The sequence below is a fragment of the Triturus cristatus genome, chromosome 8 (genome assembly GCF_964204655.1).
Source record: "Triturus cristatus chromosome 8, aTriCri1.1, whole genome shotgun sequence".
In the NCBI taxonomy this organism is placed as follows: domain Eukaryota; kingdom Metazoa; phylum Chordata; class Amphibia; order Caudata; family Salamandridae; genus Triturus; species Triturus cristatus.
The window spans coordinates 573,687,329-573,759,417 of record NC_140591.1 but is presented as its reverse complement, the minus strand read 5'-3'; the positions used below and the strand labels follow the sequence as shown (position 1 = coordinate 573,759,417).

The window sequence follows — 72,089 nt, the reverse complement described above, 5'->3', positions numbered from 1 at the left end:
TGATTGGAAAACCCATTGGCAGACTAGGCTACATAGTGAATAAGTTCAAATGAATAAAATGTATTAGAAGATGTAGTGAACTGTGCTACAGTTGTTGCTGGATAAAAGAAGAAAAAATTGCATGCAAAACAACAACCATCAAGAAGGCATGGCCACCACAAAGAAGGCTTGCTGGCCTAATGCAGAAGCACACTGGCTGCCCCTTCACAAAATGTCTACCAACCACATGGCCAGTCAACAACAACAAGAAATTGAAGACATACAATACAGGCCAATGGTAAAAGCACACTGGCTACCTTCACAACATGGCCACCAGCCACATGGCCAGGCAACAACAAGAAAAGGAAGACAGACAATGCAGGACAATGGCAAAAGCACTCTGGCTGCCTTCACAAAATGACCTCCAGCCACATGGCCATTGGCCAGGTCACAACAACACGAAAGGGAAGACAGACAATGCAGCCCTATGGCAAAAAGCACATTGTCTGCCTTCACAAAATGGCAACATACCACATGGCCAGGCTACCACAACAAGAACCAATAAACCAAGAGGAATAAAGGAAAGACATGCATGCCTATGGCAAAAGCACACTAACTTCCACCAAAAAGTGGCCACCAGCCACATGGAGATTCACAACAACAACAAGCAGGAGGCCTGGAAAACAATGAACTCAAGCAGGCCTATGTGGAGTTGGACACAGACTTTTAAAAAATGGCCCTTGGCCACATGGAGAGGCTCAGCCAAGGCAAATGCTGGCCCACTATTACAAACACACTCTCACACTGGCCAGACAAAAGAGGCATGCTAAACAACACAGCTTTAATGCAACAACGCCAAAAATGAAAATCCACAGGGATAATTAAGGTTTGCAAGCTACAACCACACACATTTAACATAGGGATTTATTGAACCCATATGAAAATACTCCCCCAAAAAACATTTTGCATTTTAATCCAATCCAATCAAATGCCATTGATGCCCTAAATGATGTCTAAATTCAACAGACACCACAGAAACAGTTGTTTCATGCACCCATGAGTAGCTCAGGCCTACTGGCTGAAAGGCCTATTGGCAGACTACTGGGCTAACACATAAAATACATTTTGCAAATTGATTTCAAAAGTTGGAGAAAATGTAGTGAACTGTGCAACATGTTGTCATTACAGTGCTACCCAGGCAACTTCTGCAACTTCCAACTACCACTGCACGCCACATGCAGTCTGGCAGACTGGCACCGTGCCGTGTTTCCCTTAATAAAACCCACCCCTGTCCTGTGCATCCTGCATGCCATAAGTATATGTATGAAAGTATGTTACACATTGTTGGACCTATCACCCATAGGGAGAGTGGACATTTTTCTGCCTGCACTTAGTTTGTGCACTGCAGACTCCCCCCTCTCATCTGATTGCTGATAGCCTTCCTGGGCTGTGAGGAGGGAGTGGTGATTCACACCTTTGCACATGAATAGGCTGGGCACAGCTGCACCACAATAGGCTTAATTACCCTGCCTGTGTCACTGTAGACAGCCAGGAGCCAGGTCAGGAAAGACAGAAACACCCCAGGGACCCCTAGACCCTTCCAGAAGCTTATACCCCCTTCTAGTGACTGGGCACCAGGATATAAAAGGTAGGGTCCTAGCCCCACATCCTTGTTAGACTACTGGACCAGGAAGAATCTCTGCTGGAGTGAAGACTGCTGCACCAGGATGATTGCTACACTGCTGAGGCTGACTGTTCCGAGGAACTGCTGACCCAAGTTATCTGAGTTGCCCTGTCTGCCTGCTGATCTTGCCCTGCCAGAGGGGAACCAGGAATAACATCTCCAGTGTGTCTCCACTATTATTTTTCCTCTTTGACTGGCCCCCCTCCTAGTTACTGGGGAATCATGAGAATTGCAACCAAGGACTGTGCCTGCAATGTGGTGGATCAGCCTTGCTGCAAAAAGGAACCAAAAAGGACAACAACAATCTGCTTTTATAAACTGCCCCCGCAGCGCTGTAATCCTGAAAATCACTGCTGCCGCCCGGGGCCGCTAAGTCACTGTAAAGCGCTGTGGGGAAGAAGCGCTGTGACCTGGTGATCACAGCCGCCGCCCGGGACCTGAGTGCGCTGTGAAGTGTTGAGAGAGAAGTGAAGTGCTGTGCGTGCCAAGCTGATAAGGTCAAGTCGGTTTTGTGCCGTGTGTTCACAATCGCAAACTCTCGTGGGACTGTGCAGCCAGCTAGCAAATCTCGTGGCATTCGTAAATTGAATGGAAATCTCATCAGAAATCGCCCACCTGGTAAGTAGCTCCTGCATGCGCCAATAAGCATTTTGGGTGTGCAAACACAAAAAAAACTCTGCTCCGTTGCGGAGTGCAGAGCTTTCCGGCAACTCCACGCTCTATGCGGAATGCAGAATTGCCAAAAATCCGCAAGCTCCGCGAATGGAACAGAGTTTTACGCCCATGGTTATTCTACACTATACCTGCGTAATAGGCAATGAGGAAATGTCTCCAGAGCTGATGTGTGTATTTGGCAATGTGATTGTCACGTGCCTCTTTCTGTAGAAATCTGTGATAACATGAATGCTCCTACAGAGAAGACAACAACATTGCAAAGAGGTAAATCTCAACCAAAGAAAGGAACTTGCTCTTAGCTATATGGAGTAGCGGCTTCTTTGGTAGAGATGTCCTCTTATTCGTCGCCATCAGGAACTCATCAAAAATATTTTGGGAAAAGCATTGAGGGGCCTTTTGGTAAGCTGTGCATTATCCTAGCACAAGTTGGGAAGACCCCTGCATGCAAGGTTTATTAGTGAGGTTGTGGGATATTTTTTTTCAAAACATTAGAGAGTCATGACTTCCGGTGTGGTTTTTGACAGTACTAAAACAGATATAACATATGTATTTATAAAGCACATGTTCACCCCATCAGGGTAATGTGGCTCTGAAGAACAGATGTTTATGATTACCCAACTCAATGGTACTCATTTTATCGAACTCATATGAATGAAAGGCTAGTGGACCCGCCAGGATTTGAACCTGTAGCCAGGAGGCTGAACAAAGGCCCCTGCAGTGGATACATTAGTCCACAGAGCCACCAGACCCGGGTATATATAGAGACTTTAAAGGTTTTGTTTATGGTAAGTGGTAAACTAATAATAAAGTAATAAAAGTAACATAACTAAAGAGGGAAAACATCTTAACAGTCATTTAAATACTTTTTTGGGAGTCAAGAAGCCATTGCGCACCGTGCTGACTTGTATTTCCAGATCTGCCCTGGGGACGCTACTCCGTTGTAATTTTTGCAGCAGTTAAATAGACACTTTAAAAGTTTTCTTTAAAGTAAGGGGTTTAGTAATAGAATAATAAAAGTAGTATAATTATAGTGCAAAATACATTTTAAAGGTCATTTAATGTATTTTGCGGACTCATGACAGTGCAGCGATTCAAGCACGAAGGCGTCGAGCATCCCATGTGACACAGAAAGTAATGGATTTGATTGGTTTAACACCATTGCATCAATAACAAAGAAAGCCCCATCCATTTTCTCTATCTTTTTGAGCATTTGTATGTGTTTTTCACATCTCTCTTTTGTATTTTTCTATTGTATTTTTTTGGTCCTTCTTCATTCACAAAGATAGAATCTGCAGCACATCCAGCTGGAGAGAATAATGGGAATTCATCCCACGAAGAGGAGCCAACAACACCAAAGAAGCATATCATTGTGTGGGATTTCTTCTCCATTCCAGATGGAGAAAAGAAAGTAAATGCAAGGAAGGTGACTTGCACACTGTGCAATAAGGTGCTATTTTGAGGGTCTAATCAAAAATATTCATGTGGTACAACCAGCATGATGAAACACCTATGGACCATCCACTCTACCCAGCTTTCATGAGTGCTGAGAGTGAATAGAGAGCCCGTCATCTTCTGCTAATGGCACAGAACCAGACTATTTCCAGTGTTCCTCAAAACAACATCCTTCAATATGTTGATGTGGGACAATTATGTGTCAAATGTCACTCAATTCTAACAGTGGGAGATGAGTCTATCCCAGCTCTAGTGTCATCAAGCAAAGCTCACAAGTGTTAGTTTAAAAAAATGTTAGGACAAGTGTTGTGCTTTGGCTTCACAAGCACTTTGCTTTCCATTTTGTTCTCAATATAGTAAAAAAGCAACAAAAACCAAAATTGTTTACAAACATTCTAAAAAGGTTTAAAAGAGTTAAAAAAGGCTCTTGTTAGAACCTCCAATTTATCAAATATAATTACGTTATATTTATGTTTGCAATAGTGTGAATACATCATTGTTTTCTGTGTTGGTGTGTGAGTTAGTATATAGATGAACGACTGGGTGTGTGAGGAACTGTATGGGTGAATGATTGTGTGTGTGAGTGTCTGTATGAATGAGTGAGTTTATGAGTGTTTGTATGAGTGAGTGAGAGGGTGCATGAGGGCCTGTATCAGGACATAAAGGGGTATTGAGTGGCTGTATGGGTGAGCGAGTGGGTGTGTGAGTAGTTGTATGAGTGAATGACAGAGTGCATGAGTGGGAGTATGGGTGAATGTCTGGATAAGTGGCAATATCGGTGAGTGAGAGGGTATGTGAGTGGCTACATGGGTGAGTGAATATGTGAGCAACTCAATCGGTACGTGGGTGACTGTGTGGGAGGCTGTACAACTGAGTGAATAGTGCATGAGTGACTTTATGGGTGAGTGAGAAGCTGCATGAGTGGCTATATGGGTGAGTGTGAGGGTTCATGAGTAGTTGTATGGGTGAATGATGGGGTGTGCAAGCAGCTCTATGGGTGTCTGTGTACGTGGCTGTATGGCGAGTGAGCAGAAGTTTGGGTGGCTGTATAACTCAATGAATAGGTGTTTGAGTGGTTAAATGAGAGAGTGAGTGTCAGAGTGCCTTTAGAAGTAAGTCAGGGTACATGATAGACTGTATGGGTGAGTGAGTGGGTGTGTGAGTAGCTGTATGATTAAGTGTGTAAGTGAATAAGTGGTTGTATCGGTAAATGAGTGGTTGTATCAGTGACTGTATAGGTGAATGAGTGCATGTCCTAGTATCTAGATAAGTATATAAATGGGTTTGTGAGTAGCTGTATGGGTGACTTAGTGGCTATGTGATTGGCTGCATAGGAGTGTCAATACATGCAAGAGTAGCTGTATAGGTGAGTAAGTGCCTGTATGAATACCTGTATGTATGAGTGAAAGGGTGTGTGACAGCCTGTATAGGAGGCTGAGTGGGTGTATGAGTGCCTGTATAGTGGGGTGAGTGTGTGTATGAGTAGCTGTATAAGTGAGCAAGTGATTGCATGAGTGGCTATATGGGTGAGTGAGAGGGTACATGAGTGGTTATATGGATGAATGAGGGGGTGTGATTAGCTCTATGAGTGGCTATGTAAGTGGCTGTATGGGTGAGTGAACAGGTGGTTGAGTGTCTGTATGAATAGGTGGAAGGATACTTGGAAGATTGTGTGGGTGAGTGAGTGGGTGTGTGACTGGCTGTATGAGTGAGTGTATGAGTGAATGAGTGGTTGTATGGGTAAATGAGGGGTTGTGTCAGTGACTGTAAATGGTGAATGAGTGCATGTCCTGGTATCTATATGAGTAAATGTGTGGGTTGTGAGAGGTTCTATGGGAGAGTGACTCAGTGTGTGAGTGGCTGTATTGGAGAGGGAGTGGGTATGTGAGTGGCTATATGGGTGACTTAGAGGCTATATGATAAACTGTATAGGTGTGTGATTGTGAATGACAGTAGCTGTTTGGGTGACTGAGTGGCTGTGTGAATAGTTGTATTGGTGAGTAAGTGAGTTCATGAATGGTATGCAGGTGAGTGAGTGTGTGTGTGAGTAGCTGAATAGATAAGTATGTGGCTATGTGAGTACCTGCATGGGTGAGTGAAAGGGTATATGACAGCCTGTATGGGAGGCTGAGTGAGTGTGTGAGTGCCTGTATAGATAGGCAAGTGTGTGTATGAGTGGCTGTATAGGTGAATGAGTAGCTGCATGTGTAGCTATATAGGTGAGTGAGAGGGTATCTGAGTGGTTGTATGGGTGACAGAGGGGATATGGGAGAAGCTTTGTGAGTGAGTGAGTGACTGTAAGTGGTTGTATTAGTGAGTAAAAGGGTGTGTGGACGACTGCATGGGTGAGTAAATTGATACATGAGTGGCCATATTCATGGGTTAGAGGGTGCATGAGTAGCTGCATTGGATGAGTAAGTGACTGTATGAGGAGCTCAATGGGTGAATGAGTGACTGTGTGAGTCACTGCTTGAGTGAGTGGGTATGTAAGTGACTGCATGGTTGAGTGAGTGGCTGCATGATTATCTATATGAATGAGTAAAAGGCAATATATGTGGCTGTATAGGTGAGTAAATTAATGTTTGAGTAGCTATATGGGTGTGTGAGTTGCTCTATGGGTAAGCAAGTACCTATGTAAGTGGCTGTATTGGTGAGTGAGTAGATGCATGAGTAGCTGTATGGGTGATTGAATCGTTGTGTTAAAGGCTGTATAGGTGAGTGAGTAGATGCATGAGTGGCTGTATGGGTGATTGAATGGTTGTGTTAAAGGCTGTATAGGTGAGTGAGTGGGTGTATGACTGATTATATGATAGGGTGCATGAATAGCTGTATGAGTGAGTGAGTGGGTGCATTCGTGGCTATATGATGAATGAGTGTTTGGGTGAGTGCCTGTATTAATGGGTGAATGTGTCTATCAGTGGCTATATTGGTGAGTGAGTAGGTAAATGAGTGGTATATGGTTGAGTGAGTGTGTGTGATTGGCTGTATGGGTATGAAACTGGGTGTGCGAGTACCTGTTTGAGTGAGTCAAATGGTGCATGAGTTGCTATAAGGGTGAGTGAGAGGGTGCATTAGTGGCTGTATAAGTGAGTGAGTGGTTGTGTGAGTACCTGTATGCATTAGTGAAAGTGTGTGTTACAGCCTGTATAGGAGGCTGAGTGGGTGTGTGAGTGCCTGTATAGTGTGGTGAGTGGGTGTATGAGTAGCTGTATAAGTGAGCAAGTGACTGCATGATTAGCTATATGGGTGAGTGAGAGGATACATGAGTGGTTATATGGATGAATAAGGGGGTGTGATTAGTTCTATGAGTGGCTGTGTAAGTGGCTGTATGGGTGAGTGAACAGGTGGTTGAGTGTCTGTATGAATAAGTGGAAGGGTACTTGAAAGATTGTATGGGTGAGTGAGTGGGTGTGTGACTGGCTGTATGAGTGAGTGTATGAGTGAATGAGTGGTTGTATGGGTAAATGAGTGGTTGTGTCAGTGACTGTATAGGGGAATGAGTGCATGTCCTGGTATCTATATGAGTAAATGATTGGGTTGTGAGAGGTTCTATGGGAGAGTGACTCAGTGTGTGAGTGGCTGTACTGGAGTGGGAGTGGGTATGTGAGTGGCTATATGGGCGACTTAGAGGCTATATGATAAGCTGTATAGGTGTGTGATTGTGTGTGAGAGTAGCTGCTTGGGTGACTGAGTGGCTGTGTGAATAGTTGTATTGGTGAGTAAGTGAGTTCATGAATGATATGCAGGTGAGTGAGTGTGTGTGTGAGTAGCTGAATAGATGAGTATGTGGTTATGTGAGTACCTGCATGGGTGACTGAAAGGGTATATGACAGCCTGCATGGGAGGCTGAGTGAGTGTTTGAGTGCCTGTATAGATAGCAACATGTGTGTATGTGTGGCTGTATAGGTGAATGAGTAGCTGCATGTGTAGCTATATAGGTGAGTGAGAGGGTATCCAAGTGGTTGTATGGGTGACAGAGGAGATATGGGAGAAGCTTTGTGAGTGAGTGAGTGACTGTAAGTGGTTGTATTAGTGAGTAAAAGAGTGTGTGGACAACTGCATGGGTGAGTAAATTGATTCATGAGTGGCCATATTCATGAGTGAGAGGGTGCATGAGTAGCTGCATTGGATGAGTAAGTGACTGTATGAGGAGCTCAAAGGGTGAAAGAGTGACTGTGTGAGTCACTGCATTAGTAAGTGGGTATGTAAGTGACTGCATGGTTGAGTGAGTGGCTGCATGAGTATCTATATGAATGAGTAAAAGGCAATATATGTGGCTGTATAGGTGAGTAAATGAATGTTTGAGTAGCTATATGAGTGTGTGAGTTGCTCTATGGGTAAGCATGTACCTATGTAAGTGGCTGTATTGGTGAGTGAGTAGATGCATGAGTAGCTGTATGAGTGATTGAATTGTTGTGTTAAAGGCTGTATAGGTGAGTGAGTGGGTGTGTGACTGGTTATATGATAGGGTGCATGAATAGCTATATGAGTAAGTGAGTGGGTGCATACATGGCTATATGGATGAATGCGTGTTTGGATGAGTGCCTGTATTAATGGGTGAATGTGTCTATCAGTGGCTATATTGGTGAGTGAGTAGGTAAAGTGGTATATGGTTGAGTGAGTGTGTGCGATTGGCTGTATTGGTATGAAACTGGGTGTGTGAGTACCTGTTTGAGTGAGTCAAATGGTGCATGAGTTGCTATAAGGATGAGTGAGAGGGTGCATGAGTGGCTGTATAAGTGAGTGAGTGGTTGTGTGAGTGCCTGTATTGGTGAATGAATAGATATGTGGTAGCTGTATGGGCAGTTTGGTTCAGTTGCCAGAGCTCATGAGAGCAGCAATCAACTTCATGGGAGTTTTTTAGCATCCCTATCTGGTAAAAGAAACTGGTTAGAAAAGATACCAACTGCTCTTTTTACATGAACACTCTCTGTATCAGTATGGAACAGAAATATTTGTGTGGCACTATAATTATGTTGATAAATCTAAACATGTATTACTCCAAAGCCTGTTGTAAACCAAAAGTTTAGAAATGTGCGATAGTATTTGATTTTTTAAATTCCATAGGCATAATTGTACACATTGCTTGTCCTGTAACAGTATCACAATATAGTAAAACATTTCATTTACCTTTTGCACTCTTCTCAGCTTTCATACTTTTACACCATAAATGCTATACTATATGAAGCTTCATCCTTCAACCATAGGGAAAAAACAATCGTATGTATTGTAGGAAAAAACTGCACAGTACATCACTGTAAATAATGGACTCTGGGCATTGCACTTACTACAATTCATTAAACAGTTGCTTTGTCTAAACTTACTAATAATAAATGTAAACCACACTTGAATTTTGGAGAAACTTTAAAAAAAGAACACCTCTGTAATGCAGATGATTGATGTAGATAAAGTAAAATACATGCACTTTTTTCTCAAAAATAGCATATAGAAGCGTATAGAAGTTTGGTTGAAGAAACAAAAGCTGACAAGTTTGTAGTTTGAGACTTAGTTTTGGTATCAATTGAAGGTTGCTGTGATTTCATTCTGTCCATCCAGTTTTAGTATTTAATTAGAGAGTGTTGTATCCACATGCTAAATTAACTCCATTGTGTAAGATAAAAGGACTCTTAAATTTTGGAGAACGTATTGAAGATATCACCCCAAATACGCTGAATGATGCCTAAAACATTGACAACCCACTTACAAGAAACTCCACACATTAATTTTTCCCAAAAATACTCATTAGAACTTTGGTTGAAGAAACAAGAGGAAAGAATGTGGCAGTTTGAAAGGCAGTATTTTGGTTAAACTTAAGGTTGCTGTCAATACATTCCGTCCATCCACTGTCACTCTTTAAATCAACAGTTCAGTGTCCAGATTTTACATTAACTCCTTCGCGAAAAATATTAGCCATAGAAGTATACGTTTTTCCAGAAATTGAAATTTGTTGGCTTTGAAGTTTGTAATTTCAGTTTCCAGTTTAGATTTATCTGCTCTGCATCGTTGTAACATTATTATAATATATTTATCCAGTTCTTTGTTAGTGAAACATCGACATAACATCTGATCTACAATTTGTGCAGGACATATTTTGGTTTACATATTTGTCAGAAGGCACCGTTTTGCAATCTGGCAGTTATCTACAGAAATTGCTTAGAATGTATTTGAGTGGTTGATGTAACTGAGCAATCTTCATAGTCATGGTTCCATTTGTAACTCAGTCCAAATATATAATCAATATCTGCTTCTTCTTTACCTAAAACTCAAAGCATGACCATTATAAATTCATGTGTGTCTTGAGTGTTGAGATTAAAAATTAGTGATCAATTATATATATCTAAAAGGTCTTGAATGCCTGAAGCAGAATGTATTACAGATCTGTTACTGAGTAAACTTTGAGGAAAATAAAACAGTGCAAAACACAATATTGTATCTACTGTTTATTCAATTTGATTTACAAGATGTGGTAAATGAAATGGACCAATAAGAAAAAAATGTGCTTAGTGGTTGACTCCTGACTAGTTTTTTAACTTGTACCCTACAACATCTCACTCGTTTTCCAGTTTTTTCCTCTCAAAGCATTCTAGTTTGTGCTAGTTTGTTTTGCTTCTTGAACATCAGTTGAATCTTTCTTAAGTTCCCATTTTGTATAGATTACCCGTTTCTCATCAATAGGATACTGACTTAAATTATGAGACTATAGACTTCTTAACTGATTGTATTCTCTTACACAGCTTGCATCAGCACTAGCTTTCTGATCATCAAATTCAACTAAAAATAAAACGGACAATATTCTAACTTGGGACAATGCTACATACAATTAACCTTCTTCAAATAGTGTACTTCCAATATTAATGAAATTTGCATCTACACTAAAACTTTGAGATTTATGGATAGTAACAGCATATGGTAGAGAAACTGGAAACTGTTCCCACCGCGTACTTTACAAGCAAGAAATATACAATACATCAGCCAATCTGCTTCACACCATCAATCTGTTCAACCTTCATGGTTAAGTACTCAACCTCATCCCGATTTGTAAAAATTGATGAAACCAATAACTTTGCCTTCAGCAACGTTCATTAAAACTAACCCTGGGCGCGACACTAGGCTTCGCCCACGTAGTGTACGTAGCGCTGCCTGCTTCGCAGTTTTCGAAGTAGGCGAAGCAGGCAGCGCCTACGCACACGCGAGGGCGAAGCGTAGCTGCCTGCCGCCCACCACCTGCCTCCCACCCGCCCTACTTTTAAAAGCTAAAATAAATTTGTAATAAAGCAAATTAAAGGCACTTACCTGACGCGCGGCGTCTCCCGGGCCTCCCTCTTCCTGGTTTTCAATTTCCCTGACAAATGCGCATGCGCGGGTGTCAAGAAAATTGAAAACCAGGAAGAGGGAGCCCCGGGAGACGCCGCGCGTCAGGTAAGTGCCTTTAATTTGCTTTATTACAAATTAATTTTATCTTTTAAAAGTAGGGAGGGTGGGTGGCGGGTGGCGAGTAGTGGGGCTACGCGAAGCGCGTAGTGTGCGTAGATTCGGGCACACTACGTGCTGCTTCACGTAGCCCCACTACGCCCACTACGCCCACCCTTAATTAAAACTTCCTCACATTTATATTATGCTGAAATATTACTAAACACTATTTGCACACATTTAAAGACTTTTCTAATCCTACAGTACTCAACACAAACTTCTTCAAAGAACCAAGGGGCATATTATCAAGCACGGCGTTAAAATTATCGCCGCTTTAGCGGAAGAAAACTGCAGCTAAAACTGCAATAATGGGCTTGATAATATGCCACAGAGAATTCCAATAGAAGCCCATGTTGACACCAGAACATGGACTTCTATTGGAATTCTAAAGGGCATATTATCAAGCCTATTATCGCCGCTTTAGCGGCAGTTTTCTGCCGCTAAAGGGGCGATAATTCTAATGCTGTTTCTTGATAATATGCCCCCAATTTTGCTTGTAATTTCTCAGATAGTAATATTGTTACTCCCTGGTGTTCCATTTTATCAATAGCTGTAATTCCTAACACATTTTCTTTCTTTACATAAATGTTCATTGAAGTTGGAGCACTCTTGAAGTGTAGGCATTAAGTAGACTATAGATTTTCCTTCTCAATGAAATTGTACTTTAGTTGTGCTATTGTGATGTCAGATGAAAATAGCTTCTCCACTTTTGGCAGAACCCCTACCCTAATGTCATTCAGGATAGCTCCATATTCACCACAAGATGCTTGATGAATAGCCTTCACTAGGTGCCTGCATTTTATCAGTTTAACCAAATATTTACATTGTTAATACTTCCCAAAGACTTTCTTGTTTCATTATAGAGAAGTGTCTTAAAATCAGGATGTCCATACACTGGGGGAAGTTGCAGTATGTCACTAAAGATAATGTAATGCTTTTCTCCAAACAGCACATCATACTCTTTTAAAAATCTGTTGCATTCTTAAATGTAGGAAAGCAAGCATTAAGATCGAAACCATGCTCACCTCATCAATGATTAAAAGCTTAAATGTTTCCTATCCTCTTGACACCTCATGACAAGCTTCACTAGATAACTTCTGGTATTCCAGTTTATTGTCATGTTTATTAGGTAGCATAAGTAGTCGGTGCAGAGTAATTCCTTTAATGTTGTGTGAAGCTAATCCAGTTGGTGCTGTTATTAAACATGATAAATGTGATGCTGTAGTCCTCTGTAGATAAGCAGTGAGAACTTTAATTAGAAAGCTTTTCCCCATGCCAGCTTGACCACTGATGTATAATAGTATTGGATTAAACGAAGAGCATTCACATTCTTTCTTCATATATAGAAATCTATGCTCTATTTTATCTTTTGCTTCAATATAAGTTTCTTTCTGTTCATCATTCAGTTGTGCTACTAAGTGCTCAAAATCAACCCTTTCCTCTCTTCTTATTGCATTGCAGTCTTTACTTCACTCATGGCTATGGTTGCTTTATTTTGAATAACTGGTTGCCCAAGAGGATCTTGACACTGTGGTCCAGAACTTTGGTTGCATGGTGAACTCTCCTTAACTACCTCAGCAGCAATGATTTCTTCCTTTGCAATCTCATATTTCAAAATTTGTAAGTCGTGTGAACAAACTGGATAGAGAATGCTATATTTTATAGCATTGAAAGAGTTGTGGTCTTCAAGTAGTTCTGAACCAGCATGTCCAGGCTTTAATAGTTGTAAAAGTGCCAAATAGAGATGTTCTCTTCTGTTCGCATTTTGGCAACTCGGTTTTCTGTGATTAATTAGATTTCCTCTGCTATGTCTCGCCCAACAACCATCACATCCAACTACCGCATATATCCCTTATTCTAGGTTTTCAATTACATTCCTTTTATATATGTAGTGTTGAAGTACTTTATTAAGGCACATTTTCTCTGCAGGGACTCGTTCTTTATAGTACATCTCCAACATATTTGACTTCACAGTATCTATGGTTTCTAGATCAAACTATGCTATTCCCCTTGACTTTGAAGATAAACTGGCCGAGCTCAAATGATCCGATCACTCATAGGACCCTACCTCGCAATAGGAAAGCTTGTTCAAGCTGAAGCTGTACAATTGCTTACTAAGACTCTGTTCTGCAGAAATATCCCCCACAGATCCTTCATCTCTGTCTTCTCAGATTTTGTAATATAAAAATTAACATAATGAGCAACAGCGATGGAGTTGTCTGCAACAAACTGTATGTCCATGTTTGCATTCCTCATTTTCATAATGACTAGATTATAGTCATTAATATACTTCGAATAAAATGTCTGACTGCAGAAAAAAAGCTGTTCACTCTTCCTGGAGAAATGACAGGTTATTGGATTCCAAATTGATATGTTGTGTAAACTTTTCCTTTGACCCTGTACTTTTGATGACCATACTTCTCACAACTATGAGTTTGAAAGCATAGTACTTGTTGTTGAAAGTCCTTTTGACCACCATCTCTTGGGACGTTGCATGTCATATACTCTCCAATGAAGGAAAGGACAAACCCATCACTGTCTGTTCCAAATTTCGGTGCTTCTTTTATCCATAATAGCATGTGGCTATGAGGCACACTCCTCTCTTTTCTCCAAAAGAAATCAATTACTTTGCCATGAGGAGGATTTATTTTGTTGCAGATGAAAGACAACATAGATTGAATCCTGTGGTTAAAGTACCTGCAAACATAAGTGTGATCCAAGGAACAAGGTTCTCTGCTTGTCTTCACTTTAATATCTTTAATGTAAAGGTCGGTTGTCCCAAAAATTCAAGCAGGTCATCCCAGGAGCCCTCAGCACAACTGAGAATCGGAAACCAAGTAGGTACACCTAGATTTATCAACATCCATTTCAGCTCTTCATTATGGTTATACCAATACTCATTGGTGCCATGTTGTCATGCCATCACATTAATAAAGATTTATTTTAAGTTTTCATCCTTTCCATGAGTTTGTCAATGGATTCCTTTTCAGAGAGATTTTGAAGATTAACTCCAATCTTCAGTATGTGTCCACATTCTGTTCCTTTTCATCTTGTTAAAATAGTATCCTTTCCTGTGTTTCTTTCTTCTTTGTATTTTGTTTGGCATTTTAGGTATCTGCCTTTAAGTTGAAGTAGAACTCTGCAAACAAAAAAAAACAAATACAAATATTTAGCTTTTTATTATGTATTATAAAATTACATAATTCAACAATTTTATTTCCTATATAAATACCTTAGGAGTTACTTATATGTAGCAGAAGAGTACTTTAAGACCTAAAAAGAGCTTATAAATGCCAAGTTGACATAGCAGTAAACATGGACACAGGCTATGCAGTAGCATGCCTCACAGACATAAAAACATCTACTTTTCTGGATGGTTGCGTTGTTTGTCTCAGCAATTGAGTACACATCTAAGTGACTGTCTGAGACCCTCTATGGGTGTGAAAGAGTTTTTGTAAGTAAGAATGTCAGTATAAGAGTGGCTCTCTATGTAACTCAATGGGTATGGAAGTCTATATACAAGTGGCTATATAATTTGATTATTAGCAGTCTTTAATAGTGTTGGGGAAATTGTGTGTGCAACTAATTGTGTTACTGCTGCATATGTAAGTGCTATGTGGATGTGACATTGGACATGTAAGTAAGTATGTTAGTATTTCTCCTGGTCTCAGTCTGTATGTAAGGAGCTACATGGATTGCTTGCTGGCTAAGGTAGTGACTATTTGGATATCTAACTGCGTTTGCAACTGCCTCTATTACTGCTGTATACATAAGAACGGCATGTCGGTGCAAATATTTAAGTGCCTCTGTCACTGTGGGACTGGGCATATTAGTGTCTCTATCCCTTTACACACAGGTATGTGAGTTCCAGAAAGGGTAGGAGACTGCATCTATAACTGGACATATGGGTCTGCAAGTGCACATGAAACTCAATCAATTTAGACTAGCATGATGACTGCTTACTGTATCAGGCATGAGACATGTTTAAACACCTACTTGTCTGGATAGATGACTTGTTAGTGCCAGTTCTTCAGTATATACCTAAAAAGGGTCTCGGTGCCTATGAGGATGTGCCAGTGGATGTGTAAGTAAGTGTGTAGGTATGCCTCTGGATCTCTTAGTTACTCTATGGGACTCTCAATCTGAATGTAAGGAGCTGCATGTATTGCTTGCCGGCTGTGGTAGTGACTATTAGGCTATTTAACTGTGTGTGCAACTTCCTCCATTACTGTTGGATACATAAGAGCTCCATGTGTGTGTGAGTGGATGTTTAAGTGCCTCTGTCACTGTGTGACTAGTTGTATTAGTGCTTCTCTCATTTTACACATAGGTATGTGAGTTCCCGTATGAGTAAGAGACTGCATCTACTGGACATATTGGTCTGGAAGTGCATATGAAACTAGTCCAACTTGAAGCAACATGTCTTGCAAGTACACGTTTGTCTTTTAAAAACATACCTTCCTTCCCTGGTAGCTACTTACTGCTTACCTTTGGGGTGATTTATCTTTAATAAAAGGCAATTGTAAGAATTTTGCAAGATGTTGTGAATGTAAATTCAATGCAGCAGTTTAAACTGCAGACACAGGTTCTGGAGGAGCACACCTTACATGTATTTGAATTCCTTCTTCTCACTTTTGCACAATCACACATACAATGCATCTACTAGTGTATAATTCACAAATCTAGCACACCTACAGCACTGAACTACTGCCTTACTAATACATTAAATATAATAATTGCAGATAAGGTAGTGAAACTATTTATAAGACTGAAAAATATACACTTGACCACTAACAACGTTTTCAGTCACCTAATTCCAACTACTGTTATGTACTCCAACTTATGCCTGAGTAGCAAAACAACTTTTCACCTACATTTGTCCTACCTTGCCCTGCATAACGGTTTTAGCACTGACCTTTTAGCCAATTATGTGCTGAATAAATATTGATTGGTTTCCTTGAAACTAGCCACATTTATGATGCATGAGGATTCTTAGAAAAGTCCCCTGCACATGACGTACATAACAGGATTAACATACTTTGTATAAAAGTCATGGTCATCTTCATCCTAGGGCGATAGAGCTACTTTGCATAATTGATAGTATTGATTAAGGCTCATTTGCATAATTGTATTCACAACATATAGATTGTGGTAGTAACCCAGAGGCTATCTTTATGCTATAAAAGAACCATACCTTCACTAGATAAGCAGAGGAGACGCTTCCATGCTGACACAAGACACTGGGATCATGCATGCTTAACCTTCAAAGCGCAGCGGTCTGACATTCTTTGCCGGGTGTCCAACTCGAAATCAAGACGGGGTACTTCATTCCATCCCATCAGGTACTGAGATTGCTCTTTCCTAGAGGATTTTTGGCTTTACACCCACATACATGCAAGTTACACTTAGGTAAACTTAGGTAGGGTTCACATCATAGGAGCACACTTGATTATTGTCGTGTTTACATGCCTGCATATATTCACTGTTTTGGAACCATGGTAGAATTCTACCTTCTTTTTACTCTGTTGGTGATTGTAATCTTTTACATTTGCTTCTGTCTAGTAATTGTCGCAGCAAACATGTTTTATACTGGAAGGAAGCTGATTCAATTAAAGCTTATTGAAAACATCCCCAATGTGTATTCTGGGTATCTCTCTGAGACTAGTATCTTGATATTCATCATCATCAGAAAAACTTCATTCGATTCACAGAATCATCAAAGCATAGTTAAAACACTAAAAACATTGGTAGATAAAACACATACAGTGCATTGATCCTCATAATATTTACAGTTAGGAGCAGCAAAAGTATGTATCGCTATGCAACATTTACATAGTTGAAAATCTTCAGTTGTTTTTATCACAGAAGTTTTGTTTTGTTCCATATGTACAATATTTAGCGTTGAGTTCTATAAAGTGTCTAGTGCAGATTTGTTCGACCTTATTAAAAACAATTATAATACATTTTTCATCATATTATTTACAATATGGCACAATTTTATGACATTTACTACATTTAAACAGTTAAAAGACTCTGGTTAAACTTGTCGTAGAAATTTTGATCCCCATATACAATTTTTAACAGTATGTTTCACAAAGTGCCAAGTGCAAATTTGCGTATGCTACTTATTAAAAAGTTCACTATTAAAAGTATTTGGCAATGCTTCGATGATACCAAGGAATTCAATATGATTAGGACTCAATAAAATATACCTTCAAGAATCCACATTTTGAAATAAACATCCTAACACCAAGATAGTAATCCCTGAGGATACCCCTATTTAAAAATAGCATATAATATATTTATAAATGTATCCCTTGCTTACTTCTTATATAATTTGTAGTTAGTAAAAATCTTCTAACGCCGAAAACAATGAATTTTGAGGAGTCCGTTTTTAGTATACGCAACATATCATTACATTTTCTGATTTTCAAGCTTCTGCCTAAGGGTTTTATCCATTTTCTTCTGGGGTTTATGTATTTGGGACATAAGAATAGAACATGGGTGAGGTCCTTCCTGGCCCCAAGATGGCACAACATACACTTAGGATCTTTATCTCCATTCTGTTGTTGTCCCCACTTTGATGTAAATGTTTTTATCTGCAACATACTGTATCTGAATTTCAGGTATAAAACTTTTGGCAGTTGGGGTTCAATTTCATCCAAAAACGGTTCCAAATAAGGAGTTGTTTTGAACATCAGGAATTGGTTGGTGAGGGTTCCTGATGTGCTATTTAAAGTGACTCTATGCCAAATGAAATTCCAATAAATGGTTTTAATTTCCCGCTTTGAATCAGGAGTCAGCAGGCTCGGGCTTTCCCAGAATCTGCTCAGACTTAAGTTAAAGAACCACTTGCGGATGTGTGCCAACCAGGGGAAAGTAATATAAGTGTCTAGTGTCAGTAACTCACTCAATGTTTGTCTTTATAATACTAATTTATCGGTAGTCTTGATTCTGATCCAGTATGACAGGGTCATCCAAATTGCCTTATGTTCAAGTCGTTTTATACCTAGGTCATATATTAGTGGAATCTGAGGAGTGTTTTGGGGAAGTGCCACAAATCTTCTTAAAACCTTATTTTCCCCAACAATTAGAGCAGAGAGATTTTCCCCACTATACAGGGCTGCAGTTTGCGCTCTGGACTTGTAAACTTCCAGGGCTGGTGATACTGACTTTGTCATAGCCGCATACTGTTTTTTATAATTGGAGCAGAGTTTTGCAACAAAATTGATTTTGATTTCATTATCTGTGGGTTCCACGAAAGTTTTGAATTAATGGTTACCCCTAGATAGATGAAATTAGAGACACTCTCTAGGGTCACTCCGTTCAGTGCTATGTTGTTTTTAGAACATTTGTGGTTTTTTTTTTAGCCATATATTTTGTTTTAACGGGGTTAATTTCCAGGCCTTTTAGTATGCAATATACTTATTTAGTGAGTTTATAAGATTTTGCAAGCCCTTTGGGGTTTGGGATAACAGAATTGTGACATCTGCGAATGTTAGTGCGCAAATGTGAGGCCCTCCGAGTTTTGGGGAATTATGTTGTGATTTTTGGAGAAAGTGGACCATGTCGTTAACATATAAGAGGAGCAAGGTTATCGCCAGGACACATCCTTGACGCACCCCTCTCTTGACTGGTATCTCCTCCGTGAGTTCCCCCCTTTTGCCCCAACGGACTGTTGAGAATTTGCCCTTATGAAGCCGAATCAATTGAATTAAAATCTCCTTAGGTACTCCCTGCTGTAACAAATTTTTCCATAATAGGTCTCTAGGAATTGAATCAAATGCGGCCTTTAGGTGGACAAAGGCGACATATAAGAGGCCAGGTCTCAACTTTGTATACTTCCAGGATATCAGTAGCAGTCCGTGGAGGGAGTTCCGTGGGGCGGTGAGGCGGGCGGGGGAGGGGAGAGGCAGGGTGGGGAAATCACACTGGAATATGGATGAACGGAGGTAAGTACACATTTAAATAAATAAAACGAATTTCGTTGCGTGCGATGCATCGCATTTTGCGATGCAGCGCGCACAAAGGAATTTCAGGATATCATTCGAATTAGTTGGCATAGATTCTATAGTTGCATTTATGTGTTTTTTTTAGCCAAATTAGTAGCCCGCCTGACGGTCTACCTTTGCCTAGCTGTTGGGCTTCTATAGTGAATGTTCTGTAGCCCACTTTATATAATGGCTCCCTCGCCCATGTCTCCTGAAAGAGGCAGAAGTCAAAGTTTTAAATGTAATCATGCCAATCAGGTTCAAAAGTTTTTGGGGGAGTCCCGCTATATTCCAAGAGACCATCTCCACCTCTCCCGATGTTGAATAGCTTGGCATGTTAGGGGGCAATCGGTAATACTTGTGTAATCCAACCCTTGTGACTCAGAGATGTTAATTACTTTGCTTCCGTCCATATCTTTTCTTTTGTGGTGTGAATCCCGGATGGATTGCGCATCCGGGTTTATTAGACGTAGGTCCCCATATGTCGAAATGGGAGTCCCCCTCTATAGAATTCGACCTTGCCTGCAGATTCAGTCAATCTACAGCTTCAAGATTATTTGAGCCCTCCCTTGCTTTTATGGCAAAGTTGCATCTGTCTGAATTGGTTCTGTTCTGTCTGAGACAAATTTTAAGAAATTAATAAAGAGTGGTTACGTAAGTTCACGGTTATTAAATTTTCGGCAATTGTTTTTGAGTGCAGTGTTAGTTTTATATCATCTAAGCCCCCCTCTTCCTGATGCAACCACTCCACATTATATATATTGGATCTTATAACAGAAAGGCACTGTCGATTATTTCTGATCCAGTGAATTGCCTTGTTTATAAGGAAGTCCTTATCTTCCCTGGCACCCTGCTTTAATCGTGGAACATTAGGTAAAAAGACATTGTAGCTGCTCGGCTGCCCCCTATTTGCATAATGGCTTATTGGGTAAGGTTCCTGGTTTCGTTGGGGGCCCCTATTCTCCTGTCCAAAATGTGGATACGACTCAGAATTTCCTTGGGTGGCTTGTGATTGCCTCTTTGCTAATTGAACTTCTAGGTGTGCAATTTTGTGTTGTGCATGTTGGTGCAAGAAGGGTCATCCAGAATGATTGTGTGTATTAGTCGCTTGAGGCCTTGGTCTGGATGGAAAGTATGGTATATAAGTCATGTGTTTGTTCTGGTTTGTTACTTGGTTTGATGAAAATTTCAATCCACCATAGGGTGGGTTCTATCTGGATTATTGTCTATCTGGGTGTTTTGAGGTTTTCTCTTTGTATGTTCCTCTACCTCCGGTACACTAACCTCAACTACTAGATTTTTGTGTAGGTTCATTGTAGCACCTCAATCATGCTTTTAATTCTCTTGACCTCTTCCTGGACTGCTTTTAGTTTTGCGCAAAGATCCAACACAAGCGTATGAGTGTCTAGTTGTTGCGTATGTGTTTCTACAGCGCTCTCATTGCCTATGGGATGTCCGTGACTCTCTATTTCTTTAGTTTGCTTTTCTTATATTTCATCCAGGTTGTCTGCTAATGGTGAGTGTCTATTGGAGCACTCTATATTTGGGATATCCCTACAAATAGGGCTTCCCTGTGTCCTGTGTATATTATCCACATCAGACGAAATTGGCTCACAGCCAATAGATGTTATCTTCACTGAGGGTGTAGTTAATAATTGTGAGGATGCCATATTTTGAGCTCTGTGTACCATAATAGCAGGAATACTTGATTTTAAGGCAGTAGCTTTTTCCTTTTTGCTAAAGAAAGATGGAATTTTGCTTTTACCTTTGGTACTAAGCTCCTTTTCACTAGCCAGCATGGTTTCCATTTCTTCTTTTAGGTCATCGATAGCTGCTAAGGTGCAGTTGTCAGCTGCAGATTTAGCAGGTTTGTGAGTCCTAGCTATCTTTTTACTTCCCGACATCACCTCTGCTGCTTTCCTTTTCCCCATTATTACCCACACAATTTCTAGTGATTCTAATAACTTGGTTATTAGATCTATTCCTATCGGGATTTGGAAGAGATTAATGATTTTAAGCTTAAAAACTTAAATAAGCCGTGGGAACAATAATCAACCTATAGGAACCTGTATTAAATACTATAAGTAAATGCAGGGAATATGATGTACAACAAGGGCCAGAGCTCCTAATGAGCTTCCAGAGCGCAATAGATGTTATAAATAACCCTGGGCGCGACACTACGCTTCGCCCACGTAGTGTACGTAGCGCTGCCTGCTTCGCAGTTTTCGAAGTAGGCGAAGCAGGCAGCGCCTACGTACACTACGTGGGCGAAGCGTAGCTGCCTGCCGCCCACCACCCGCCTCCCGCCCGCCGTACTTTTAAAAGGTAAAATACATTTGTAATAAAGCAAATTAGGCACTTACCTGACGCGCGGCATCTCCCGGGGCTCCCTCTTCCTGTTTTTCAATTTTCCTGACAAATGCGCATGCGCGGACGCCCGCGCATGCGCATTTCTCGCAAGAAATGCGCATGCGCGGGCGTCCGCGCATGCGCATTTGTCAGGAAAATTGAAAAACAGGAAGAGGGAGCCCCGGGAGACGCCGCGCGTCAGGTAAGTGCCTTTAATTTGTTTTATTACAAATTCATTTTATCTTTTAAAAGTAGGGTGGGTGGGTGGCTGGTGGCGCGTAGTGGGGCTATGCGAAGCGCGTAGTGTGCGTAGATTTGGGCACACTACGTGCTGCTTCACGTAGCCCCACTACGCCCACTACGCCCACCCTTAGTTATAAACACAGAGTTAGTCATTTTATTCTTGCATGGGTATTGCCCTTTAGCATTAAGGCTTAAGGCGATCCTTAGTATAAATTGCCAGCAATTATGCAATGAGTCCAGGGTCCTAAAAAGTCAGCTTGCTGCAAATGGAGGTTGCTAATGTATGTAAAGTCAGATCAAAAGAAAACTTGACAATTATACAATAAACATATGGGCCATGCAGAGTCACTGAAAGTTATTTGAAGATCTTACCACAGCAACCTGCTTTCGGCAGGGTAAAATCAAGGGGGTGGCCCTGCCCGGCCTCTTCGGGACACTGACGGGCAAGGATGGGCCTGCCCTTGGTCTGGAATTGTCCCGGGCACGGCGGCGCGTGTCCCATTGGGGGAGAGGCTGTGTTTTGAGCATGATGGAAGCTCAGGTGTCTCCCCCTCACTCGCAGCACCTGCAGATGATTCATTGCACCCTGGAAGATGTAGTCTGCAACCAGGGTGTGGCAGTGGCAGCGCAGCTTTTTGGGGGCCATGGGACTCTTGTCCCACCAGGGCAAGGTCAGCATGAAGGCAGGCAACAATGCGGGTGACAATGCGGGCACAAGGACTCAGCAGGCTCAACAGGCTCCTGAGACTAAGTGAGCACGATTGACTAAGCGAAAAGTACTGTACTGTTTCAGCGACCTGTGAAGGGGCAATAGTTGTCATGTTCGATGGTTGCCAGAAACTATTTGCTCCTTGTTACGGTTAGGGGGCATATGGTGGCACTATGAGATAGCTGGTCTCTGGGTTGACATAGCCTATGTGGGTCTCTAAAATCAGTCTCTACACCAATCTCTTAGTTTCTTATACCTACAAATGTGCACATCTTATGCATTTTTAGGAACTACATGACATTACATGACTCAGTACATACCTATATTTGTTAGTGGATGTTACATCATCCAAACACTATAAATCACTATATCACGGCATCTGGAGCTGTTTTGCTGGTTTTTATCATTAAAGGCTTTTGAGAAGCACGCAACTGTCTTGGAGGCGTCCTTGCTTCAGGGCAATTTTTGTGGTATTGATAAACGCGGCAGCCTGGCCGCGAAGGACGCCACACCCCTCAAGCCAATGTGGGGCCCGTGAGGATCCGAACCACTCGGAACTTCAGGAGCAGCTGTGTCAGAACAAGGAAAAAACAAAGATCCCGTTCCACAGCCCACTGGGGCTGGATGAAAGCAAAGTAAGACATGTAAATCAACTGAACCCACTGGGGTAACACTACAAGTACCAGCATGCCAATGATCGGAAATGCATTGGAGGTGCACCGGAAATACTTAAATAGACTGTATGCTATGATAACACTGTAAGTTGTACCCGATGTCACTCTCTGAAGAAGGAGCCGAAGCGCTCTGAAACGCGTAAGAGACTTTTTAATCTGGAGCTGTATTGCCGGTTTTTATCATTAAAGGCTTTTGAGAAGCACGCAACTGTCTTGGAGGCGTCCTTGCTTCAGGGCAGTTTTTGTGGTATTGATAAATGCGGCAGCCTGGCCGCGAAGGACGCTACACCCCTCAAGCCAATGCGGGGCCCGTGAGGATCCGAACCACTCGGAACTTCAGGAGCAGCTGTGTCGGAACAAGGAAAAACCAAAGATCCCGTTCCACAGCCCACTGGGGCTGGATGAAAGCAAAGTAAGACATGTAAATCAACTGAACCCACTGGGGTAACACTACAAGTACCAGCATGCCAATGATCGAATATGCACTGGAGGTGCACCGGAAATACTTAAATAGACTGCATGCTATGATAACACTGTCAGTTGTACCCGATGTCACTCTCTGAAGAAGGAGCCGAAGCGCTCTGAAACGCATAAGAGACTTTTTAATCTGGAGCTGTATTGCTGGTTTTTATCATTAAAGGTTTTTGAGAAGCACGCAACTGTCTTGGAGGCGTCCTTGCTTCTGGGCAATTTTTGTGGTATTGATAAACGCCGCAGCCTGGCCGCGAAGGACGCCACACCCCTGAAGCCAATGCAGGGCCCGTGAGGATCCGAACCACTCGGAACTTCAGGAGCAGCTGTGTCGGAACAAGGAAAAACCAAAGATCCCGTTCCACAGCCCACTGGGGCTGGATGAAAGCAAAGTAAGACATGTAAATCAACTGAACCCACTGGGGTAACATTACAAGTACCAGCATGCCAATGATCGGATATGCACTGGAGGTGCACTGGAAATACTTAAAAAGACTGCATGCTATGATAACACTGTCAGTTGTACCCGATGTCACTCTCTGAAGAAGGAGCCGAAGCGCTCTGAAACGCGTAAGAGACTTTTTAATCTGGAGCTGTATTGCTGGTTTTTTTCATTAAAGGCTTTTGAGAAGCACGCAACTGTCTTGGAAGCGTCCTTGCTTCAGGGCAATTTTTGTGGTATATATATATATATATATATATATCCCGCTCCCTCTCCGTCTTGTTTCCCTTGCACTCACGATCGGGTGCTTTCATGCGCGGTGACGGACACCACGCTGAGTTTTCATACCTGGTGGGCTAGTTGGCCCCCAGGGACCCTCAGTATTCAAGGGGAATTAATTCCCCAACTTACAACGTGCCAGGGGCGTGTTTGCACGGTGGGGAAGGGAGGGGGCAGGGCCTGAGGTGACATGTGTTCAGACACGCCCTGTGGCGCGTTTTAAGTTGGGGAATTAATTCCTCTTCAATCCTGAGGGTCCCTGGGGTCCAACTAGCGCACCAGGTACCTCCAGAAAGCGCCACAGAGCTGCGTTGCAGAGAGGTGTAAAGAGGGGCGTGGCCTCTTCACACCTCTCTTCAACGCAGCTCCCTGGCGCATACTGGAGGTTCCTGGTGGGCTAGTTGGCCCCCAGGGACCCCCAGTATTCAAAGGGAATTAGTTCCCCATCTTACAATGCACTAGGGGGCGCATTTGCAGAGTGCTGCAGGGAGGGGCCTCCGTCATGATGCCGGTCTTTTTTAAATGTATTTTTCTAAGAAAGGAGGCTGTGTGGCCCCCCTTCCTTTCCTAATTTATTGGCCCTGGGGAACCCATCCCCCAGGGCCTGACCCCTATTTGTTTTATTTAAAAAAATTGGAAGGGGGTCGAGTGGCCCCTTTCTCAAAGCCGTATTCGGCCCCGGGGACCCCATCCCCCAAGGCATGGGCAGGTTTTTTTAAAATTAAATTATTGGTGGGGGCTGCGTGGCCCCCCTCCTTATCCCCCGGGGCCAGCCTTTCTGTGGTTATTTTCTTCATTTTTTTTTATAATGGTGGAGGCGGGCCACTTATGGCCCCGGGGACCCCATTCCCCAGGGCCTGGCCTCTCGTTGGGGACTGTGGGGGGTTCCCCAATTCCTCCACAGTCCCACCCGCTCCCCGCCTCCTGCAGGAGCCGGCATTGCTTTTCCACACGGGAAGCTGCTAAGATACAGCTCCCCGTGTGGAAAAGCAATGTGGTTTGGATTTTGAAAGCGAGAGCAGGTTTCCTGCTCTCGCTTTCAAAACCCAAACCAGAGTTTGCAATGACAGGGCAGGAGCCGTGAGGCTACCGCACTGTCATTGCAAACATCAGCTTCCCGGGGGTGGACACCCCGGGACACTGCAGGAGCCGGCCCTGGGGGTTGGTGGTCCCCATGGCCATCACTGGCTCCAGGAGGGGGGCCAAGTGGCCACCCTCCCAACATTAGCAAAGCCCCGGGGAGGTAGTGGTCCCCGGGGCTCGGGGGTCCATAACAGACTCCCAAATTTGCATAGTTTGTGCCCAAGGGAGGCTCGAGCCCCCCACACAGTTATTTTTTTTTTTTTTAAAACAAGCCCCGGGGGTGGTGGTCCCCGGGGCTGTGGGAGGGCCATGTGCCCCCCGCAAATATGTAAAGAAAGCCCCGGGGGGTGGCAGTCCCCAGGGCTTGGGTGGCCTTGGAGGTCCCCCACCCATTTAGAATACAAGCCCCAGGGGGTGGTGGTCCCCGGGGCTGCGGGGGGCCATGAGCCCCCCGCAAATATTTTAGAAAAGCCCCGGGGATGGCAGACCCTGGGGCTTGGGGGGCCTTGGAGGCCCACACCAATTTAAAATACAAGCCCCGGGGGTTGCAGTCCCCAGGGCTGCGGTGGGGCCGTGAGCCTCCCCGCAATTATTTTTGAAAAGCCGCGGGGGTGGCGGTCCCCGGGGCTGGTGGGCCCCTTTGGGCCTCCCATTACAATATGAACATTACTCTCGGAACTTGGCCCACCCGGGGGCTAAATAATAACGAATTCGGATGATTTTTTAAAAACAAAATGCTTTTTTTGGCCCTGGGGGTCATTGTGGGACCCCCTGAGCAGGCCTAGGGGGTCAGGGTGTTTCTACCCTGCACCCTTTTCTTGTTTTGCGCCTTTGTTTTTCTCTTTTCTTGTGCCTCGGTTCTACCGAGGCACAAGATGGCTGCCTACACTTCCTGGTTTGAAGTGTTGACAGCCAATTAGAATGCAGCTCGTGCTCGGCAGGGTGCGCGGATCCACCGCGGCCATAGATATCAAACCTTTTATTTTTTGATTTTCTCAACAACTACTAAACGGATTTACACCATTTTAAAAAGGTCTCTTTCTTAACCAAGGGCTACCTTTTTGCCAAATTTGCTGTAGTTCCGTTCAGCAGTTTTGACTATAACCGTGTCTAAAGTTTCCTATTGGAAATTGATTTTATGACCTCTATTTTTGTAATTTCTCAGGAACTACTGAATGGATTTACACCATTTAAAAAAAGGTTTCTTTCTGAACCAAGGGCTACCTTAAAGCACAATTTGGCGTAATTCCGTTAAGCAGTTCAGGTTGTAGGCGTGTCTAAAGTTTCTATGGGAAATAACATGGAGAAAACGCGTTTTGGGACCTACCTTTTTTCATCCATGTAATGAATGATGTAATATGTGACGTCATCAGCAGTGCATTGCGGGGGCGTGAGTTATAGTTACCTCAATTAACTATAACGCCGAATTTGACTGGGTTTGTATGAGTGAAATGTCCAACTAACTATTACATCCCTGAAACCTGTGGTTTTTTCAGTGAATTTCAAAGGTTTTTTAAATGCTAAATTTTAACTATAATGTCCCTGAAACCTATGGTTTTTTATGGTGAATTTCAAAGGTTTTTTAAATGCTAATTTGTAACTATAACGTCCCTGAAACCTATGCTTTTTTCAGGGAATTTCAAAGGTTTTTTAAAAGCTAGTTTCTAACAATAATGTCTCTGAAACCTATGTTTTTTTTGTGAGTTTCCAATGTTTTTTAAATGCTAATTTCTAACGATAATGTCCCTGAAACCTATGGTTTTTTTCAGTGAATTTTAAAGGTTTTGTAAATGCAAATTTCTAACAATAATGTCCCTGAAACCTACGATTTGTTCAGGGAATTTCAAAGGTTTTTTAAATGCTAATTTCTAACTACAATGTCCCTGAAACCTATGTTTTTTTGTGAGTTCCAAATGTTTTTTAAATGCTAATTTCTAATGATAATGTCCCTGAAACCTATGGTTTTTTTCAGTGAATTTTAAAGGTTTTTTAAATACAAATTTATAACAATAATGTCCCTGAAACCTATGATTTGTTCAGGTAATTTCAAAGGTTTTTTAAATGCTTACTTCTAACTATAATGTCCCTGAAACCTATGTTTTTTTGTGAGTTTCAAATGTTTTTAAATTCTAATTTCGAACTATAATGTCCCAAAAAAAAAAAATCCTATTTTTTTTTGTTAGAAAAATAATGTAATGTTTTCTCTTTTCTAAAGTACAAATATACAATTCTTTTTTGTTTTTCTTATTTTGAAAACGTGGATTCTCGTAACAATCGTTTACCCAGCTCGGTGGGTGCACAAATCCCCAAATTTTGCCGCCATATTGGATAAGTCATGTAGGCAGCGCATTTGGTATGCGGCAGGTGTGCGGTTCCCGGCCCGCGTTACGTCACATACATTTTTGTGGGGGTCGTGCCAGGTGCGTGAATCCACTGTAAGATGTTTATGTTTTATAAGATTAATATGTATAGGATAGCAACAGAGTATTTAAACTAATTATAAAAATCATATATTTGTAATTGTGATAAAGATATATTATTCTTAAATATATTCTCTGGAAATCGCGCCGGGTGCACGCTGTTTGCGAGCCGGGTGCGCGAATCCCATGTGACTTCAAAAGGAAGCATTTCATTGGTTTAGAAGCTTTTCATTCTAGAACTTGAAGGACCCCACCCATTTTATTCATTCTTCCAGGAGCATCTCAAAAGACACACCTGTTGTCTTTTGCTTCTCTTCTTTGTCTCTTTTTGGTATTTTTTTGTTCCATTGTACAATGGCAGACCTGGAGGAACCTATTAAAAAAAGGTACGAGAGCATCATGTGGGCATTTTTCTCCATACCACCTGGGGAGAAAAAGTTCAATTCTAAGCCTAGGTGGTAAAATCTGCTCCACTCATGGAGTTTGCAGATTTTTGGCAACTCCGCGTAGAAAGCGAAGCTACTGAAAACTCCGAACTCTGCAGAGGAAGGGAGATTTTTATGTGTTTGTGATGTCAAAATGCGTTTTTGCACACGCTGGAGTGACTTACCAGGATGCCTGCGATCACGGCTGTGATTTCCCATGTGTTCGCGAGCGCAACAGGAATTGGTAGCCTGCTGCATGTTCCCACGAGAGTATGCGATCGTAAACACATCATTCGGGCACGCCATCGGACTTCTGGCGGAAGTTTTGTGAAGATCGCGATCCGAACATACAGAATTTGCAATCTGGAGAAGAATTTCTCTCGAGGAGCAACAAAACCTTCTAAAAACAGTGATTCTGATTAAAAAAACTCCTCAGATTGACATTCGGGTGTACTTTTTTGTGCAAGGAGTCCCTTTTCTTCTTTTACTTTTTTTTAAGAGGAAGGTAGTGCCCCAGAGTCTCCAACTTCCTGTTCCTGTTCAGCTGTCTCTTCCCAGTGCATTGTCCATCTCCTGTTCACTTTTCATTTAGATTTGGAGCTGGAAGGGTCACTCTTTGTGGCTGCTGCCTCATATCTCGTCGGATTTGAGGACTTTGAATCTGAGATTTCACAAGTAAGTTGGATAATTGGTGTTGTTTGTTTGATTGGGGCATTGCATCTACATTTTTTTGGTACTTTTTATCGTTTTTTTTAAATTTATTGTGATGGGTGGCCTGTAATTCAGTAGGAGTCTAGTTGATTCTTTGTAAGTAATTTTTAATCTTTTATAAAGGAAACATGGTGCACAGTTCACTGCATTTTCTCCAAATTTTGAAATTAATTAATTTGCAATATTTATTTAATTCACTAGCCCAGTTGTCTGCCAATACTATAGGCATTTCAGCCAGTAGACCCAGACCTACTCATGGGTGCATCAAACAACTCTTTCTGTGGTGTCTGTTGAATTTAAACATCATTTAGGGCCTGGATGGCATTGGATTTAATTGCAAAATGCGTTTTGTGGGGTATTTCACTTTTTTCGTAGGTGTTAATTAAAAGGCTTTTCTGGATGTGTGTGGTGCGGTTGAGGTGTAACTTGCAAACCTTTTCTAGCCCGTGTTTTTTTGTTTTTGCATTGTTGCATTAAAGCAGTGTTGTTTAGCATGCCTCCTTTGTCTGGCCATATGGGGCCAGCTTGAGTTAATTGTTTTACAGGCCTCCTTCTTGTTGTGACCGTGAGTGGCCATGTTATGGTGGGCATTTTGTGGTGGTAGTACTAGTTAGTGTGCTGCTATTGCCATGTTACTGCATGTCTTTGCTTTGTTCTTCTTGACTTACTGATTCCATCCACATTGCCAGCTGCAGCCCCATGAATGCTGCATCCCACATGAAGCACAATGCAAAAGAGGTTCCATTACATTTGTATTTTATTTTTGTTCTTCTTTCCTATCCTTCCTGACTGTACACAGTACACCATGAAAGCCCTTGTTGACAAAGTCTCACAAATGGCTAGACTGTTGGTATGTTTTTTTAAAAACCAAACTGAGTTACTCCAATTTTATAATATTATTAATAACACTTACAAGTGTGACCACACACTAAATAAGATATTATTATATTTGTTTGATTGTACAAGTATGAATTGTACCACAACAGCAAATGCAATGTTTTACTGATGTTCTTCTTGCTTCTTTGCTTTTAGGTGCACAAAAGACTGAAGAGGTGGTGTCATCGTCACCCATTGTGCCACTGTGTGCTGCTCACATCTGAAGAAGATGGCCTCAAAGAAAGGTACCTGGTCCTCCTGTACCCAAAAAGTTGCCAGTGAGAAGAAGGAGCTGCCACTTACCAAGACTGGTGTGCTTCCCAAGATGTTTTTTGGGAAACACAAAACTGCACCTGCAGCAGCTGTGTCAGGGGAGCAAGCTGGGAGCAGCATCCCTGCATCAGTGGACTCATCCCTTAAACCTAGGCCCAAGCCCATGTCTGTCGCAGAGGCAGCCAGTCTAATCACGACAAGGCTGAAGTGCAGTGATGTTGAAATTGACTTATCGTTATGGCAAGGTATCACTCAATGAACGTAGGAATTGGAAACTCAGATAAGCGGACAACAACAGCCGCAACAACAGCCGCAACCACCGCCCACAATAGTAGTTGTTTATCCCAAAGTAGAAGCAGTTCAGGACATGGAGCTTCCTGCAGAGGAAGAAGAACATGCCACGCTTTCAGAAGATCCTTTGTTTTCTTTCCAGATCCCCAGCAAGGAAAAGGAGGGTTAGTCCGTCGAGATCTTCTGCAAGGCCCCCTTCTGATGATTTAGATGTCAATTGGATGCCATTACCTCAGTCTGAGAGTGAGACATGCCACGAGAGAAGGCTATGGAAAAGGGAGGTTCCAGAAAGCCTTAAAGTTATGGATGTAGATGTAGAAGAGGAGGATGATGACGAGCCAGTCATCATGAACATAGTCCTGCCCCGGTGGAGACCGACATTATTACCCCATTCCAAATTGCTGTGAGGGATGAGGCACGGACATCACCAACACAGATACCACCAAAACTACCCCCAGCTTCCATATTTGCAAATGCCCAGCAGCGACCTACATCCACCACAACCACCTCAGTAGAGAAGCATATGAGTTGGTGGAGAGCTTAACCCTTCGCTTATCTAAAAATACAACGGTGGAAAGAGAAATTGTGTCATCCAACTGTTACATTTCTGCCACAATTCTGGATCCACGGTACAAAGGAGTACTGAATCCTAATACATTGATTCCTTTTTCGGAAGTGGATGTTGCCAAGTAATAAACTTGGATAGCTGCGGAAGACAGTCAATTAGAAAAAGAATGGCAGTCAATTAGAGGCCTGCTACTCCAGGCCACAACAAGAACTGCAGGGCAGCTGGCATCAACTTCAACTTCAGAGCCTGAGGCCAGTGCGGTTGGCTTACAGCAGCCAAAACCACCAACAACACCATGAACAACATCAACAACAACAAGAACAGGAGCATCAGCACTATCAAAATCGTCACAGGAATGGTTTCTATAGCAAGAGCTTGTTAGGTCCAGTGCTGAAGCTAAGGCAAAAGAGGCCGAGCAAAGCAGAGCACCCCTGAGCAATGAGCAGATGGTCCAGGCCTATCTGGATGAGTCAACAGAGGTCTAACTTGATCAAAACCCATTGCTGTATTGGTATAGGAAAAGGCACCAATGGGCAGTGCTCAGCATGCTGGCGATAAACTATCTGGCTTGCCCTGTCGGAAGTGTCTCTTTTGAGCACGTTTTTAGTGCTGCTGGTGCCGCTGTAACAGTGAAAATGACCAGTCTCTTGCTCCAAAACGTGGAGAGGTCAAAAATGAATCAGCACTTTATACCACCGGATTACACCATACCTGAAGTAGCACAGCAGGAAGATGATGACGGCGACTTAGGTCATGGAAATAGTGTGTTAGATGGCCTACTTCTGGGTGAGCCACCAGAGTTTAAGGAAGAACTCTATTTCTCTGATAACTAGCTTTTCACCTTGGTACTTTCTTCCTTATTTACTTTTATTATTTGTTTGTGTCTCTGTCTTTCTGGTCCGAATCACAACAAATCCATCACCACCGTCTTACTCTTTTTATTGCCGTATTGGAGTTGCAACTGTGTGCATTTATTAAAGAAGTAAGTCCACTCCTCTGAGTCCTGCTCCATCCTGACTCGCCCTAAATCCATTTACCTCAAGCCAGACATTGGATGGAGAATAGTACAGGAAATGTGTGCCTGCCTCGTCAAGTCCGTTCAAAGAACATGACTATAGATATCCTCCTTTCCGACCTGAGAGGGACTGCCCCTAAGAACAACCGGTAATGATAAATGGCATGCATTGGACGCTGACTCTGAGTGATTGGTGTTTGTGTTGTTGTTGTGCATAAAGTGTACTAGTGTTATTTAATCTACACACAAAAAAGTGACTCAAGTCAATGTTTTTCTTCTTGTTGTTTAATAAAAAAATGTGTACTTCTACTGCAGGCCGATCCACTGCATTTTTTAATATGGAATCTATTCTGGACTCACTCGGTAAACTACGGAGTTGGACACCATTATGATGATGACCAAACTATCCTCATCGCAGTCAGTCAGCAGGAGCAGAGATGATTGATGGAATAACTTGGGGTGTTTCATGAAGTAACCTAAAAGGTAAACAAGTCAACAACAACCACAGCAGACCTACAGGTCCGTTTAGTGGTGGAGGCGAGTGTAGTGGTACGACTGACAGCGGTGCATTGATTTAGTTACTTAATTTGGAAAATTATATGTTGATATATATGTGTGCTCTGTCAGGCTCATAATTTAAGCTAAGTGGAGGTTGGATGGGCGCTGTGGGCCTGCTCTGTTTTGTTGTTGTTGTTGTAGGTTAATGCTGGAAACAGAGTAGTAGACATGATCTAGCCATGCAGCCTCTGAAAGTATTCTTGTTGCACTCCTCCGTAATTTATGCATTCTTTTTCTCCTTGATTTTTCAATATCCCTCTTGTTTTTCCATCTACACTTACAGGCCGGCCTTTACCCTGTGCTATACTGGGAAAAACAACTCACACTTACCTTACCAATACGCATCCGCCAGGCAGGCAGTGGCACCCAAGATTGACTGATGAAGCATCCATGGAAGGGAAGAACAAGAGGAAGGCCGAGATGCAACTCCCCAATTAGACCACAGCATACATAGTAACTTAGTATCATTCGTCATCTTTTAATTAATTAGATTCATTTTTTCTCTTCAATCATTTCGATAGTGTGTGTTGTTGTTTATAATTTTTGCTCTTTGCTTATAATTGACCCCTACAGCTATTTTTTAATTTTCTTTGCTAGCTTTAAAAGGAAGTCCAGTACAACAGAACATAAAATGTATGTAATTTGGGTCTCTCTGAAGGCAGACAAGCAAGGCAATTGCATAACAATAATAATATACTGATGCCCTGTACTACTAGTCTACTACTACTTATCATTGACCATCAAGTGATCATCATGCATGCATTTCCTTTTTCTCCCTTAACAGATTTAAGATGGTCATCTATCATGATTGTGTGTTGTCCATGTGTAGTGTTTATCTTTGTCAAACCTTTCCCTCAAATACCCCTTCCCAAACATTTATCAAACTCTAACCCTCTTCCCCCGGGCTGTGTGATTTGTATTGAGGGGTAACTAAATTAAATTTACAACAATAATTGATCACACACTTGCTGGGGCGGATGCGGTGAAAGCAACACTAACTCGAGGCAGTGCGAGGATCTTCTTCTTCTCCTCTAAGTATATATATATATCGGCCACACTGGCATCAGATTAGATTGCCCAGTGCCCACCCATGCATTGCTCAGTAGTATTCGCAATTCTCTTTTTTTTCCAGAGGGACATAATTATTAACCCATTATTAATTAATTGCCTGCATCGATTTATCATGCTCCCAGCACTAAAGGTTATGCTTGTCCACTTCAAGGTCGAGTCAACTACTTCAGTTTGTTGTAACTTGCATTAGGCTATCCCTGCCACCATTATGTTTTATTTTACTTTGGCATTGCTTATCAATATCATTCATCATCACTTTCTTGTTGTTTGGCAGTCTTCTTCTGGTGTACTTACTACTTTCTGTACTTCTACTACTCGTTCCCTAGTCTCCCTCAGGTGACGGACTGTCTCATTTTCTTTTTTTACAAATGCAACTGTCTACTAATGCTACCACCACCCACCATAGCACCTTAGTAAACAAAACCATCACCATGCAGCCATTGCTTCGCCTAAACCTCAATCACAGGTAAGAGAAGAAGTGTGGGGGAGTCAATAATGTATATACTATGGAAATTAATTAATTCACACAACCACATCCTTCCCAGTACATTACATACTACAAAGGGGTTTCAGTTGCAGAATTCATAGACTAGGAGGATAGACTGACAGTAGTAGGACATGTGAGGGTACTGTACTGCATCTATCTATCGGTGTGTTACGCTATTGGCAGATTTCAAAACTGGCTGCGGCCCTGCAGCAAAAGAAGGAAACAAACATGGTGATGTAAAAGAGTACCCCCCAGAAAAGATTTGCATCATATTTATTAGCAAACTACATTTATTACCCTAACAAATATAAACTAGAAGAAAACTCCACAACACCCCACCCACCCTCTCCCTAACCCTAACCAAAGTCCAGTAATAAATAAATGTCCATTGAAGTTGAAGAGAAAGTAAACCCCAAGGTTCTCCAACTAGTCCCAACATCCCACCTACCCAAAAAAAATTAAAAAGGGGCAAGAGTCAAAGACTGAGCGGTGACATCTAGCAGCGAGGGTGCCAGTTAGTTTGCTCCCGGAGGACCTCTTCCAGCTTGGCCTCCAGGTGTACCACCCTGAAGAGCATTCGGCGCCAAAAATTCCTGCAGTAACAACAGGGGTGGGCAGCAGTAGATGATGATGTTGATGATGGGTGGCTGCCAGAACGCGGCGCCGTACCACCGGAGGCACGGGTGCTGGCTGGTCCCTGGGGCATTGGAAGAAGAAGCGGTAGCTGCCACCTCCTCCTTCGCCAGGGCAACCAGCCGGCAATATTCACCTCTGATGGCCTCCAGCTTCCTTTGCCAGACCCTGGCCACCAACTTCTGCCTTGTGGGTTGGGGAGGAGTATCTATATCAAGAAAGGAATAAAAAAGCTATTGTAACCAATACTCTTAGCAAAACAGTAACATAAAATTAAATTGCACACATGAAAATTTAATTATAGTGGCACAGTAGTAGCACTAGCAGTTGTGGTATCATCTCCTCCTCACTTCACTTCCTCTGCCTCAAAGATTTGGGTGTGATGTTTATACTTTCAGGCACTATGTAGTAGTAGAGTAGAAGTATTATTTTTCTCTCTCTTGTTTAGCGCAATTAATCTTGAAGGCATGCCAGCTCAGTCAGCTTGTGCCCTAGACAGACATACGTGTGTCGGGACTAATGTTACTTTACTACTGTCTGCATTTGGGGCAGCTGGACTACAAAATTATAAATTTCCATCACAGCAATACTCTGTTAAATCTCAATGACAAATGCTCAGACAATTTCACTTTCACCCTGACTACTGCAATAAGGCACATGATGATGGTTAGTGATGACATGCTTATGGATGATGAGAAACGGCAGCACAACATCATGTCACTCATGTGATGATGATGATGATGACCTACTGAGTGATTTGGAAGTACTAGTTACCATGCAGCCGAAAGGCCACCCATGGCTGACACAGGGAGGGACTGGAGCGGAAGTGGGTCTCAGAGTCAGAGTGAGGCGATTATGGTTAGGGTAAATAATGGTCATGCACAATATATATGTTGTGCTTGCAAACTACTGCGAGTCAAGGGAGTTTTCCATTCTGAAATACAAGTAAAACCACAAACCTTTGAATCAAAAATCTTGCAAAAAACAGTCCTTGTTCTTCCAAGGGCTTGTTTACATTGCTCTTCTAGCATTATTATTATTTTATTCTTAATCTTCACCCTGGGCTTCGGTTCTCTGGCACAGTTTAATTTTCTTTTACATTTTCTTCATCCAGTCTGACTCTGTTTTCACATACTGTATGATACATACATTTGTCATAGATATAACCAAACACCACCCATGCCATGCATCCTTGTTTGCCTTAGAGTTTGACCACGCAAACACCCCGAAGCATTCCTTTCACCCATTCAGTTTTACCCACCAAGAAAGGCATCCTTTCTGCTTTCTCTTTCACCTTTCACCCATCCTTCAACTAGCCATGCATCCTATTCCTATCATCTTCATTCGCCATCTAATGGCATCCCGGGGCCCCATCCTTCTCCCATGCATCCTTCCCTGCCAGTCATACATGTCGTCTGACTGTTTGTCTTCATCATAAAACTGTCTTTGCTGAGTTGAAGATAGAATATGCCATTAGTTACTCAACCCCCGCTACTAATGCTAATGTTTAACTAAAGGGTGTCTTCTTCAACTGTTCAGTGTTCACAACAACTTAGCCTCAGCAGAATTACAGTGTACTAGTACTGAGCATACACCCTTGCAATGAGTGCATCATCATTCTCAATAAGTAAGGAATATGACTTACAACCACCCGCAACTGCTGAGGGCTCACCCCCTGTGGCAGCCGCATATGCTCCATCTGGAGTGGCATGGCTCTCACCGCTGGCCCCGGCACTGGTGATCGGTATGCCTGGAAAAAGAAAACACATTTTTTTAGTTGCCAAATATGCCTCCCCTATTTATTTTTTCCATTAGCAAGTTAGAAAATACATAATTAATATTATATATACACCACACACATCTCTATCTACAATTTGCACACTAGAGTACAGTAGGCAGTCTGTTCTATCAAAAATAACTAAATATTATCATGTTGGGCATTTTGTTGATGGCAATTTTTGAAAAGCCTCTCAAGAAGAGGACAACCCAAAGGACTGGACTCAGCGACTAGAGCTATTGGTGCATCTATTTTTTTGAAAAGAAGAAAGGGTGGCCAATTGGGTGGACATGAGGTCTCTCTTAGTTGGAAAATAATGGTGCTGTCTTCCTACTCCTCATATTTCCTTCCAGCCATGGTGGACGGTAGCAGTTGTTCGGTGTTCACCATTCAATTGCTGCCACTAAAAAAAGTACTAGTCCTGGATTAGAAAAAGTAGATTATACCACTTTGGGGTGTCCTTTCGAATGTGAGTGACCACCATTACTGATTGAGTATGATCATTGATGAGGCAATAAAAGAAACTGAAGTTTTCTCATCTCACAATTCACAAACCTGTGGATAATACCTTACTTGGGCATGCAATCTGCACAGCACATTAGTGCTACTAGTAGTAGCAAGGATTCCTTACTAGTACTAGTACTAGTAGTAGCGTAGGAACAATAGGTTCTCTGAGTCTTATAGTACCACTACTAGGCAATCCACATATAATGGGGTAGGGAAATCTGAGTGAAACCCAGAAGAAAGCAAGCTACAGACAGACTAATGCAGACGCAGCAGAGGTTAGTCAGATGCAGCTTGATTTGATGTAAAAAAAAAACAGACACTATCAGAACCATTGTTAGTAGTAGTATTAGTACTTAGTAGTAGGTAATGGAGCAAAAACAAGAATTTAGAAACAAATAGATTGAAGAGGATTTTGTAAAAATGTAAATTAGGAAATGGAAATAATAGAGGGGTTAAGTTAGGGAAATATTGATAAATAACAACAGCAGGAGGACTTACTTCGGCCAGCTGCAGAGCCATCTGCTCCTGAGCGGCCCCTCCAGCTCCAGCACCCGCCACACTGCCAGCTGCCACAGTCTTCTTCCTGCCCCTGGATGCTGATCATGTAAAGAGACAAAAAATGGTTTGTGATAAATAAATTAATAGAATTGCTCTAAAAAGAATGGTATACAGGAAACGGCAATTGCAATAACATTGACCTATCCTAAATCAATCAGATCTACTTATTTGACTAGTAGTAGTCAACTAGAATGTATCGCAGTCGAGAACCATCCGATCATTATTACTCCACAGTTCAATTCAGATTCCTAAATCCTAAACATACCTAGCCCGCCCATTCCACACTTTGGAATGATTTGCAAAAAAATTATATTTGCTTATTTACGTTCCTATCTCATTCCCAATCATCTCTCAGTCTCGACTCCAACAACCCCATTTGACGGGCAAATTAATAAGTCTTCATTTATTGTTCTTAATGCATAGATGCCTAGACACATGCATATTGCATACACCAAATTGGTTGGTTGCTATATTCACTCACTATAAGAAATACAAAAGATTCTACTAGGACTGAAGTCATGTGAGAGGATGCGTCATGCAGGTTGCTAAATTACCAAATGATACTAACTAACTAACTACTACCACTATCTTAGTGCCACGAGACAGGACAGCCTGACAGGACAAAGGAAAGAACTTGAGTCTTTCCTATCGGGATTACCTACCTAACCTAAATTCTCCAACCTCTCTTACATAACCAGCCCAAGTGAGCACAAAGTTGCAAACAAGTACGATTAGCTAGTAGCACCATGCACCTGTCTGGAAATAACAATCACATAATATAAGATTTTTAAACATAGGTTACCTGCATGTAAGCAGCAGCAGCATGCTAGCTATTTGTGAAAAAAATACTATTCGCAATAACACAGAACAGAAGAACACAAAATAGTCATACAAATAGCTACTCACCAAGCCCCGGGACATCAGCACCTAGCAGGTACAGCAGGTCCTGCTCCCGGTCCAGAATATCGGACCACCAGTGTATCAATTAGTTATGGGTGTGCCGGACCCCAGAGCACCCTTGCCCTCCTTGCCCACTGCCAGTGACGCTCCCGGAGCCCATACCCTGACACAGACCTGCCATCTGCTGCCAGGGCAAAGGGGATAAATAAACCAGTGCGGCCACCTCCTCCTCTGCAAATAAGGCCTGTGGCTGCACCCCTTGTGGGAGCTGCCTTCTACAAGGAATGTGGTCGCGGCTCTCACTTCGAGCCCTCCTCTTCCCATGACCCTTGCTCTTTGCCATGATTCTGGGTAGGTGGGGGCGGAAAACAAAAGTTAGGAAGTAGGAAAGTAAGTAAAAGAAGTGAAAAAGCAAGTAATAGAAAAAGAGTGAAAAATGCACTAGAAACACCCAAAAAGTAGGAAAAAAATGAAAATATACAATCAGGAAAAGAGAGGGATAGATAATAAATAAAAAAGATTAGAAAAAAGTTTCTAGAAGCAAAGGATTGAAAAGATGTAGGGAGGATAGAAAAACAGACCAAGAACCTTAGCAAAAAAACACATTGTGAATGGGCACAACAAGCAACTCAGCGGGCTGGCGAAATTCCACATAGCTCGCAGAGTTTTTTTGCGACTTCGGGGAATTCTGCGTAACATGACTATGCAGGCTCCGCCCAGTGGTGGTCTATGCCCGAAAGGTAACCTGTGCCATCTGCCAGAAAGTCTTCTTATGAGGTTCAGAAAAGAAGTATTGGTGCAGGACGTCTTTGATGCTAAAACATCTGCAAACCATGCATCTTCGAAGTCTTGCTAGAGTACAGCTTTGTCGAGAACAAGAACAACAGGCAGTGAAGACAACGCTGATGGACCGAGCACGTCATCTGGTTCTTCCTCATCTGGCACACCAACCACCATCCCTGACTTGGCTAGAGTGGAGCAGCATTGAGTAAAATGCAAAAAGATACTCTGTTTAGGTGAGCAATCACTGGATGCCATCCTGGTTGCCATTAGGAACCGCAAGTGTTAATTTTGTATTTTTTTATTTATGCAGTGAGTTTCTAATTGCATAATGTTTTGTACATGTTCACTGTTGGTTCTTGTTTCTTTCCCTTTCTTTAAGAAAACCCCCCAAAAAATCTAAATAAGAGTTAAAAAAGAAAACCAAGAATAAAAAAATGGTTCTTTTCAGAACCGCCTATTTGGTTAAAAAATAGACAGATTTGTAAGTGTTTTATGAATTGTGGGAAGTGGAATATATGGAAAAGTATATGGGTAGTGCATATGTGATTGCAGGAGTGCATGGTTAGTGCCTGGGTAATTGCAAATGTGCATGGGTAGTGCTTGGGTGATTGGAGGAGTGCATGGGCACTGCCTGGGTGATTGAAGGAGTGCATGGGTAATGCCTGGATGATTGCATGAATGCAGGGGTAATGTCTGGATGAATGAAGGAGTGCATGGGTAATGCCTGAGTAATTAGACAAGTGCATAGGTAGTGCCTGGGTGATTTTATAAGTGCATGGGTAGTGGCTGGGTGATTGGAGAAGTGCATGGATTGTGCCTTGATGAGTGGGAGAGTGCAAGGGTAGTGTCTCGGTTATTCCATGAGTGCATAGGTAGTGCCTGGGTGATTGCATGACTGTAGGGGTAGTGCCTGAGGGATTGAAGGAGTGCATGGGTAATGCCTGTGTAATTGCATGAGTGCAGGTGTAATGCCTGTGTGATTGAAGGAGTGCATGGGTAATGCTTGGGTGCATGGAAGAGCACATCGGTAGTGCCTGGGTGCATGTAGGACTGCATGGGTAGTTACTTGGTGATTTCATAAGTGCAGGAGTAGTGCCTGGATGATTGGAAGAATGCATGGGTAGTGCTTGGGTGATTGCATGAGTGCCACAGAAGTGCTTGAGTGCATGTATTAGTGCATGGGTAATACCTGGGTGATTGCACGAGTGCATGGGTAATGCCTCTGTGATTGCTTGACTGCAGGGGTAATATATAGATGAATGGAGGAGTGCATGGGTAGTGCCTGTGTGATTAGACAAGTACCTATGTAGTGCCTGAGTGAGTTTCTAGTGTAAGGGTAGTGGTTGGGTGATTGAAGGAGTGTGTGGATAGTGCTTGGATGAGTGGAGGAGTGCAAGGGTAGTGCCTGGGTTATTCCATGAGTGCATAGGTAGTACCTGGGTGTATGTATGACTGCAGGGGTAGTGCCTGAGGGATTGAAGGAGTGCATGGGTAATGCATGTGTGATTGCATCAGTGCAGGGGTACTGCCTGTGTGATTGAAGGAGTGCATGGGTAATTCCTGGGTGCATGCAACACTGCATGAGTAGTTCCTGGGTGATTAGAGGAGGGCATTCGTAGTGCCTGGTTGATTGCATGACTGCATGGGTAGTGCCTGACTGATTGTGGGAGTGCATGGGTAGTGCCTGGGTGATTGCGTGAATTCAGGGGTAATGACTGGATGAATGGATGAGTGCCTGGGTAGTGCCTGAGTGATTAGACAACTGCATGGGTAGTGCTTGGGTGATTGCATGAGTGCCACAGAAGTGCTTGAGTGCATGTATTAGTGCATGGGCAATACCTGGGTGATTGCACGAGTGCATGGGTAATGCCTCTGTGATTGCTTGACTGCAGGGGTAATATATAGATGAATGGAGGAGTGCATGGGTAGTGCCTGTGTGATTAGACAAGTACCTATGTAGTGCCTGAGTGAGTTTCTAGTGTAAGGGTAGTGGTTGGGTGATTGAAGGAGTGTGTGGATAGTGCTTGGATGAGTGGAGGAGTGCAAGGGTAGTGCCTGGGTTATTCCATGAGTGCATAGGTAGTACCTGGGTGTATGTATGACTGCAGGGGTAGTGCCTGAGGGATTGAAGGAGTGCATGGGTAATGCATGTGTGATTGCATCAGTGCAGGGGTACTGCCTGTGTGATTGAAGGAGTGCATGGGTAATGCCTGGGTGCATGCAACACTGCATGAGTAGTTCCTGGGTGATTAGAGGAGGGCATTAGTAGTGCCTGGTTGATTGCATGACTGCATGGGTAGTGCCTGACTGATTGTGGGAGTGCATGGGTAGTGCCTGGGTGATTGCGTGAATTCAGGGGTAATGACTGGATGAATGGATGAGTGCCTGGGTAGTGCCTGAGTGATTAGACAACTGCATTGGTAGTGCATTGGTGATTTTATAAGTGCATGGGTAGTGGCTGGGTGATTGGAAGAGTGCATTCATAGTGCCTGGATGAGTGGAGGAGTGCAAGAGTAGTGCCTGGGTTATTCCATGAGAGCAAAGGTAGTGCCTGGGTGATTGAAGTGATGAGTACAGGCCCCAGCTAGGCCCGCAAATACAAGGGTTCGCCCTCCTATGTACGAAAACTAGAAGGAAGTTGGCACGGAAACTGCAAATACAAAGACAGAGTTTATTAACCCTTAAAGGTGGTCCTACAACCTACACAACACTCTTCAGTATTGCATAGAGTAGCACAAAGAACTTGCGTACACGGTCCCCTTTTATACACAACAGAGGGGCTCATAAGTGGGTGGATACAACATAGAGCAAAATTCATTACCATTTATGGACATTTTCAATACAGGATCAATATATGGGCGGAGTTAACAATTTCCTGAGCCCACGAAAACATGTCCAAACAAAGACTGACTGATAACAGATGTGGTCAAGTCTGGGCATGCGCCAGACGGACAAAGGAGCTATTTATAGACTGTTACTAGGCAGATTACAAGAGCAACTAGCGAAGAGGTAGGACTCTTCTCGTGCAAAGCACGTGGAGACATGGCAATACAAAATGGAGTCCGGACATTAGTCAACATAAGACAAGAAACCCGTTTTGACTGATAGAATTCATGTCTTCAGTGAATGCTTAATTATATCGCTGTTTTAGTTTTCAACAGACGACCCTTTCAGCATTTCCTGAAGACATTCGGCTTATTAGGATAATCATCATATATATCAATTTTCATCATCTCTTCCACCTCCTTGTTTAAGTTTTTCTGATAGGTGACATTGGCAATAGCTTTCTTATAAGGAATACAAAATGACACACATAAAGAACAGAGTAAGGGACCACACTGAACACAGATGCAGCAGGAAAACAGAACTGCTACAATAATACAGAGACCAGTTAAGACTTTCCATCCCCATGTAGTGATCAATGCCCAAAACCATCCAGAAAAGGTCCAAGTGCCATTTTCTGTATGAATCTCAGCTGCGATTTTATGCAATTTATTAATAGCGTTATAGACTGATGGCGTGTGGTCAGGAATAAATACACAACAACTACTTCCGATAATTCTACATGCTCCACCTCTGTCTGCTAACATAACATCTAATACCATACGATTCTGTAACGCAACAATTCTAGTGATTTGCAATTCTTCCGTAAGATTCCCAAGAGCAGCATCAGCTTGATTCGTTACAGCCTCTACAACTCTTGTTAATCGTCGAACCTTCCTACTATTTAGGGCAGCTCCAACAAAGAAAAACAATCCTAAGTTAAAATCAACATACTGCTGTAAGCTAGTGTCGGTTTGGTCAACATCATCAATAGATAGAGTACGTTTATACCTATTTACAGTTACATTGTTCAATAACTTCAAGTCTTTATGATAGGATGCAGGTGCTAAGAATACAGGGGGTAATAGGAGCGCTACATAACACACTCCGGACCAGCCGGCGGGTAAGCGGTAATAACCTTTATTCCCACATACGAAGTACGTATTATGGGAAGCTAAGAAAGTACTATTATTTAATCCATCTATATTCAAAACAATAATACAATCACTAACACCAACAGGAATATGACCGACACTCTGGACACACAGGTCCGCTTGAGCTTGCGCCACTTGAATTACAAATTTCTCATTTCCAACAATGTCTCTGGTGTTCGTGAAGATGTAGGGGGTTGATTCATTATCTGGTCGATATTCTTCCCACTCCCATATTGTCCCATTAGCTTGTGGATAGCCTTCTTTATCTTGATGACATTCCTTATTAAGTCTAAAAAGTAGTCGTCCCACTGTAGGTTTCCGTGTGGCAAAAAGCAAAGTGTACCATGCTCTACAAGAGCCATTATGAGAGAAAGGAAGAGGTATGAACGGCGTTCCTCCTTTCTTCTGATGAGCTGGCATCATACCACATATCCAACAGTTCGTAGCATTTGTAGCAACATGGGTATGATGCAACATCTGGATAAAAGTACTATTCAAATAAGACTGACGATGCTTCAATTCTTGATACGGAAGGGTGTAAAAGTAGTGCTCCTCAGGCACTGGAGTAGTCAAAACAAGCTCGATGGTCGGTCAATACAGCAGGCTCCACTAATCCAGGTGGCACTTTACGACAGTGCAGGGAGTGGATCCAGTTCTTCCGATTGGAGACTCGCACAGCTGTCCTCGTTGCGAGCAAGACTTGCTCAGGACTAACCCATCTCGGCTCCAGACTGTTCGTCCTTTCAAACACCTTGAGCATAACATGGTCTCCGGGCCGGAGATTATGTCCTTCACCTGTGGACCGATCAGGGAGCGCTTCTCGAACCTGTTGATGAATAGAAACCAAATTATCAGTTAACTGTGCCAGATAATCGTTCATTATTACACAAGGTACATCATACATTGACTTCGGTTTCTGTGGACCCCAAATATTCATTGGGCGTCCGAACACGATCTCATATGGCGTGAGACCAGTCCGAGAATGCGGTATCGATCTAATTGACAATAATGCCAGCGTCTGGCCAAGTCAAAGAAGTTGAAGCTTGGATCTTAGCGATCTTAAGCTTCAAAATACCGTTATATTTCTCAACCAATCCCGCAGACTGAGGGTGAAACACTGCATGAAATTTCTGGGTGATTCCCAGTCCTTTCAGGACATACTTGATAACGTCTGCTATAAAATGAGGTCCGTTATCACTCCACAACAATCTACAAACACCATATTGAGGGAAGAACTCCTTCAATAGCATCTTGGCTGTAGTCATTGCAGTATTGTCTTTCGTAGGGTATGCCTCAACCCACTTACTGAAGGCACAAACCACTACTAGAACATACTTCAGATTGTTACAGCGTTCAAGCTGAATGTAATCCATCTGCAAAACCTCAAAGGGTGCAGTAGGTGTTGCAAATCTTCCTGCTGGAGTTCGTGTACCCTTTCCTGGGTTATACTTCAGACAAATCATGCAAGTCTGCACTACCCTCTTTGCCGTGCTAGCGATCTCCGGATGCTCCCAAACTCGTGTGAGTAATTTTACAATTGCGGAAGCTCCGACATGTGCTAGTCCATGTGCCATCTGAACCATAGGTTGTACAAAAGCTGTGGGTAACTTCCATTTATCCATCTGCTTATTTCTCCAACACCCTTCATCATCCAATTCTCCATCATTGGACCATTGTTCCCGTTCCTTATCGGAAGCGGTCCTCTGTATCTCTAGCACTTCTCTCCTAGCATCGTGCCATCTTTCTGCCTGTGACTTCACAACATACATTGCAGTAGAGTCAGGCTGCATCGCAGTCTCTTGTGCCACCCGCTCTGCCAAAGCATTCCCTTCCCCAACTTTATCAACCACCTTTTTGTGGGCACTACATTTAACTATAGCAATCTTCTTTGGATATGTTAATGCAGTAAAAAGGTTGTGAACTAACTCTCCATACATTATCTGTGCTCCATGTGACGTTAGAAACCCTCTCTCCTTCCAGAGTAGGCCAAAATCGTGCGCTACCCCGAAGGCATAGCGGCTATCTGTATAAACATTCACACACAATCCTGTACTGAGCTCACATGCTCGTGTTAATGCTATCAGTTCCGCTGCTTGAGCTGATTTCTGCGGTATGCGTGCTGTCTCCACTATTGTTTGTAATGTGGTAATTGCATACGCTGCTGAAGTCGTACCATCTGGTAGCTTCAGGCATGATCCGTCCACCCATAGTTCTCCATCTACATCTGTAAAGGGGGTATCCTGGAGATCAATATGACCCTTTGTCTGTTCCTCAGTCACAAGAATACAGTCATGTGCTTTTTGTACTTCAGACTGAGTTTCCGGGAACGGCAACAATGTGGCTGGATTTAACATTGCACACCTCTTCAACGTAATATGAGGAGCCAAAAGCGTCAATTCATATCCCGTTAAACGAGCACTGGTCAAATGCTGCGTCTTTGTCTGATTAAGCAGGGCATCAACAGCATGGGGAACTAATACCAACAGCTTATGGGATAACACAATTCCCTCGCTTTGGCGTATTGACACAGCTGTCGCCGCAACCGAGCGAAAACAACCAGGCAATGCTCGGGCAACAGGATCAAGTACGGCCGAAAAATATGCACAAGGGCGCTGCTTGTCGCCGTGCATCTGCAATAAAACTGATAATGCACATCCATCTCTCTCATGTACATACAATGTAAAGGGCTTCGTATAATCAGGGGTACCTAACACTGGTGCTGAACAAAGGGCTTGTCGCAATTGCTGAAAGGCAATTTCACACTCATTTGACCAGGGAAGAGGAATTGGGGTATCTTTTGTCAAAAGTGCTAACAATGGTTTAACTATATATGAAAACCCCAATATCCATTGCCTACAAAAAGAAGCAAGACCCAAAAATGCACGCACGTCCTTCTGTGTGGAAGGTGCTGACGTGTCCAAAATTGCTTGAATACTATCTGGTGTGAGTGCACGCCCCTCCTTAGACAAAAGGTGACCCAAGTAAGTCACCTTTGGTCTACAGAATTGCAATTTCTTCTTCGACACTTTGTGATTGTGAGATGCCAAAAAGGAAAGCAAGGATAACGTGCACTTCTCACATAACTCAGGCGTGTCGGCCGCCAACAAGATGTCGTTGACATATTGTATAAGGGCTACACCATCAGGCAGAACAAAGGAATCCAATTGTCTTTTCAATGCTTGACTGTAAATGCTAGGACTCTCTGTATAACCCTGAGGGACTCTACAAAATCTCTAGGACCGATTATTCAAAGTGAAGCCGAAAAGGTACCGGCTATCAGGATGAATAGGAATCTAAAAGAAAGCATTTTTCAAGTCGATAACCGAGAATGTGGTCGCCGTTGGCGAGACCAGAGAAAGCAACGTCGTAATATCAGAAACCACTGGATACTGAGGTATCACTATCTTATTCACCTCCCTTAAGTCAATAATAAAACGATAAACCCTAGTATCAGTGTCTTTTTTCAAAATGGGTAGAATAGGACTGTTGCAGGCATTGTATGGAACTTCCTCCACTACTCCCACCTTAATCAAATCCTGCACAATCTGTATGAGTGCCTCCTTCCCCTCCTGGGAAATACGATATTGAGGGAGGCGTGGTAACACAGCACCCTCCTTGACACTAATGTGTACAGGCGGAATCACCATCTGTCCCACATCAGTATCCGAAGTGGCCCACAAAGTACGAGGGAGAGAAGCTAATACAGTATCCTCTTCAACCACACACATCCGTTCTGCCATGGGGTGATTATCATTTAATATCACACGTACTCCAGTAGGGGAGCAGCGGATCGTAGCTCTGAAGTGCTTAAGCATATCAAGACCCATAATGTTGTCAGGCGTGTTCGGAGCAAGCAAAAACGGGCAGGGTGCAAAAAGTTGGTCAACATGAAATGCAAGGGGTTGGGTTAGAGGGCTTCGAGAGAGTGTACCATCAAATCCTACCGAAGTAACCATTAAGCCAGATGGGGGAGCCCTCGGAACCAATTGTTTGGACAGCGCACTGCGAGTAGCTCCTGTATCAACTAGGAACCGATCAGTAGAACCCAGAACATTTGCTGTAACATAAGGACCCCTCTGATCAACTGGCACTTCAACTGATTCCAACCCCCACCCAACGCAATCCTATGCATGCTGCGAATCATAGTACCCAGGGCGGTCATTCCCAGACATTTGATACTGATTTTGCCGATCAAATACATTTGGTCAATCTCGTTGCTGCGCGTTAGGATCAAATCGAGCACGATCATTGGAATTCCCTCTGAAGTTCGAGAAGCCCCCTCTACGTCTCGGCGGTCCCTGACCACGTCCCTGACGAGATGCATATAATACCGGACAATCCCTGGCCCAATGACCCAACTGTTTGCAATACACACATTGATTTCTATTAACATCCGACCGACCCGAAGAGGAACCATAAAATCCTCCTCTACCTCTCTCAACACCCCGACGAGGCGGACCATACACTTGCGCTAACATCACCTTAGTTTTCAAATCTTTCGATTTCTTATCGTCATGACCCTTCGCTTCTTGTTCCTGATGCTCATAATACTGAGCCATAGTCAGGAGGGATGCCGGAGACGAGGTGGACCAAGAGCTTTCACTCGCTTTTAATCGAGCTGCTATTCCCGGTAATAAATTCGCCACATATTTATCAACAAAAAGATGTCGACCCGTATCATCCGTAAGTGACTGACCACTGAAATCATGAAATGTTTCCTCAAAGCGCGTAAAGAAGTCTGAAACTGATTCATCAACCTTCTGTTTACACGAGGCTAACATATTCCAGACAATCTTTTTAGGGGGGATAATCGTTTTCAACTTAGTAAAGATAGCAGCAGGAAGATCTAAAATAAGCTGGGGCGTTTTTTGCGCGGGCTTTCTCTCCCTATCCTCATCCTCAATCTCAGACCATTTGGCCTTAAAAACGGCTTGATCATCCACCTTCCGCACAGATCGCCACATATCCGGTGGTAAAATGAGCCCAAAGAACAAATCTATATCTGCTAAAGTCATAGTACAAGAATTCAAGGCCCCTTCGACCTCTTCATAAAAGGCCGCTGGATTCTTGCGGGGGTCAGGCAATGCATTCTTCAATGCCATAACATCAGTCCTATGCCAGGGAGTATAAACCCAATTATACACAAAATATCCCCTAGCATCGGGGGAAGACGTGTCTGAACTAGTTCCCGCTCCTTTAGGAGGAACATACAAAGGTGCCGCCTCTCGCATCGGTTTAGCATGCACTAATTCAATCTTATCTGACTGAAGGATAGCCAACTGTTTCCCGCCGACATGTGGATTCGATTGCTCCTCCTCCCCTGTCTTTTGGCGCGCTTTCTCTTTGAGTTCAAACGTCGCGTCCCGCAATGCAAACAGCCGTCGGACCGCATCGGGTACCTTAGAGGGAGAAAAGACACCGTTACATAATGCTTTAGAATCTAATACTATATCATCAGACTCAAGAACATCAGAATATTTCCGAAAGGCAGTAACCACTTCGTCAGAAAAAGTTTCAGCAAAATATAACTTTTCCCTATCCTGCCAACTGTCCAAAGATGCCAATAATTCAGTAAGAGATAGCTTGCCTTTAAGCGCACGAAAATAAATTTTCCGAAGCTCACCCATACGATTAGTTGATAACATGGACCGCGTGTCTACCTTATGTAAATGTGCAGATATTTATATAGCGCAAATCACCAACCGGTCTCTAAGCACTTGCTTAGGGAACCCGTCCTGGTATTCCCCTGTGAGATAACCCAGCAGGGCATCCACAAGGTGAAAGCCAGGCATCCCGCCGCGAGGGGCCATTGTGGAGATTAAGCAAGCTATTGCCCAGAGTCGCAGAGTGTGAGCCCATGAATCAAGTATGCACTGGAGCGAGAATTATCGAGTCCATGGACAATTTATGGACTCAAGACCCAGCCGAGCCGGGAATTGATCCCTGGTCACGGGCTGACCTCTGCTTCCAGGTCTGCCTTCTCTAACCAGTGAGCCACACTTCTCCACAAAATTCGAAACCGATCCAGAATCCTGTGACCTCGGGGCAGACGCGCCAACATAAGGAGGCGGAGAGCGATCTAATAAATAAAAATCATCTTCAAGATTAGTAAGGACAGGATAAAGTGGCTGGCGGACAGCATATTGACCCGATACTTGCAACCTACGCTCTTTCTCTTGTCTCTCCGCCAGTTCTCTTTCCTCCCGATGCTTCGCTTCCTGCGCTCTCACATGATCATTTTTCCGTTGCTCTTTATCAATCAGCGCTTTCTCACATTTCTCCCGCTCACGCACTTCCTTCACCCATAACCGTACACATTCAAACATGTCTTGCCTAGCACGCCGTTTACACATACACTGTTCCACATACTCAATCTTACGCATATCAAACGATCCATACAAAGGCCATCGTAACTCAGGATCCTTTTTGGTGTATTTCCTCCACACTGTGCTGTACATTATAGAGGAAAGACCATGCTTCACATACATATGCCTATTAGGAGTCCCCTCCGGGGGGGCTGGAGCAGATTCCTCAAGATTTAACCGGTTTCCAAAGCAGCAGCACCACTTACGGAGTGCGCTAAAAGCAGGCATGCTAAAAAATAATGCAAAATATGCAGTATTATCAAAAATGGCACTTAAACGTTGCACCGTTCAAATTTAAACAACTCCGGAGAAATATCTCCACATTACCTGCCTATATGTGTTGCAACGCATATATTCCCACAGTAATCAATACAAAATATGACCGGTCATCACAAATCAAACTCAAATAGCCAACCCAGGCTTCAAAACTCGGAGCAAGTACCGTACAACGGTTCTTACCAATCAAGAGCGTCCAGATTCCAACTGCCAAGTTCCAAAATTCGCCCAAACGGCTATCACGCGGCAAACCGACAGAAGAGGTCTCAGTCGAGGACCGGCGCCACCCAGATGGTCAGCTCGGAAGGGAAGGAAGAAAAACCTTGGGATGCCAGGACTAAGAGACGCCGCTGGCAGTGATCACATCCCCGGCCAAATTCCTCACCTTCGTCACGACCAATCCTTCGAGCATCCGAGTCGCCGATGAGCCCCACGTGACGGGCGCCAATTGATGAGTACAGGCCCCAGCTAGGCCCGCAAATACAAGGGTTCGCCCTCCTATGTACGAAAACTAGAAGGAAGTTGGCACGGAAACTGTAAATACAAAGACAGAGTTTATTAACCCTTAAGGGTGGTCCTACAACCTACACAACACTCTTCAGTATTGCATAGAGTAGCACAAAGAACTTGCGTACACGGTCCCCTTTTATACAAAACGGAGGGGCTCATAAGTGGGTGGATACAACATAGAGCAAAATTCATTACCATTTATGGACATTTTCAATACAGGATCAATATATGGGCGGAGTTAACAATTTCCTGAGCCCACGAAAACATGTCCAAACAAAGACTGACTGATAACAGATGTGGTCAAGTCTGGGCATGCGCCAGACGGACAAAGGAGCTATTTATAGACTGTTACTAGGCAGATTACAAGAGCAACTAGCGAAGAGGTAGGACTCTTCTCGTGCAAAGCACGTAGAGACATGGCAATACAAAATGGAGTCCGGACATTAGTCAACATAAGTTAAGAATCACGTTTTGACTGAGAGAATTCATGTCTTCAGTGAATGCTTAATCATATCGCTGTTTTTGTTTTCAACAGAAGGACTGCAGGCGTAGTGCCTGAGTGATTGAAGGAGTGTATGTGTAATACCAGTGTGATTGCATGAGTGCAGGGGCAATGTCTGCATGATTGAAGGAGTGCATGGGTAAAGCCTGGGTGCATGGAAGTATGTATGGATAGTGACTGCGTGCATGTAAGACTGCATGGGTTGTTCCTGGGTGATTGGAGCAGTGTATGAATAGAACCTGGGTGATTGCATGAGTGCAGGAGTAGAGCCTGGATGATTGAAAGACTGCATGGGTAGTGCTTGGGTGATTGCATGAGTGCCACAGAAGTACCTAAGTGCATGTATGACTGCATGGTAGTGCCTGAGTGATTGCATGAGTGCATGGGTAGTGGCTGGTTGATTGCGTGAATGCAGGGATAATATCTGCATAAATGGAGGAGTGCAAGGGTAGTGCCTGAGTGATTGCATGAGTGCATGGGTAGTGCCTGGGTGATTGTGTAAATGCAGGGGCCTGTGTGTTGGTGGGGGGCCCTGGAGGGCTGGCAGTCACAGGGGGATCAGTAACGAGTCCAGTGTGACAACAGGAGGGATGACAACAAGGAGGGGTGATGGATGGAGCATCAGAACCAATCAAACACTCACACCCAGTCAACAGATCTGGGTTTGATCCATCACCGTTCTTTAGCCCACTCTGCCACCCCAGTTCAAACATAGCCATATGCAAATCAGTCTGACCCTGCGCCTCATGGGAACAGTCCAGCCCGAACTGCCATGCCATGTCTTCCCTGGACCGGAAACAAGCTTCCTAGGACCGGTTTCTGGCATTTCAGCCGTCTTCAGCCAGGCTTACTTGAATCCAGTGGCAAAGTGAGCAAGGGACTCACGTCTGAGCATACCCTGCCAACTTATGGCGAACAAAGCGGTACAACAAGGAGTGGTGATGAACGGAGCATCAGAACCAATCAAACACTCACACCCAGTCAACAGATCTGGGTTTGATCCATCACCGTTCTTTAGCCCACTCTGCCACCCCAGTTCAGACATAGCCATATGCAAATCAGTCTGACCCTGCGCCTCATGGGAACAGTCCAGCCTGAACTGCCAAGCCATGTCTTCCCTGTACCGGAAACAAGCTTCCTAGGACCGGTTTCTGGCATTTCAGCCGTCTTCAGCCAGGCTTACTTGAATGCAGTGGCAAAGTGAGCAAGGGACTCACGTCTGAGCATACCCTGCCAACTTATGGCGAACAAAGCGGTACAACAAAGAGTGGTGATGGACGGAGCATCAGAACCAATCAAACACTCACACCCAGTCAACAGATCTGGGTTTGATCCATCACCGTTCTTTAGCCCACTCTGCCACCCCAGTTCAGACATAGCCATATGCAAATCAGTCTGACCCTGCGCCTCATGGGAACAGTCCAGCCCGAACTGCCAAGCCATGTCTTCCCTGGACCGGAAACAAGCTTCCTAGGACCGGTTTCTGGCATTTCAGCCGTCTTCAGCCAGGCTTACTTGAATCCAGTGGCAAAGTGAGCAAGGGACTCACGTCTGAGCATACCCTGCCAACTTATGGCGAACAAAGTGGTACAACAAGGAGTGGTGATGGACGGAGCATCAGAACCAATCAAACACTCACACCCAGTCAACAGATCTGGGTTTGCTCCATCACCGTTCTTTAGCCCACTCTGCCACCCCAGTTCAGACATAGCCATATGCAAATCAGTCTGACCCTGCGCCTCATGGGAACAGTCCAGCCCGAACTGCCAAGCCATGTCTTCCCTGGACCGGAAACAAGCTTCCTAGGACCGGTTTCTGGCATTTCAGCCGTCTTCAGCCAGGCTTACTTGAATCCAGTGGCAAAGTGAGCAAGGGACTCACGTCTGAGCATACCCTGCCAACTTATGGCGAACAAAGCGGTACAACAAGGAGTGGTGATGGACGGAGCATCAGAACCAATCAAACACTCACACCCAGTCAACAGATCTGGGTTTGATCCATCACCGTTCTTTAGCCCACTCTGCCACCCCAGTTCAGACATAGCCATATGCAAATCAGTCTGACCCTGCGCCTCATGGGAACAGTCCAGCCCAAACTGCCAAGCCATGTCTTCCCTGGACCGGAAACAAGCTTCCTAGGACCGGTTTCTGGCATTTCAGCCGTCTTCAGCCAGGCTTACTTGAATCCAGTGGCAAAGTGAGCAAGGGACTCACGTCTGAGCATACCCTGCCAACTTATGGCGAACAAAGCGGTACAACAAGGAGTGGTGATGGACGGAGCATCAGAACCAATCAAACACTCACACCCAGTCCACAGATCTGGGTTTGATCCATCACCGTTCTTTAGCCCACTCTGCCACCCCAGTTCAGACATAGCCATATCATATGCAAATCAGTCTGACCCTGCGCCTCATGGGAACAGTCCAGCCCGAACTGCCAAGCCATGTCTTCCCTGGACCGGAAACAAGCTTCCTAGGACCGGTTTCTGGCATTTCAGCCGTCTTCAGCCAGGCTTACTTGAATCCAGTGGCAAAGTGAGCAAGGGACTCACGTCTGAGCATAACCTGCCAACTTATGGCGAACAAAGCGGTACAACAAGGAGTGGTGATGGACGGAGCATCAGAACCAATCAAACACTCACACCCAGTCAACAGATCTGGGTTTGATCCATCACCGTTCTTTAGCCCACTCTGCCACCCCAGTTCAGACATAGCCATATGCAAATCAGTCTGACCCTGCGCCTAATGGGAACAGTCCAGCCCGAACTGCCAAGCCATGTCTTCCCTGGACCGGAAACAAGCTTCCTAGGACCGGTTTCTGGAATTTCAGCCGTCTTCAGCCAGGCTTACTTGAATCCAGTGGCAAAGTGAGCAAGGGACTCACGTCTGAGCATACTCTGCCAACTTATGGCGAACAAAGCAGTACAACAAGGAGTGGTGATGGACGGAGCATCAGAACCAATCAAACACTCACACCCATTCAACAGATCTGGGTTTGATCCATCACCGTTCTTTAGCCCACTCTGCCACCCCAGTTCAGACATAGCCATATGCAAATCAGTCTGACCCTGCGCCTCATGGGAACAGTCCAGCCCGAACTGCCAAGCCATGTCTTCCCTGGACCGGAAACAAGCTTCCTAGGACCGGTTTCTGGCATTTCAGCCGTCTTCAGCCAGGCTTACTTGAATCCAGTGGCAAAGTGAGCAAGGGACTCACGTCTGAGCATACCCTGCCAACTTATGGCGAACAAAGCGGTACAACAAGGAGTGGTGATGGACGGAGCATCAGAACCAATCAAACACTCACACCCAGTCAACAGATCTGGGTTTGATCCATCACCGTTCTTTAGCCCACTCTGCCACCCCAGTTCAGACATAGCCATATGCAGGGCACAAGTCCTAAAAAAAGAAGTGGGGGGGACTCTCCAAGTTAGGTGGTGTCACCGGAAGTGACCTCACAGCCGGAAGTGACGTCACGAGATGGAGTCCCCACTAATTAACAAAGGTTAGAAGGCGATGGGGGCAGGTTCAAAGGGAAAAGGAGAATGTTTACGTTGGAATTAGTCACCGTATTGACACTCAAAGGAGCGGGGAAATTAAAGATGCGCTTGTTCGGTGCGTATTTATTGCCCACAGTAAATTTGCCGGTCTCCGTCTGAAATGCATAAACACATACTGACCTTTTCTAATATACGGCCACGAGCGCCCGTCTGTCATACTGAACGGCTCCATTAACGTGAAACAACTTAAAGAGCTCTGTTCGCCCTCTCTCGACAATAGAAGGTTAGGTTTGGTGAGTGCTGAGCGCGCGCGCAGGCTCGGGTACCGGCTCCATCTTTTGAGCAGGGTGGACGGCGTCCACCTGGTAAAAACCCGACTCGAGCCCTGGCCATATGCAAATCAGTCTGACCCTGCGCCTCATGGGAACATTCCAGCCCGAACTGCCAAGCCATGTCTTCCCTGGACCGGAAACAAGCTTCCTAGGACCGGTTTCTGGCATTTCAGCCGTCTTCAGCCAGGCGGAGGGATGACGTCAGTGTTTGCTGTGTCCAGCTGTTCCCTTTATAGCCAGATGTCACCAAACGATATAAGGATGTTATTGTTAAGCACATTTAGTGCTTTTTGCCAATTAATGTTGTGTTTGGTTTGAGAATAAACATGTTCTGACAATGGGCTCTCAAACACCCGTCTTCCATGGTCTCAGGTTGGGTGTCGTTGTTGGTACCTTGCCCTTGGGGCCCGCAGGTTCAGAGGGGCCCCCTCCTACAAAGAGGGGCTTAAGACCCCAGGACGAGTGAAGCGTGGATTCAATCGACGCTGGTTTTAAAACCAGCGCCTACGAGAAGTCAAGCGCTATATGGGCTGCGTGTGGTTTTAACCAAGGTGCCTTCCATCAGGTTTAATTGGTGGTCCCGACCTAGGCTACGTTGAAAAGCAGAGCACAATGTTTGCAAAACATCCTCGAAAGCATGGGTGTCTTAATTGTCCTAACGCTTCTCCGCCTCACCATCCGTTGTTTTCCCTCACTCCTCTTTTAACGCCCACCCTCCCAAAAAAGGAACATTTGCTCTTATTTTTGCTCCGTAATTGCATCTCTCTCAATATTGCTCCTCTCCATTTAAGCTGCTTGTTTTTGCACCCCCTCTCTGCATATATCTACAATCACTGTTTGCATCCATCGGATCTTACTTGTAATGCTGTATGATTCTCCTTTCACTCTCACTACATTGTACCCCTGATTTGACCACTAGATTTATTATCACTTTGTCTGTGCACTCTAGTACTCGTATATGTAAAGCTCTATGACACCGCCTGGCCTTCTAGACACTATACAACAATATCTCGAAAAACACAATCATTAATAATTTACGACAGATGAATACATTTGGTGCAACGAGACGACCTACATCTGACGTAAATGTCATTTGCACCAGGGTTTTTTTGCACGTGTCCCTATCTCGCGTGTTTAAATTACGAAGTTTGTGGTAAAAAAAAAACTCTATCACATCAAAAAGCAATGGTTTGTTGGGGCTGAAATGGAAGTCTACAAGTAGAAAAGAACAAATTCAAACAAACACACAGGTAACAGGAAGGTGAAGAAAAGAACAGACGTGGTTCAAAGGAAACTCGAGCCACATGCATTGAACACAAAGCAGTGTCTTTGGGGTGCGCCACGTTGTGAGCCCTGGCCTGGGCCTCTGGCTTTGTGGGAGCGGGCTCGGTTGCACCAGGGGGTTACAGAAAAGCAATGTTAACCAGTAGCTAAAACACGAATCAAGAGCGGAACTAAAAAAAAGGTCTGAATATTTACAATAACAGTAAAGAGTGAACATAACAAACTGTTATTGCAATAATTTAGTTGGCAAGCCGAGGGCAGGGTGCCAATGCCCCCAACCCATCGCACCCATAATTGTAGTTTACAGGGGAGCTTTCGGGTCAACCACCCCTCCCCCAATCTATACCTGCCCCACTCTTACCTGCAACTCGGCCCGTTCCGTCTCCCAAAGGCATTTTCTCAGCCTCAAAGCATGCCCACTCATTGGAAAGAGAGCCGAAGACGAGGAGCAGAAAAGAGAGAGGCAGAGGAAAGCCTATGGACAGAAAAGACGAACAACAAGGAGAGGAAGATATGCAATAAAAATGGAAAACAGACACTATTGTGAGAGAATGGGTAAAGTAGGCAGACAGAGAAAGATCTATAGAGTTAACACTGAAAGGCTTTGGAAGAAATAAGCCACTATATTAGAATTAGGCACTCACGATTACATCAAAGGGCGGGTGCCGCCATAGCTGCAGAAGTAAAGCAAACGGGAAAAGTGTGCATTTATTTTCAATTGCTTTACTTTTTAAGCTATCGCCGCACCCGCGCTTTAGCTTTACATGTTTAAGGCTAAAGCGGGGTGCCGCGGCCACTGTAAAGCAAAGTAAGACAGTTTCATTAAAGAACCGCTTGGATCACACTCTCTTGGAGGCGTGAACTTGCCAAATAATACACCTCCCTCCCAAAACAAGCTACGGTAACGCAGGCACAAAAACAGGCAACAAAAGACAGCAGGGTACAAAAACAGGCAATGATAGCGCAGGTAGACAAACAGACAACAATAGAGATTACTGGTACAAAAGAAAAAAAAAGGGCAACAATAGAAAGCATGCAGGGGGTTCAGAAACGCAAACTCTTCACCTACTAAAGGACAGTCAACATGCCACTCTGGGAGTCGGCAGCAGGGCAGACGTGGTGGGTTACAGCAGTTCTATGGAACGTGCGCACGCGAGAAGAGACAGAAGGAGGACTCAAGCAAATAGCGCTTACAGAGTAATTGAAGGAGGCTGTGTCCCTCCGCAAGTAAACAATCCAATCCTGGTAGCTGGGCCAAAAGCAGACAGGGTGGCAACCCTCAGTGTAATGATTGCCTCCAGTGCAATCATTACACTGTGTTTTGCATCAGCCATTACGCAAAACGACGCGCACCAATCCAAATTGCAGGCATTGCAGCGACACGACTTAGCCCTCGTATGACAAGGGCAGTGCATGCGATGCTTTCGCCGGGCCGAGACCTAAAAATGCAATTCCAGCAGTCAGAGTAAACTCGAGGATCACCTGCAGGCTCCTAGGAATAGTATGGCGGAAAATAAAAAGTGGTACTTTTAGTCGAGGGTGTATATCTAGGGCAGTATTCATAAAGCGACATTTATACACCTATTCATAAAGTTCAATTCATGCACCTGTAGATTTACTCTTGTGTATATTTACTCTTATACTTTGGAGTACTATTTCTGACTATGAGAGTAAAGTTTCAATCCCTGAAGCCAAAGGGTAGAGCCAGATTTATGAGTGCAGAGTTACTACAGTAAGTTTTCACCTATTTGCAGAGGTCTTCGCCACCAAGGCAGAGATCTCCCTATGGCAAAGTATAGGGAAAAGTAAAATGGTTATCAAACTTTAAAAATAATCTACTGTTACATATAAATGTAAAATAATTTCCCCAATGTGTTTTTATACCTAGAACTATTAGAAAAGGTATAGCATATGATGTTAAAAGCTTCTTAAAAAATTATTGAATTAAAATATATTTCGTTTCTGTTTAATTATTCAGTTAAAGCTGTATTAAAAATATATCCCATCTGCAGTAACATTTTTGCATTTTTTAATATGTTTTAAGCATTACTAAAAGTCATGGGTAAAATACATTCGTTTTAATCAATCTAAGGTTTTAGCAGCAAATTAAAAGTTACATTTGATTTTCATTTAAATTTAATACATGTTTTACTCTTCCCTACATCCCACCCATTTAGTAGCAAATATTTCCTATTTTCCAGCCACTCACCTAGGTTCCGCCCGCATTTATTCTTGAAATGTATAAGAGCATGTGCAGAAATCTCTGCAAACGGTGCGGAGATCACTGTATAGAAAAGACAGAGGAGTAGTAGACCTCATCTAAGTTTTTGACTTGCATTACGTTGGGCGTGAGAAGTACTATTGTAGTACTAATAAATGCTCAACACAGTGCACGTTGTGAAAAGGCCACATCTTGTTTCGTGAAGGTGATCAGCATCGCTCATTCAGGAACATTCATAGTTTCTAGAATTCAAAAAGTACTGTCTGCTAATAACATTTCTGAAATGAAAAATCCCCAGAATACCTACTTTTTCGTAAAAGTATTTGCTTGCTATTTTATACTTTGCAAATTCCGTGATGTAAGAAGGTGGAGTATTGTTGGTGATGCTGGTTAGGCTTCAGCATGCAATACTCTCACAGACCACAAAGATGGTTCTTGGATTCACAATAATAAATCCTTCGCCAGTGCTGGTTGTGTAGCAAATAACAATCAGGCTTTACTAGAGGAACATGTGTTAAGCATTTCAGAGTACCCACATGGACGATAAGTAATAAACATGACTCAGTAGAAATCCGACATCAATTTATAAAAATAAAGTCCAAGACACCAAAATGAAGGTGATCAGATACAGGAATCAATAGCCAGATGATGACCCCGGTTTAAAATGCAATCCTCCCTTTCCAAACCAAAATTTAATGACCAGGTGGCCTGTTTTAGAGTAACTTTTAGTTGATGCGGCAACAAAGTAAACATCAGAGAAGGGTCTAATTGCAGCAAATCTGCCGCATTCACAACATTTCTGTAGATTCATGAATTTTCTTTTGGGCCATCTAAAATTTCTTTTAGCAGCCAGAACCAAGTGCACCGTAATCACTCTTAGCTAGGCGCACGGCCAGGTGCACTACCACTGCGAGGCCCTGCACTAAAGGACTTCTCAACCCAAGTTCTAGTCTTAAATCAGCCACAGAAAGAGGTGGGTTAACCGGGGCCAGGCTTCCAAGAATTCAACCTCCCATTGTATTTAAAAAGCCTAATTTCGATACTTCAATCAATTACGTGCCATATAATAGGGAGGCAGGAAGCTTAACACGATAAACCTCCAATAAAAGTGAAAAATGTCTTCTCCTGGTGGCCCTATAAAGAGACCCTAGCCATTTAGCTGGGTAGTGGCTTTAGACATATTTTTTTCTATATGGGCTTTATCACTTAGATTTCCACGCACTATCTTCCCCAGAAAAGTATACGATTTTACAATTTCCAATTCTTGACCACCCAATGACTATGCAAAATGTCCACATTTTGCCTCCTTCCTCCCATGCACACACATACATTTACTTTTGGATACATTGATCTTTAAATAATGAGCCTCAGCTAATTTTGGAATGCCTGCAAATGGCTGTTTAAACCTTTCGTGGTAAGATCAAAAATTATTATGTGGTCTGCATAAAGTAAGCACACAATAATATTTCCCCCTAATATCAGGACAATACCCTCATTTCATGCCAAATGGTCAGGAAGGTCTGAAGTTTATATGGAGAAGAGAAGGGGGGCAAGCACACACCCTTGTTTTAACCCAATGGGACTACGGATAGCTTGCAATAGACCCATATCCCAACTCAATAAAACACCTAGGAGGACATTCACAAGGAGCTATAGCCAAGTTAACGGCACTTTATCGCAGCCAAAGTTGTGATAAATTTATCGCCCCATTCACAAGCTGGTGTTAACAGCCCACAGCACCAGTTTACCCACGATAGCAGCCGCAAAAAACATTGCCACAGAAGACCCCCGCAACTATCGCTAATGAGATGCAGAGTAGGCGTTCCCGTACCCAAAGCAGCGACAACACCACTCCACAATATACACAACGACCAGCCAGAACAGCGATAAGCACATAAAACAGGTGATAAGGCGCGATAGCAGCAGGATAAATACACATGCTCTGACCTGGTGCAAAGTCGGACCACAGCCTGCACCACAAAAGGGAGTACAGCCCACAGCCACATCAGAAGGGCAACAGATGCCATGGAGCCACTGGTCATGTGGCCTGGACATCCAAGAGGGCCACAACACCCACCGCCACCACTGCAGGACCCCAACCCCCACCCGGACCCCCCCCCGGACCACCACAGAGGCAGCGCAGACAAAGACAGCGGACCCCCAGGAAACACACCAGCCACGCAGACCCAACACCTGACAACATTTGCCCACTACAGGCTCAAAAGGACAACCATTGTACGCATCCTGACCAACAACGCCCAACAGGCCGACGGCACTAACACAGCGGACAACCAACATCCCAGCCCACAATAAGCTGCTGGCTGTGCTGCACCTGTTGGCCCCCGGAGGAGCCACACAGCCTTCCACATCCAAGTCCCTCACGCTTGTCCTGGACATCACCATCAGCCTGGTACCCCAGTCCCTACACATCCAACACATTGCGCATGATCCGCTGGACACCAAGCAAGGACCATATGCCATTGCTGGATGCACGCACGTGTTGGGGGCAATCCACAACACACGTGTCATACCTGGGCCACCTGCTGACACAGCACACAATCACCGCAACAGAAAGCACACGTCCAACATCAATGTGCAGGCAACAACCGAACCTCCACCAATCTCGCCTCCAAATACCCAGCCAGTGTGCAAGATTCCTCCATTCTCTGACAGTCCATCAGCAACCAGCATTCCCAGGATGGCACCAAGGGAAATGCACAGCCCCTTGGCAAGTTCCAAATGAACACCCCACTTACCTCAACTCCACAACCATGCAACTCACAACTCTGGCAATGCACATGTCACAAAATCACATACAACATGCAAAACAACATGCCCACCCACCAGACATGACAGAACAACTCACAATGGTAACCTGAGCAAGCCGTGAACATGAGCCATCAATGGCATGGCACCTCAGCCACACACTACCCGAATGTGGGGAGAGGTGGCAACCAGGCATGTGTAAAGGAGGCAGGAGAATCATGACTGGGAAAGTACACAATGCCAAAAGTAGCAGAGATGTGCTGGACAGACCGCAGTATGCAGAGCACACCCATATCCATGGCGGCATACACCTCTGGTGTATGGAGTGTAGTGGACAGTGGACGCAACCATGTCAACCCAGCCAGTGGGGGAGTTCGTGAAAATGTTGCCTTTTGTGTCCCCCCCGCAAGCTTGAGCAGAGTGGGATGGCCCAGCGTATGCCAGGCCAACGTAGGGGTGTGAATAAAAAGCACATAGCCCTGGGCGTGGTCCTCTTCTGGAAAGCCCAACTTCTCTGCCAGGGTGGCGCCTCTTACCACGCCGTCCTCTTGAGCGGAGTTGCCTGCGATCCCGTGCGCCTGCTGTGCTCTGGCCCGCTGGACCCCGAACCCATCAGTCCTGCCCCTGCACAGCCAGGCCACACTTATCACCTGCCGAGACCGGTGTGTGTCAAGGAGGGCCCACCACCGTGCCGGTGCAAGCTCCAAGCACCAGTTACATGACCTTTGCAGCCTCCACAGAACCTCGCTTGCCCCCCGACGCTGTGTACTTCAAAGGCCTGCATCTAGAAGCTTCTTCTTACTGCTTATAAACACTGGAACTGTGGTGTGGGATTCTTTTTGTGTGCAGTTTTTTGCTTTATTACCGTGTGAAGTGTTGTACAAATGCTTTACATATTGTGTCTAAGTTAAGCCTGGCTTCACTATGTCAAGCAATCAGAGGGTTGGGCACAGGTTAACGAGCATGAATAGAACCTGGGTGATTGCATGAGTGCAGGAGTAGAGCCTGGATGATTGAAAGACTGCATGGGTAGTGCTTGGGTGATTGCATGAGTGCCACAGAAGTACCTAAGTGCAAATATGACTGCATGGTAATGCCTGAGTGATTGCATGAGTGCATGGGTAGTGGCTGGTTGATTGCGTGAATGCAGGGATAATCTCTGCATAAACGGAAGAGTGCATGGGTAGTGCCTGAGTGATTGCATGGGTAGTGCCTGGGTGATTGTGTGAATGCAGGGGTAATGTCTGGATGAATGGACGAGTGCATAGGTAGTGCATTGGTGATTTTATAAGTGCATGGGTAGTGGCTGAGTGATTTGAGATGTGCATTGATAGTGCCTGGATGAGTGGAGGAGTGCATGGGTAGTGCCTGGGTTATTCCATGAGCTGCATAGGTAGTGCCTGGGTGATTGCATGACTGCAGGGGTAGTGCCTGAGGGATTGAAGGAGTGCGTGGGTAATGCCTATGTGATTGCATGAGTGCAGGGGTAATGCCTGTTTGATTCAAGGAGTACATGGGTAATGCCTGGGTGCATGGAAGAGCACATGGGTAGTGCCTGGGTGCATGTGGACTGCATGGGTAGTTCCTTGGTCATTGCATGAGTGCAGGAGTAGTGCCTGGATGATTGCAAGACTGCATGGGTAGTGCTTGGGTGATTGCATGAGTGCCGCAGAAGTGCATGAGTGCATGTGTGAGTGCATGGGTAATACCTGGTTGATTGCATGAGTGCATGGGTAATGCTTCTGTGATTGCTTGATTGCAGGGGTAATGTCTAGATGAATGGAGGAGTGTATGGGTAGTGCCTGTGTGATTAGACAAGTACCTAGGTAGTGCCTGGGTGATTTTATAAGTGCATGGGTAGTGGCTGGGTGATTGAAGGAGTGCATGGATAGTGCCTGGATGAGTGAAAGAGTGCAAGGGTAGTGCCTGTGTTATTCCATGAGTGCATAGGTACTGCCTGGGTGTATGCATGACGGCAGGGGTAGCGCCTGAGGGATTGAAGGAGTGCATGGGTAATGCCTGTGTGATTACATGAGTGCAGGGGTAATGCCTGTGTGATTGAAGGTTTGCATGGGTAATGCCTAGGTGCATGTAGAACTGCATGGGTAGTTCCTGGGTGATTGGAGGAGTGTGTTAGTAGTACCTGAGTGATTGCATGAGTGCAGGAGTAGTGCCTGGATGATTGGAAGACTGCATGGGTAGTGCTTGGGTTATTGCATGAGTGCCCGCAGAAGTGCCTGACTGCATGTATGACTGCATGGGCAGTGCCTGAGTGACTGTGTGAGTGCATGGGTAGTGCCTGGGTGATTGTGTGAATGCAGGGGTAATGACTGGATGAATGCAGGAGTGCATGGGTAGTGCCTGAGTGATTAGACGAGTGCATGGGTAGTGCATTGGTGATTTTAATAAGTGCATGGGTAGTGACTGGGTGATTGGAAGAGTGCATTGATAGTGCCTGAGTGATTGAAGGAGTACATGTGTAATGCCTGTGTGATTGCATGAGTGCAGGGGTAATGTCTGGGTGATTGATGAAGTACATGGGTAATGCCTGGGTGCATGGAACAGTGTGAGGATAGTGACTGGGTGCATGTAGGACTGCATGGGTAGTTCCTGGGTGATTGGAGGAGTGCATGAATAGTACCTGGGTGATTGCATGAGTGCAGGAGTAGAGCCTGAATGATTGAAAGACTGCATGGTTAGTGCTTGGGTGATTGCATGAGTGCATGTATGACTGCATGGGTAGTGCCTGAGTGATTGCATGAGTGCATGGGTAGTGGCTGGTTGATTGCGTGAATTCAGGGTAATGTCTGGATGATTGGAGGAGTGCATGGGTAGTGTCTGAGTGATTGCATGAGTGCATGGGTAGTGCCTGGGTGATTGTGTGAATGCAGGGGTAATATCTGGATCAATGGACTAGTGCATAGGTAGTGCATTGGTGATTTTATAAGTGCATTTGTAGTGGCCGGGTGATTTGAGGAGTGTATTGATAGTGCCTGGATGAGTTGAAGAGTGCATGGGTAGTGCCTGGGTTATTCCATGAGTGCATAGGTAGTACCTGGGTGATTGCATGACTGCAGGGGTAGTGCCTGAGTAATTGAAGGAATGAATGTGTAATGCCTGTGTGATTGCATGAGTGCAGGGGTAATATCTGGGTGATTGTAGGAGTGCATGGGTAATGCCTGGGTGCATGCAAGAGTGCATGGGTAGTACCTGGGTGCATGTAGGATTGCATGGGTAGTTTCTGGGTGATTGGAGGAGTGCAGGAGTAGTGCAGGAGTAGTGCCTGGATGATTGGAAGTCTGCATAAGTAGTGCTTGGGTGATTGCATGAGTGCCGCAGAAGTGGTTGAGTACATATATGAGTGCATGGGTAATGCCTGAGTGATTGCATAAGTGCAGGGGTAATGTCTGGGTAAATTGGAGGAGTGCATGGGCACTGTCTGAGTGATTAAAAGAGTGCATGGGTAATGCCTGGGTGATTGCATGAATGCAGGGGTAATGTCTAGATGAATGGAGGAGTGTATGGATAGTGCCTGAGTGATTAGACGAGTGCATAGGTGGGGGCTGGTTGATTTTATAAGTGCATGGGTAGTGGCTGGGTGATTGGAAGAGTGCATGGATATTTCCTGGATGAGTGGAGTAGTGCAAGGGTAGTGTCAGGGTTATTCAATGAGTGCATAGGTAGTGCCTTTGTGATTGCATGACTGCAGGGGTGGTGCCTGAGGGATTGAAGTAGTGCATGGGTAATGCCTCTGTGATTGCATGAGTGCAGGGCTAATGCCTGTGTGATTGAAGGAGTGTATGGGTAATGCCTAGGTGCATGTAGGACTGCATGGGAAGTTCCTGTGTGATTGGAGGAGTGCATGAGTAGTGCCTGGGTGATTGCAGGAGTGCAGAAGTAGTGCCTGGATGTTTGGAAGACTACATAGGTAGGGTTTGGGTGGTTACATGAGTGCTGCAGAAGTGTCTGAGTGCATGTATGACTGCATGGGTAGTGCCTGAATGAATTCACGAGTGTATGGGTGCTGCCTGGGTGATGAGAGGAGTGCTAAGGTAGTGCATTGGTGATTTAATACGTGCACGGGTAGTGACTGGGTGATTGGAGGAGTGCATTGAAAGTGCCTGTATGAGTGGAGGAGTGCAATGGTAGTGCCTGTGTGATTGCATGACTGCAAGGGTAGTACCTAAGTGATTAAAGGAGTGCATGTGTAATGCCTGTGTGATTGAAGGAGTGCATGGGTAATGCCTGTGTGCATTGAAGAGTGCATGGGTAGTGCCTGAGTGCATGTAGGACTGCATGGGTTGTTCATGGGTGATGTAAGGAGTGCATGAGTAGTACCATGGCGATTGCATGAGTGCAGGTGCAGTGTCTGAATGATTGGAAGACTGCATGGGTTGTACTTGGATGATTGCATGAGTGCTGCAGAAGTGCCTGAGTACATGTATGACTGCATGGGTAGTGCCTGAGTGACTGCATGAGTGCATGGGTAGTGCCTGGGTGAAAGCATTAATGCAGGGGCAATGTCTGGATGAAAGGAGGAATGCATGGGTAGTGCCTGAGTGATTAGATGAGTGTATAGGTAGTGCCTTGGTGATTATATAAGTGCTTGGGTAGTGACTGGGTGATTGGAGGAGTGAATGGATAGTGCCTGGATCAGTGGAGGAGTGCAAGGGTATTGCCTGGGTGATTCAACGAGTGCATAGGTAGAGCCTGGGTGATTGCATTACTGCAGGGGTAGTACCTGAGTGATCGAAGGAGTGCATGTGTAATGACTGTGGGATTGCATGAGTGCGGTGGTAATGTCCATGTGATTGAAGGAGTGCATGGATAATGCCTGGGTGCATGGAAGAGTGAGTGGGTAGTGTCTGGGTGCATGTACGATTGCATGAGTAGTTCCTGGGTGATTGGAGGAGTGCATGAGTAGTACCTGCGTGATTGCATGAGTGCAGGAGTAGTGCCTGGATTATTGGAAGACTGCATGGGTAGTGGTTTGGAGAATGCATGAGTGCCACAGAAGTACTTGAGTGCATGTATGAGTGCATAGGTAATGCCTGGGTGATTTCATAAGTGGAGGGTTAATGACTTGGTGATTGGATGTGTGCATGTCTTATATCTAAGTGTTTGCGGGAGTGTAGGCGTAATGTCGGCGGGATTAGAGGAATGCATAGTTAATACCTTGGTAATTGCATGAGTGTAGGGGTACTGTCTTGCTGATTGCAACAGTGTAGGAGTAGGGCCTGGGTGATTGGAGGAGTACATAGGTAGTGCCTGAGTGATTTTTAAACTTGAAGGTTACTGGTTGGGTGATTGGAGGAATACAAGAGTAGTACCTGCGTGATTGGACGACTGTAAAAATAGAGCCTGGATGATTGTATAAGTGTATGCTTACTGCCTGAATGAACAGGGCAGTGTATAGATACTGCCTGGATGATTGAACAAGTGCAACAGTAATGTCTAGGTGATTGCATCAGTGCAGGTGAAGGACAGGGCCCTCTAGGGCCACGCAGGTTATATACAAGCTCCTGCTATACCTTCCCCAAAATCTAGAGTTGGTCAGAATACAAACTTACTTTATTCAGTATACACTCTGCAGAGGAGCCCAGTCAGGGCTTCACCCCAATATGTCTGCCAAGGGGACTGATGTCCCAAGGTACGCTATGCATAATAAACCCTTCTGGAGACTTTGGCCACGCATCTAATGGAAAGTTATCGGCTTGAGCCAGGCATGAACATAGGGGGTACAGAGAGATGAGCTAACACCTGCCAGTACTTCAAGGTCACTGTGCCAAGTTTCAGCGCCTCCTAACGTGGGAGCAGAGATACATATTGAGATTGGAATGTATCAGTTCATTAGCAAGTTGGGTGACAGACTTGAACAGGAGAGAAAATAAATAGCGAAGAACAGTGTTTTGCTAAGGCAAGCTGGAAGAGAAATAAAGCCTAGTACGAGCACAGCCCAAGCAGTCTTCTAGTGATTGTGAAATGCAAAATGGAGTCACACAAGCTAACTAAGCTTATATGTTGATACCTCAGTGGGCTTCATAACGTGAATACAAATAGCGTCTTTTTAGCCACATATTGCTAAACTAACATAGCATGTGGAAGTGTACAACAGGAAGGGGAATTTCAAACCTAACAGACCCTCCTTTTAGCATATGTGGCTAAAAGCTTTATTGCTATCCAGCAGGTTCAGTACAGTTCTAAGTGGGAAAAGGAAAATTACATAGTCATTCATATTGCAAAATGAAAATGTAGCAAATGCGAGCATGAAAGAAACGTTAATTAATTCTCAAATATTCGTCATCATTGACTGAATTTCTTGCATCATCATGGGGGAGTACTTATTATCCTGTTTGGGCAGTGTAATGCCGGGGGTGAGTTTACTCACACAATATTTACTACAGGCTGGGAGGCAATTGATACACAAACAACAGGTAACAATGACCCCTGCGATAGCTATCAGGACAAGAAATATCTTCCAACCCCATGAAGTCAGCAGGCCCTAGATCCACCCTGTAAAGGACCATGAACCATTGTCTTGATGGATCTCTGAGGCAAATCTGTGTAATTTCTGTATGGCAGAATATACAGTCTGGGCACTGTCGGGTATACACACATATGTTCTGCATTCTGTCCATCATTTGTTATTTTTGCATTTGTCACCCCGAGTGGGAAGGGTATGCTCAGACGTGAGTCCCTTGCTCTCCGTGCCACTGGAATCAAGCTATCCTGGCTGACGAGGGCTGAAAGCCCGAAAACGGTCCTGGGATGCTTGTTTCCAGTCCAGGGAGGACCTGGCTTGGCAGTTCGGGCTGGACTGTTCCCATGGGGCACAGGGTCAAGACTGATTTGCATATGGCTGGGTTCAAACTGGAATGGCATGGTGAGCAAAAAAAACGATGGATTTAGGCCCAGATCTCTGTACTGGGGTGAATGTATGACATTGTTCTGCATTCTGTCCATCATTTGTTATTTTTGCATTTGTCACCCCGAGTGGGAAGGGTATGCTCAGACGTGAGTCCCTTGCTCTCCGTGCCACTGGAATCAAGCTATCCTGGCTGACGAGGGCTGAAAGCCCGAAACCGGTCCTGGGATGCTTGTTTCCAGTCCAGGGAGGACCTGGCTTGGCAGTTCGGGCTGGACTGTTCCCATGGGGCACAGGGTCAAGACTGATTTGCATATGGCTGGGTTCAAACTGGAATGGCATGGTGAGCAAAAAAAACGATGGATTTAGGCCCAGATCTCTGTACTGGGGTGAATGTATGACATTGTTCTGTATTCTGTCCATCATTTGTTATTTTTGCATTTGTCACCCCGAGTGGGAAGGGTATGCTCAGACGTGAGTCCCTTGCTCTCCGTGCCACTGGAATCAAGCTATCCTGGCTGACGAGGGCTGAAAGCCCGAAACCGGTCCTGGGATGCTTGTTTCCAGTCCAGGGAGGACCTGGCTTGGCAGTTCGGGCTGGACTGTTCCCATGGGGCACAGGGTCAAGACTGATTTGCATATGGCTGGGTTCAAACTGGAATGGCATGGTGAGCAAAAAAAACGATGGATTTAGGCCCAGATCTCTGTACTGGGGTGAATGTATGACATTGTTCTGCATTCTGTCCATCATTTGTTATTTTTGCATTTGTCACCCCGAGTGGGAAGGGTATGCTCAGACGTGAGTCCCTTGCTCTCCGTGCCACTGGAATCAAGCTATCCTGGCTGACGAGGGCTGAAAGCCCGAAACCGGTCCTGGGATGCTTGTTTCCATTCCAGGGAGGACCTGGCTTGGCAGTTCGGGCTGGACTGTTCCCATGGGGCACAGGGTCAAGACTGATTTGCATATGGCTGGGTTCAAACTGGAATGGCATGGTGAGCAAAAAAAACGATGGATTTAGGCCCAGATCTCTGTACTGGGGTGAATGTATGACATTGTTCTGCATTCTGTCCATCATTTGTTATTTTTGCATTTGTCACCCCGAGTGGGAAGGGTATGCTCAGACGTGAGTCCCTTGCTCTCCGTGCCACTGGAATCAAGCTATCCTGGCTGACGAGGGCTGAAAGCCCGAAACCGGTCCTGGGATGCTTGTTTCCAGTCCAGGGAGGACCTGGCTTGGCAGTTCGGGCTGGACTGTTCCCATGGGGCACAGGGTCAAGACTGATTTGCATATGGCTGGGTTCAAACTGGAATGGCATGGTGAGCAAAAAAAACGATGGATTTAGGCCCAGATCTCTGTACTGGGGTGAATGTATGACATTGTTCTGCATTCTGTCCATCATTTGTTATTTTTGGGTATGTACACACAGCAACTGCTGCCAATGAAGCAACATGCTCCACCCCTGTCAGCTAGAATGATATCTAAAACCATCCGATTTTAAAGCAAAACAAGTCTCGAAGCTTGGAGCTCGACTGTAATATTAGTCAGTATACCCGCAGTAGTGTTAATGACTCCCTCAACTACTCTGGCAAGGCGGCGTATGTTGCAACTATTAAATATGGGACCCCAGAACAGCACAATCCCCTTCATTATATCAGTGAATTGCTGTAGGGAGGCATCCGTTCGATCAATATCATCTGTATTAACAACTCTTTTAATTTGGTGCACGGAAAGATCCCTACGATGCAACCTAGGATCTTTGTGTTAAGTGGACGGTGCAAGGTAAACAAGGGGCAGGAGGAAGGGGATATAACACCAGCCAGACCACCCCCTAGGGAGCCAAATATAAGCTTGATCCCCACAGATGAAATATACAGAGGAGGTGTCAGCAAGGGTGGATTACTAGTGGTATTCAATTGATAGGTATAATTACAATGGCTCTGTCCTACGGAAACATTCCCTGACCCTTGAACACAGAAACTAGCTGTTGCAGTTATCACAGGAAAGGGCATAGCTCTATCTTCAGTGATATTGCGCTCTTGGAAACATTTAAAATATTCAGTGATATTGAATCCTTGGAAGTCTAGTACTTCATTTCAAACCATGTGAAATTTTTGTGGACTGTGAAAACATTCATACAGGTGTCAGGGTGTATGGTACCCTCCTTTCCATCTGCCCCAGGTATATATCCTTGATGTACCACTATATAATCTAAAACTGCCTCATAGTCAGCCTGTGTCATTTTCATCGCATCCACATAGTGATGCATATAAACCATAGATAGTACTTGAAACCAAGCTTCAAGCTACCTAAATAGGACAAGGGCACTGATATCGGTAAGTCATTTTTATGCATAACTGAGGGGAGCAGTCCACATACCCAACACTTTGTGTCATTAGTAGTGCTATGTACTTGATGAGACATTTGAATGAATGCATTATGAGTGTAAGTTTGTCTATGTCTTTCTTTATGCGGGGCCAATGTAATAAACATGTTCTCATCTGGAACCGGTGTAGTCCCTATCAAAGTATGCACAGGGTGTTGTTTCTCTAAATACCAGACTACTCCAAATAATGTTATCGTCACCAGGAGAATGAACACCACCACCACTACCCTACTTCCAGTAGACCAGCTAGACCACCCAAGACCATTCTGCTGCCTTTGAGGAGTCAGAAGAGGCTGCTCCTCTCTCATGATTACACGAACAAACGAGTACATAGGAAATACTTTTAAGAATTGGAGCCACAAATACAACCAACCAGAGGGGTATTCTTCTTTCCTGTTTCTGTTATGAGCCTCACAGGCAGGCTCCTTTTGTTCATCAAGCACTCCCACGGAGGAGCTGCACAATCGCAGCCCTTGCTGGAAAACAATCTGCGGCCTTTACTGAGAAACACATCCTTCTTCTTGCAGAATAGAGCAACCTCCCTTCTGGTCAAAAACCCTCAATGATTCTGTCCAGTGTCGAGGCCAGTGCACCAGTGTTATTGGGCCCGATTCACAGAACTAACTTAAGACAAAATCCTAAACTTACTACCATTTTGGTATTCACAGAAGGCACTTACTCATGTTGGTATTCACAGAAGGCACTTACTCATTTCGGTATTCACAGAAGTTAGGAGTCCTAACTTTAGGACTCCTAAATGCCTTCTGTGAATACCGAAAGTCTTAAAATTAGGATTTTTCTCCATTTAGTAGTCCTAAGTTTAGGACTCCTAACTTTAGGACTCCTAAATGCCTTCTGTGAATACCGAAAGCCTTAAAATTAGGATTTTTCTCAGTTTAGTAGTAGTATAGTTAGGAGTCCTAACTTTAGAACTCCTAAATGCCTTCTGTGAATACCGAAAGTCTTAAAATTAGGATTTTTCGCCATTTAGTAGTCCTAAATTTAGGACTCCTAAATTTAGGACTCCTAAATGCCTTCTGTGAATACCGAAAGCCTTAAAATTAGGATTTTTCTCAGTTTAGTAGTAGTATAGCTAGGACTCCTAACTTTAGGACTCCTAAATGCCTTTCGTGAATACCGAAAGTCTTAAAATTAGGATTTTTCTCAATTTAGTAGTCCTAAATTTAGACTTAGGACTACTAAATTGAGAAAAATCCTAATTTTAAGACTTTCGGCATTCACAGAAGGCATTTAGGAGTCCTAAAGTTAGGAGTCCTAACTATACTACTACTAAACTGAGAAAAATCCTAATTTTAAGACTTTCGGTATTCACAGAAGGCATTTAGGAGTCCTAAAGTTAGGACTCCTAACTTCTGTGAATACCGAAATGAGTAAGTGCGTTCTGTGAATACCAAAATGAGTAAGTGCCTTCTGTGAATACCAAAATGGTAGTAAGTTTAGGATTTTGTCTTAAGTTAGTTCTGTGAATCGGGCCCCTTCACTCTAGTCTAAAATAGGCACCAGAGACACAGCACCTACACCCTAAGCTCAAGTCCTTCCCTAGCTCCCGGATTGCCCTGCTGGCGCACTGTCCTTCCGTCTGGACCACAGATTGTACCTGGTAAGCCCATGTACTTCTTCATCCACAAACATGTAGGAATTCACATTCAGTTGGGGCTTGGGACTCACGTGTTTGAACACCAGGAGTTGGAGCATCCAGGGCGGCCCTTATCTCAGGGGGAATTGCCTCGAATA

General features: G+C 44.2%; 1 protein-coding gene across 3 annotated transcripts; it reads right to left on the bottom strand.

Annotated features, from left to right (window-relative positions):
- Positions 1–34,556: 34,556 nt before the first annotated feature.
- LOC146802434 (uncharacterized) lies at positions 34,557–57,252 on the bottom strand. Of its 3 annotated transcripts, none has more exons than XR_014967389.1 (4): positions 57,163–57,252; positions 37,612–37,709; positions 36,475–36,579; positions 34,557–35,037 (listed from the first exon to the last, which is right to left on the bottom strand). XR_014967389.1 is itself a non-coding variant. In XM_085620432.1 (4 exons), the coding sequence occupies exons 1-4, from the start codon at positions 57,181–57,183 to the stop codon at positions 34,712–34,714; spliced, it is 546 nt and encodes a 181-aa protein (XP_085476558.1). In that variant the 5' UTR covers positions 57,184–57,246; the 3' UTR covers positions 34,557–34,711. The 3 variants fall into 3 exon arrangements, 2 of the variants coding, with proteins under 2 accessions (XP_085476558.1, XP_085476556.1); XM_085620432.1 differs by having other exon boundaries at positions 57,167–57,246; XM_085620430.1 differs by lacking the exon at positions 57,163–57,252 and adding an exon at positions 56,459–56,501.
- Positions 57,253–72,089: the final 14,837 nt, after the last annotated feature.

Excerpts from the sequence above, each read along its gene's own strand:
- LOC146802434 (XM_085620430.1), bottom strand. The coding sequence starts at position 56,492 with ATGCCTTTGGGAGACGGAACGGGCCGAGTTGCAG. Across the intron at positions 37,710-56,458 it reads CGGAACGGGCCGAGTTGCAG|CATCCAGGGGCAGGAAGAAG; the intron begins GTAAGAGTGGGG and ends TTACATGATCAG. Across the intron at positions 36,580-37,611 it reads TGGCTCTGCAGCTGGCCGAA|GCATACCGATCACCAGTGCC; the intron begins GTAAGTCCTCCT and ends TTCTTTTTCCAG.